The sequence below is a fragment of the Sturnira hondurensis genome, unplaced genomic scaffold (assembly GCF_014824575.4).
Source record: "Sturnira hondurensis isolate 20B ecotype Veracruz unplaced genomic scaffold, ASM1482457v3 Scaffold0015056, whole genome shotgun sequence".
Taxonomy (NCBI): Eukaryota; Metazoa; Chordata; class Mammalia; order Chiroptera; family Phyllostomidae; genus Sturnira; species Sturnira hondurensis.
In genome coordinates, this window is record NW_028087687.1 from 6,392,688 (window position 1) to 6,464,776 (window position 72,089).

Genomic DNA, 72,089 nt, shown 5'->3' on the forward strand with positions numbered 1-72,089 from the left:
GGAGCCCTAGTATACTGTTGGTGGGAATGCAGACTAGTGTTTCCACTGTGGAAAATAGTATGGAATTTCCTCAAAAAAAAAAAAAAATAGAACAGCCTTTTGACTCAGCAATTCCACTGCTGGTATTATACACTAAGAATCCTAAAACACCAATTCCAAAGAACCTATGCACCCCAATATTCATAGCAGCATTATTTACAATAACCAAATGCTGGAAATAGCCTAAGTGCCCATTAGTAAATGGGTGGATCAATAAACTGTAGTACATGTACACGATGGAATACTACACAGCAGAAAGAAAGAAAGAACTCCTACCCTTCATGACAGCATGGATGGAATTGGAGAATATTATGCCAGTGAAATAAGCCAGGTGGCAAAAGACAAACACCATATGACTGCATCTATAAGATAAACCTAATGAACAAAACAAGCAAGTGAGCAAAATAGAACCTGAGGTGTGGAAACAAGGAACAGGCTGACAGTAACTGGAGGGGAGGGGGAAGGAGGAGAAGGAGAAAAAGAAAAGGAAGGGTCTAATCAAGGACCATGTATAAATATCCCATGGACATGGACAACAGTGTGAGAATTGACTTTGGGAGTGGGAGAGTAGAGGGGCAAGGGAGAGCAATTGGGAGTGAAATTGGGACAACTGTAATAGAACAATAATAAAAATTAAAATTAAAAATTAAAAAAAATTATATAATAAATTCTAAGTGTTAACAAGCTAGGCATCCTGCAGACCACATACATTTGGATTTGGTGTTACTCTTAGCCAAATCACCAACGGTTGTGGATATGAGGTCAGATATTCTACTAAGATAAAAGAATTTATGATCTAAGAAATGAAGGATATACATAACTAGTTTAGATAATGTGCACATTAGCTTTCCCTGTAGTTTGCCATGTGAGAAGATCAGGGCCATCCACAGCGTGGACCGTCAGACTGAGGCAAAACTCTTGTGAAGGGTTCAGTGCCTCCCTCATAAAGTTCTTAGGTTCCTCTGGCACAGTGCAGTCAAATCAACACATTTCACAGATGACGTAAGAGACCTAATGCATAAACTGACCTATTTAAAGTTTCACATCAAAGCAATGAATAAAATGAGATTAGAACCAAGAATACATGATATCAGGGATAACTCTCACTCCCGTATGACTTGTGTGATGTTTAAGATTTTATGTCCAATTGAGTACTGACGATACATCTGCATACACATACATAACTCAGATAGACTACTGATTCAGATGTTTAAAAAAGTTTGCATATTGTAAAATTTAAGAAACTTAATATTATAACACTATGACTGTGAGATTGTTCTCTCATGATGAAAACTTTGGAACCACTTACGATTTCATTAATTAAGTCATTTGTTTTAAAATCTTTTGTGCCAAAAATAAAATAATCAGAAACATAACATCATAACATTTTGAAAAAAATTCAACAGATGTAACTGGAGGAAAAAAGAGATTTCTAAAAAGTTCCTGAAAAAAAAGGTTAATAATTATACACAAATTCTGTTAAAAACAACATAAACAGAACAAATCTCATTTTAAAAAAAGAAAATCTTGTCAATCCTTTTACTATTTACCCCTCACAAGAATGACAAATGGCCACTAACCATACAAAAATTATTCTCACCTGATAACAATTTTGGAAAAGCCAAATTACATTCTATGATATTTTACCTATGATTTTGGCAAAAATGTGTAGTTTTAAAATATCCAGTATTGAAAACATCACAATTTCATCATTTTTTTCAGTAATGAGAAATACACTAATTTTAATAAGAGGCTTTAGTGTGTCTTTGAACTTTATATAAACAAAAACATTTGTTTATAGCTTATTTTGTTAAAATGTACATTAATTAGCTTTAACCATGATTATTCATGTACTATATGGCATGTGCTATATAAATTTTTAAAATCTATTTTAATATATGATATATTATTATAGTGATAGTTATTNTTCTATGATATTTTACCTATGATTTTGGCAAAAATGTGTAGTTTTAAAATATCCAGTATTGAAAACATCACAATTTCATCATTTTTTTCAGTAATGAGAAATACACTAATTTTAATAAGAGGCTTTAGTGTCTTTGAACTTTATATAAACAAAAACATTTGTTTATAGCTTATTTTGCTAAAATGTACATTAATTAGCTTTAACCATGATTATTCATGTACTATATGGCATGTGCTATATAAATTTTTAAAATCTATTTTAATACATGATATATTATTATAGTGATAGTTATTTGGATTATTGTTGTGGACCGCTCTACCTGGTTTCAGGAATTGTAATTTCTACCTTCTGTGGCTAAGGATGAGTCAGTGACCTCTGGAATGTGAACTACAGGAGACAAAACTTGTCTCTGGTAGCAAATGCTGCCTCAGTTTCCTCCCTGCCCCCAAAGCATGGTCAGAAGTCCTTGAAGAGTAAGACCCCTCAGAGGAGGGGCAACCTAGGCCAGACTCAATCAGTTGGGAGGCTATCATGGAACAACTTGGCGGGGGCTGCAACAAAGATCAATGGGCTCTTGCCCCCCCCCCCACGGCCGCTTTGAGATAGCCCAAATCCCCACATCCTCTGGGAGAAGTACTTCCTGGCTCTAATCCCCCTAGGCCTGAATACCTGATGGGGAGGGGTGCAGCTCCTTGCCTTGCTAGAGTTTGTCAGGGGAAAAATCTGGCATCACAAAGACTTTCTGAAAAATCTGTGAAATCTGCTCTGCTAAGAGTGTTTTCATTCTTATGTTAAGGGTTCCAGCAGGAAACCCTAAAAGTTCTCTTCCTGCCAGACTCTGACTCAGACTATCTACTGTTTGATCCTTCCCACCCTATATTCCTGTGTATTACAACCCAATAAAAGACCCTGCAGGAAGGGGCTCACAGCCTTTTTTTTTCTCTGAGAAACTGGCTACCTCTCCTCCTCAAGCAGATCACATCTTGTCTTGTTTACTTTCATCTGTGGCAGTTGGTGGAGGGGGAGGGGCGGTACATGTGAGAAAAATCTCCACCACAGATTATTTGCAATTTTTTGTTCTAATAATAATTGCTATGACTTTTTTTGTAATTGGATTTGGTGCAGAAGTGCATGGATTTTTGCGGGAATACTCATGGGAGTTATACTGATGAGTAATGGGCAACGTTTATATTGTTTTAATGGTTTCTAAAGTGGTTATACCAATTTTGCTCTTAAAAATTGTGTATGAAATTCCTTGATGTGTTATATCTTTTCCAAAACCTGTTATTTTAAAAAAAAGCAATTCTGTCATGTATGTATAGGTTCTTATTTTCATTTTAATTTACATTATACTGATTATTAGAGGAACTGATCAGTATTTCACAATTTTATTTATTTGGTTAAATTCTCTTGTAAAATACTTGCTAAAGTCTTTTTCTATTGAATTGTCTCTATTCGTATACTTACCTATCTATCTATCTACCTATGATATACCTGTAATATATGTCTTATGATGTACCTATAATATATGTCCATCTATCCATTCATCTATTGTTTTTATACATCTATATGTCTATACAGATGTTTATCTATATCTTATACATCTATATATCTATATAGAAATATATTACTCTATAAAAAGTTCACTGGTATACAACTATACTTATATTTTATTTTTTTATGTGTATATTTGACCTGTGTCTTTAAACATACTGATACAGGGTGCAGCCAAAGGGGGGGGGCAGAAAAGATTTGGAATGGTGTCCAGAACTCAAAGTGTACAGGAATATTGGAGGAAATATTAAGATGTCCTCCCCCCCACCCCAGGTGTCAGTTGGGGGAAGGGATGAATGGAGCAGGGCCATTGAGAGCTGTTTTGCATAGCAACAGTTTTGCAGCTAACCTCTGGAATGGTCATTGAACATACCTATAACCTTTAACTGGTTTCATAGATATGTTAAATAGCTGTGGCCAAGTTTTGGGCCAGGGAGAAGGAAGTGGCAGTGAACCAGGCTGGAATTGGGGGCTGCTTCTCTGAGAGAGTGCCTGCGAGAGAGGCATGTGGCTTTAGCAGAGTGAGGACCCTCTGTAGCCATTAGGAGAGAGTGCCTGCTTGAGAGACATGTGGCTTTAGCAGAGTGAAGACCCCCTCTTGGCCAGGTGAGGGGGAGAGCCACGCTGTTTTGGAAAGATGTAGACCCCTGTAGCCATGAGGAGGGAGAGCCAAGCGGTTTCAGCAGAGTGCAGACCCCCTCTTGGCCAGGTGAAAGGGAAAACCACACAGCTTTGCCAGAGTGGAGATCCCTGCGGCCAGGTGAAGAAGAAAGATGCGCGCTTTTGGTGGAGTGCGGCTTTGGTAGAAGAGGCCCACGCAGCTTTGGCGTGCTCCCTTTGGCTGAGTGGCCTGGAAAGCGGAAGAGACTTTGACTGGAACTTCATACAAAGAACTCTTGCCAGTGGAAGGTGCCGCATGACTTTGGATTACTTGGAGATCCTGCCTGGACAGGCAGGCGACACAGCTCACAGTGCCAGCGACCTGAAAAACGGACCTGTGCTCTTTTCCTGATTTACGACGGTACCCGGAGTTGGGACAGTGGGAGAAGGGAGCGCTGTGTGTGTGTGTGTAGGTGTATACCCTTAAAGACTTTAATATTTTAAGGAAGGCATTAGGCCTGAATAGCATTAAATAAACATTTTGTTTCCTTTTCACAAATCTCTGGCATTGAGAGATGTCTTTCCAATTGGCGGCGGACAGAAGAGCCCTATAGATATTAGTGTATCGTCCTTGGGAGGGGCCCCTGTTTTCTGTAGCAGTTTTTGGCATCCCTCGGTGGGCCAAGTATTGCCCCCCCTCTCGGACCCTTTGTTCGGTAACAATACCTTTGTTTACTTGTACCTTACTATTTAAAATAAGCTGTCTGATGAGTAGACATTCGGATTTGTAACGTGTCCTTTATTCAACTTCCCCTCAGTTGAAAGCAAAGAATGTCAGCATCATGTCTAACTCTAGCCAAGAGAAGAAAAAGTGCTATAGTTTAAAAAAATCAAAGTAGAAAAAGTTTAAAGACGTAACAGTATTAACCAACTGTCATGAAAATGGCTGAATTTTAAAATATTACAAAATATTATGATTGGGTAAAATATTGCTGGTGCTGCTCCCATTTCTTGGAATGGAACTGCGTAAGTGAGGGGCCTTAAAGTTTATGCTGTTATAGTTAATGACCAATCTGCCTCTTCTTTCATATGGTTAATTAATATATTTTGTTACTGCCTGTCTTCCCTACCAGAATATAAACTCCAGATGATAAAGAATATTGACTTTTTTCCAGTAGTATATCTCCAAAACCTAGAATCATATCTGGTATAGAAGAGGTCCTCATAAAGATTGATTGGAGGAAAAAGCGAATGTCATAAACAATAAAAATATGCATCAGAAACAGAGAGACCCCATTGGATACAGAGATTAACACCATGAAGGGTTTCATATCTAAGACCAATTGTAGAAAATCTTGTTATACTTTAATATCTTTTGATAACTTTAGCTCACTTTTTAAGCTACTTACTTCACTATTCTTCTGCTTGGTAAAAATGTGACACTTTTGCTGAAAGCTAAGCTCTCTTTTAACACTGCATCTTTTCCTTCAGTTTTTTGTTCTGCCACCTAAAAGCTATGATACTCCAATTCACCATCACTTCGTGGGGTAAAATATTTTTTAAATCCCTTAAGTGTTTTAATAGGGCATTGCAATGGGAGGAAATATACATGCAGGTAAATAAGTATATCTTAAAAAGTAGCAATGAGTGCCTGGTGGATATTGAGTCTTCAATAACTGGTATTTGGTTGGAAATATTACTGGACAAATGAAACAGCTACTTTTAAGTGGTTATCAATACTCATCTCAAATAAAGTTTAAAGTCATGATGGAGTTTGAAGCTCTTCTAGCTGAAGTAGTATTGCACAAGACTTTCCTTAAAGATACTGAGGAAAGAGGAAGAAGGAGTTAAGTTTATTTCAGATTTGATCATTCACTTCCTGAAGTAGCCAGAAATAAAATACCACAAGTTAATTTAATACAATCTCTGATCTATTTTTAGGCAGGTAGAGTTTGTTCATAAGAGAGTAAGGCAAAAAAAGTAGAGGAAAAAACCCCACAAAACTTTCCTTTCTGCCGGAGAGATTGAGTTTAAAAAAACCAGCTGAGCTTAAGTTTTGTTTTTTTTTAATACATAATACTTTGGAAAAGAAATAGAAGTGCAAAAAAGCAGGGGTTATTTAATAGGGTCTTACTCCAACATATTAGCCCTAATTACAAATTAAGTGCTGTTTGGATCATATCGCTGAATATATCCAGCAGTGGGGGGAAAAATCACATGCTTCATTGGAAAATATAGTCTGGATTAAAGCCATTAGCCATAAGTGCCATTTAAGCACTCAGTTTTAAAATGGGCTAGATGTTTTAAAAACTGCACATGTAATATTTCTATAATAAACACAATGGTTTTATTGACTTCATTTAAATAACAGTATGATGTACTTTAGAAACATATCTGATAAAAATTGAGACAATTTTTCCTGTTAAGATATTTCTTATGCCTACTGTATAGATTGTCAATACCTTTATCTTAGACTCTATCAAGATGTTATTAATAAGCAATATACTGGAATAAAATAGGAGAACACATAAAAGAATGTAATGTTCATATACAGAAAGCATGAACCTCTATCAGATCCTCACTTAACTTCCTATAATACTAAAATATTATGACAATATTTTTCACTTTGTTTTAAACTATATAATTTTTCAAAATCAAGATACTGTATCATGTCTCTGAATAACTCCTTAGTAAAATAAAATAAATATTTAGCAAATATTTGTTGAATGAAAATTCACTGCATATCTTTTCCACTTCTTTGATTTATTTAAAATATTTTTTAAATGTTATTTTTCAATTAGGAGTGATATACATTTTTAGACCTGGCTGGTGTGGCTCAGTGGATTGAGCACCAGCCTGAGAACCAAAGGGTCACCGATTCAATTCCCAGTCTAGGGCCCATGCCTGGGTTGCAGCCCAGGTCCTCAGTGGGAGGCAAGAGAGAGGCAACCACACATTGATGTTTCTCTTAATTTTTTTCTCCCTCCCTTCCCTTTCTCTAAAAAATAAATAATAATATCTTAAAAAATAACTGATAGACACTTTTATATTAGTTTCAGTAGTACAACATAGTGATTAGAAATTTATATACTTCACAAAGTGAATTCCCCATCAACAACAACAACAACAACAGCAAAATACCTACTACATGGAAAAAGATATGGGCAATGATACATCAGAGAAGGGATTAACATCCCAAACATATAAGAACACCAAACAACTTAAAAACAAAAACCAAACTATCTGATTAAAAAAATGATCAGAGGACCTCAACAGACATTTTTCCAAAGAGGGCTGACAGACATGAGAAAAAAATGTTCAATACCACTAATCATCAAGGAAATGCAAATTAAAAACACAATGAGATATCACCTTGCACCTGTCAGAATGGCTACCATCAACAAGTCAACAAACTAATGTTGGTGGGCACGTGGAGAAAAGAGAGCCCTGAAATTGTAAATTGGTGTAGCCACTATGGAAAACAGCATTGAGGTTCCTCAATAATTTTCAAATAGAACTACCACATGACCCAGTAATTCAACTTCCGGGTTTTATGTGCAAAGAAATCCAACACAATACTTTGAATATTTATTCATTGCAGCATTATTTACAATAATCAAGATACAAAAGCAACTGAAGTGTCTATTACTAAACAAATGGTTAAAGAAGAGGTGTTGTGTATATGAGATCTGTCCAGAAAAAGTCCAGCCATTGGTAATATAGTGAGGATGGTTTGCACTACCAACCTCCCCCAGGTTACTGAGGTAACTTGGCAGCCAAGGAGAGTGGACTGGAATGTGCATGCATGAAAAATGATGACTTCACGGTACTCAGTGGGGGAGGTAGCTGCTGTTGAGTGAGCATGTGCACTGTGTGGCCATTGCATTCAAAATGACTGAGTGAGTAGAGCAACAGATCTGCATCAAATCTTGGATGAAGCAGAACATTCCCCTGCGGAAACTTTGGATGATTCAGAAGACCACAGCTATGGGAAACTGGTGGTTGGCAGCTTCATCATAGCAATGCACTCACTCACATCATACCTTGTTCAGAGATTTTTTGACAAAACATTAAATCACCCAGGTGATCCTGATGGCCCAGATTTGGCACCCTGTGACTTCAGACTTTTCCAAAAATTTAAATTATATTTGAAAGGGGAACAATTTCAGACCACTGATGAGATTCAGGAAATTATAAAACAGGGCAGCTGATGGTGATGGGTAGAGCTGTGTGAGGTCCCAACATGTCTACTTTGAGGGTGACTAAGGTGTCATTGTCCTATGTACAGTTTCTTGTATCTTATATCTTCTTCAATGAATGCCTATTTTTTATATTATATGTCTGAATACCTTCTGGACAGAATTCATATGCCATGGGAAAAAAATGAAATCTTACCATTTTTTGACAACATGGATAAACCTAGAGGGCATTATTCTAAATGAAATGTCAGGGAGAGAAAGACAAATAACAGGACCTAGAATGAATGTATAATGTATGTTGCACTGCTTTCTGTCTTCTATTCTCTTAACCTTACTCCCCAGATTATTTTTGCCTCTCATTTCTTAATTTTACTTGTCTATCTTATTTTACCAGTACTCAAATTCATGTTTCACCTACAACTAGGCTGCAGCTAAATCCAAACACTAAGGTCATAAATATTTTTATTGCATTTAGATAGCATTTCCATTTTGTACTTTTTGTTATTTTGAGTGAGTTTTTGCAGTTATTCTCAAATCTTATTTATTATTTTCCTCAATAAAGTGATAGTTTCAAAAATTATAGTCTGATATTAGTAAGTTGGGAGAACAGAAGCCAAGTATATACTTTGAAGCACATTTCTAATGTATTCCAGTCTTCTACAGCCATACAGAACACAACATGGTTTAATCTCAATGTGTCACCCTTTTATTGGTGAACAATGGAAGGTGGACCTCCATTCCAGTGTCCACATCACTGTGCCCTCTCCTTGCCACAAAGCCGTGTGCCCAGTTGGCCAGGCCTATATTTTGGACCAGGTTCACACCAAGACAATAATTTCCACATGGAAGCTAGTAGGGCTATAAGAATGATAGTCTCAAGACTACCGAAGAGTTGTATACATGAAAAATAATTTCACTTCCTTTTTTTTCAAGTGAAGGTTCACTTGGAAGGTTTTCTTCAGTCAAAAATGCTTTCTTAAAACCAGAATGTGAAGCCTTGGAAGAAAATGATTTTTTGACTCTGGAAAATGCTTTAGTTGATAATAAATAATTTAAAGTACAACTATCTTTGGTTTAATGTCAACTAAATAGATACATACTCTTGTTCACTGTACTGAGCTCATCCATGAACCAGAATTGCACAAATGCTTCCCTCACCCTTGAGGTCCCTGTACTACTCCATGATCTCAGGGATCAGGAACTCACATGGCAGGAGGCAGCTACAGATTTTGTTACCATTCCCCACCTTAAGTTTTTCTGTTTCTCATCTAGGATCCTCAATATTTGTTTCAAGAAAAGGACAAAAAATTGAGTCTAATTTATTTCGCAACCAGACTTGGCTCCATTTCTTTTTATTGCTTTGATTTCCCAAGACTTACTCTCAGTTCTTTCAGGGATTTTTCTACAATTATGGCATTACGACATGTAGGAATTTTAGAAGTACAAACTTGTCTTCACTTCAGTCACCTCTGTTATGCTCCATGTTCAAACACTTTTAGCCCTTGCAGGAAATGGTTCTCCTGTGCACATACCCAGTTTGGCTGGAAGTATTTTTGTCTTGGATAGAAGGTACTATTCTTAGACTTCCATTTCCACAGATAGCACTATGAATCCCCATTATTCCAGGTACAGAAACCTAATCTTCTCCCTAGGCTCTCAGGAGCAACCAAAACTTATCTTCAGGTTTCTGCCCTTAACCACACTGCACCTCCCCTACAATTAAAGCAGCTGGCGGCATATCCTTCACTTTTCCTTTGCAGCCCAATCTCCCTGGAGGAAGGAGCCTGGAATTCACTAACTCCATCTGCCTCCAGCACTGCTCTGAGGCAAGGGAACACACGTACGTAATGATAGAAAGGAAAAGCTACCCTTTCTCCTGTCTTTCTCCAGAGTATCAAGGATGAAAACATGACCTTTGAAAATATTTTACCATTTTCTTATCATATTAGGTTGCTACAAAAAACTTTCTGTAGCCCCGACTGGTGTGATACAGTGGATTGGTCATCGCCCCACAAACCAGCTAAAAAGTTGCTGGTTTGATTCACGGTCAGGGCACATGCCTGGGCTCTGGACCAGGTCCCCCATTGAATGCGTGTGAGAGGTGACCGACTATGCTTCTCTCACACATCAGTGTTCCTCCTCCTCTTTTTCTCCCTCCCCTCCCTTCTCTCTAGCAATAAATAAAATCTTTAAAAAGGTTTTATGTAGTTTATCTTAGGTCTATCCCCACTTACCACTCTCACACTTAGTTACCATATAAAGGCTCATCATTGCCATTAATAGAATGCTTCTTATATGCTTCCCACATTACTAATAACTTTTTACTATTCATAGTAATCTTCAGAGCAAGTATATGACATCAATATGACAATCACTTCTATTACAAAGATTAAAAAACTAGGACAAAGGATTTTTGTTACTTTATCTAAGATTGCCTAAGTAGTGCACAGTGGCAACAGCAACCTGTGCACTTATCTATTGCACTAGATTACATTCTTTCACCCCTGTATTTATCAAGTCACTAGAGATTTAAACTGAATCCTGAATCAAAGAACAAGGCAAACTCCATGCCTTATTTGAGCTTCTGAATGACTATACATATTCATTTTGTTACTGAACAGATGAAATACTTCCTAAATTTACAGAGCTGGAATAATGAAGGTCAAAGAAAACCAATTCTATTTGGTCTGATTTCTGGTCCCCAAGGCCTGAGAGAGACATTCTCAGCCGTATGCACAGGAAAGGGTACTTTAGCAGCTTGCCGAGTCTAATGCTGGAGGCCCAGGAGAATCACAAGAGAGCTTCTCCCCTCCCTCGCCTGGGAGCACAGGGCTTATTGCCCTCTGTAAGCTATAATCAGAAAACACAAGCTCATTAACCCCACCCTATTATTTTTCTTTCTTTACATATAAGTATGTATTGAAAGTTTGAAGAACTCTGAACAGTAACTCAGGCAGCTTTCATGTAAATGTTCTGTTACTAAGCTTCCCCAGCTGCGTATTAAAATCTATGTGGTCTACAGAGGTACATCTGGGCTCCAGCTGTACCATGTAACAACAGTGGTAACTTTGGAGGTTTCATTAAAGAGTACTTATCATGGCTGCATGGCACAGGAACGTTGGATGGCAAAACCCTGGTGTTGTGGAATTCATTACACCGCTCTAGTGGACTCAGTGCATGTGGACTATGTGAACCCAAAGAAAGAGCTCATTAATCTTCACAAGCTCTCCTAAGCTAGAGAAGTTATTTTTGCGTGTGTGTGTTCACAACAAGCCTTCAAGAGGTAAGCTCCTAGGGACTTTTTTTCCTCATTGGAACAATTGTTTATGTTGCAGAAATAAATTAAACCTAAGAAATACTAAATGTTAACATATGCGAACAATTTGGTAGGCCCCATTCTTTATATTCCTATAGAAATATCTTTCAAAAAAGCCTGAGTTAGAGTTTTTAGCTTCTATTTATTTGATGCTTACTCTGAATCAGGCACACACGGAAAGGCTCATCTTTTTAATACCAAAATGTTTCAAAATTTTTATGCCGAATGTCCCTATGCTGTGCACAGAGAAACTGAAGCATGTATTGGTCAAGCAACATACAAAATGTTACTCAGTTAATCACAGGAAAATCATGTTATGAGTCCAAGATCCATCAGTTCAAGCCCACTGTCTATGCTGCCAAGCAAAACTGACAAGCAAACAAACTAGTCAAATTTACAAGGACAGAAGATGCAAAAGAAACTTGATGAGCTATTAATAATAGGACATTTAAAGTGCTTGTTCCAGACTATTGGCTTGTGGCAGAAATTATTCCATATATTAATATATTCCATATATGAATCTCTTAGAAATCCCTCAATAATGTTTAAATCAGATTTTAAACACAACAAAATCATACTCAGTGAAAAAGTACCAAAAAAGTATCATTCAATTTTTATAATTATTATGATTAATAATGCTAGCTCTGAACAATTAACAATTAACAAAGAGGTGAAAATGGTGAGCCGCTGTATTTTGGCTAAGTTATGTTTTTTTGCTTGAATAAAGAGACAGAGGAGTTTAAACACAATGGAATCCTCAGTTTCACACAACATTGAAGACGCTGCCATTTGGTGGAGTCAGCAATACAAACTCATACTTATTCTTCACAGTTGAAGGATACTTCCCCATCATCTTCTTTGTCCTTGGCAGTGTGTTCAGTTACAGTGTACTGAAGAGTTACTGAGCTCACCAGCACAGGGCTCAAATCTCAGCCGCAGAAACTCACTACGGTAACACATGGTCCACATTCAGAGTGGCAGTCACATGCATTGGGTGTACCCCAGCATGTCCGTGGTTGTCTCCAGGTCTATTCCGGTTACCATTTGCCTGAACACTTCCTGCTCTTGAATATACACGCTACCTCTTCTTTTAATTATAATAATTTGGAAAATTCAAGGCTCACAGTTGGACTCTAGATGATAGTATCCTCTCTAGACCTCTAGCATAGGATTTAACTAATGCTAGAAATTTTACATATAACCCGCATTATATGTACAAAGTCCCAGGTAAACAAGAGTAAAAATTATATAAAACAGAGTTCCAACTTGAGGAGAAGGATAAATTGATGTTTTTTAGCTTCAGATCCCAGAATATTTGACCTTGGCTGGATAGCTCAGTTGGTTAGAACATCATCCCTGGTACACCAAGATAGTGGATTAGATCTCCAGTCAGGGCCCATACAAGAAACAACCAATGAATTCCTAAAAAGTAGAACAACAAAATTGATATATCTCTCTTTCTGTTTCTTTCCCTTTCTCTCTCTAAAAAACAATTATTTTTTTAAAAGATCCCAGAATTTTCCCAATCCTTCCCATGACTTCATCTTATAATACAGTTATAGTTTATAAAGATTAAGAGATTTTTTCCAGGTCATATGGTCTGTATAATGATAGACTAATAATAAACTGTTTCTTCCATCTTTTCTCAGTGCTCTTTCCATTACACCATGCTGTAAGGGTCTAAAATAGCACTAGGCGGACAAGTTGTTATTTTAATTATAATGCTTTTTTATGGCCTTGGGATAATATAGAGTGTATTATTGGTTCATCCGATAAGCCTCTATGATCCAACTATAGATATTCCAAAAGTAAACAGTAGTTCAGCTCCCTCTTATTCTATAATAAGCAAGGTTACATCTTCCTTCTGCATGGTCATACCCGGTAAACAAATGTTGTGTTTATGGTCCAGTATTTGAAGTGTTGCTTTTAGCTGATCCTCAATATTCCTACTGGAGGCTGGATGTGAGGGAGATATTCCACTTTTCATGATTTCTGTAAATCCATCTGCTGAATCATGTGGAATTTCCATGGGAAAAAAGAGAGAGGAACCGGCATAAAAAAATAAAAAATAGACAAAGGTGATCTGTTCATGGTCTTTCAAGTGCTGTGCCCTTCACTACAGTTCATTCCTTGTGGTCACAACAAAAGGGGATTACAATTTGGAGAGTAAATTTTGCTTCTAAAATCTTGGTGAAAGTTTCTCTCTAAGTTTACTTGGGATTTTGCTTGATTCATACCACACAGGGAAGGTCATATAGCCATAAAATTTCCCAGGCTTCTGCCTTCAATAGTTATTGTCATTATTTACGCCTTCCCTGGGGCCATAGAAACTTGCGTGACTGGTTCCCAGGGTGTATAAAACACTGGGTTGGAAAACTTTTGAATCACTTTCTTTCTGCACCTACAAACTAATAGGGAAAAAATAATCACAGAAGAACAGATCTGAGAATAGGGATAGGAATATAAATTAAGTTTTGCTAATTTTTAGCCATGTACTCTAACACTGGTCAAAATCAGTCATCTGAGCAATTGAAACAAATTAAGTAAACTAGATATTTGTTTCAGATACAGTTTATTTTATTTCAAAGTAAAGAATTTTTGGCATATGTCCTTAAAGCCCTTTAAGATTTGAATATATATTTTGAGAAATTCAATTATGTAAGTAAATATTTTAATGTGAATTACTAGAATAATTCATTCTTGTTAGAATATTTCATTGTGAAATTTTATAACCTAGAACTTTATTCCGTTCTATTAGTCTGCATTCTTCTAAATTACAGATGCAGCCCTGGCTGGTGTAGCTCAGTGGATTGAGTGCAGGCCTGGGAACCAAAGGATCGAGGTTCGATTCCCAGTCAGGGCACATGCCTGGGTTGCAGGCCAGTTCCCAGCAGGGGATGCACGAGAGGCAACCATGCATTGATACATCTCTCCTCTCCTTTCTTTCCCCTCTAAAGATAAATAAATAAAATCTTTTAAAAAATAAAATAAATAAAAATAAATTACAGATGCAATCTATATAGGAGGCAAGTCTCCGTAATTCATTTATTAGTCTGAATAAGGAACAGCACTGCAAGATTATAGCCAATGCTGGTGAAGAGCAGAGTACTCAGTGTTGCAACTACACATTTTAGTATTTAGTTTTTTTAATTTTGATATGTAACAGCAATTTTCAACCTTTTTCATCTCATGGCACATATCATCTCATCACTAAAATTCTGTGGTACACCAAAAATACACTTTTAAAAGCTGATCTGACAAAAAATAGGTGTAATTTTGATTCATTTACACCAGATGGCTCTTGTTGTGTTGGCTGTTGTCATTTTTTTATTTGACAATCTAGGGGAAAAGCAGCGCCTCTGACTGAATAGCCAGATATTGCATGTTTTAACAATTCTGTGGCACACCAGTCGAAAATTGCTGATATATCTGTATGGCTTGTTAATAAAGATCAATACATTTAAATTCAAAAGGCACGAGTCATTCCAGTTACCACTCTGGTTTTGTCATGACTTAGGATACTGAATTCTTATGTTTACATCATAAATATAATCAAAAGAAAAAGATGTTATCTTTAGGCATTTGTCAACCCATTAAACCTCTGAAAAATTTAAGAAAATATCTGAAAATAGTAATAATGATGTGAACTTGGGAGGGTTAATGTATTGAGTAATTGAATACCATGCAACTCCTGTGTTTCCCCATAAACTGATCTAGTCTTGGTTGTGACAGTGGTGTTTGCTTTTGGTAGGCATGTTTCTACAGGAAGTGAAAGGCCCTGATGGTAAAAGTCAGTCACCTCACTTTTTTCATGGCTTTATAGTTGACAATTTAGTTTAACAGATGTGACCTCTTCTAATCCTTACAACAACAGTATGTTTTGATGATAAAGGAACAGATTTATTGGAAGAAACAGATGCAAACTCGTGTATTTTGAGTCTGTGCTCAGCATTATTTTCACTGCAGCAGGATGAAAGAAATAGAAATGAGTGTGATTAGATCGTGTATTTTGAGTCTGTGCTCAGCATTATTTTCACTGCAGCAGGATGAAAGAAATAGAAATGAGTGTGATTAGAAATGGAAATAAGATATAGATTGATCAGCCCTGGCTGGCGTAGCTCAGTGGATTGAGTGCGGGCCTGCGAACCAGACGATCATGGTTCGATTCCCAGTCAGGGCACATGCCTGAGTTGCAGGCTGGTTCCTTGCAGGCTAACTCCCAGCAGGGGACGCACGAAAGGCAACCATACATTGATGTTTCTCTCCCTCTCTAAAGATAAATAAATAAATAAAATCTTAAAAAAAAAGATATAGATTGATCAAACCTAATTTTAACGCTGTGTTGGTGGTGGCAAGAAAAACAGCGCGAGGGGTCTGACCATCAGAGTCGGACCAGACCTCGGTTCAGCAACCTCCGTACTTGAGTTCTGGCTGAGAAAGGATTCAGAGCCAAGACTCAAACTGTAAGAGAAAGTTTGCTTAACAAGTCACAAAGATAGAAGTGAATGGGGTCAGGAAAGAACTTTCAGAGGCAAAAGAAGGACCCTTGGAGCTTCAGAGAGGGAAAAGCAAAGGTAACACACCTGCAGGAGGGATGCAGGTGTGCTCCCTGGAGGGAGAGCTTGGCTGGGTCCTGTCTTAAGGGTATTTATCGGGACATCTCATGAGAGGACCCAATATATATTCATCAGCTTTCCAGGTGTGTCCTGCTGGGGTCATGGTCTACACGGATTGCCTGGTGCCAGAGCATCAGGTCCTTGTCTGTGGGGGCGACTTTAATCGCAAGTCCCCCCAGTTGCCACAGATGAGAATGAATATGACTAAGACATGAAGTGATCTGCTTGGGGAGGAGGGGTGGCCATTTTTCCTGCTGCTAAAAGGCCGTGCGTGGGTTGGTGGCCAGTTTCTCAGGGGAAAAAGGCCAGCAGCGGCCAGTTTCTCTGAAGAGAAAAAAGGCTTCGAGCCCCCACCTCCAGGGCTTTTATTGGGTTCTAATACACAGGAATACAGGGTGGCAAGGATCAAACAGTAGATAACATTTCAAAGGTATTTGAGGGCTTCAGAGTCTGTCAGGAACAGAGTTTTAGAGTTTCCTGCTCAAACCCTTAACATATGAATGAAAGCACTCTTAGCAGAGCAGATTTCACAGATTTATCAGGAAGTCTTTGTGATGTCAGATTTTTCCCCAGGACACGCTCTAGAAAGGCAAGGAACTGCACCCCTCCCCCATCCGGTATTCAGGCTCAAGGGGATTAGAGCCAGGAAGTACTTCTCCCAGAGGACATGGGGACTCAGGTTATGTCAAAGCTGGGGATGAGTGTCCACTGCTCTTTGTTCCAGCCCTCCGAGTTCTTCCATGAAGGCCTCCCAAGTGATCCAGTCTGGCTTAGGTTGCCCCCCGCTGTGAGGGGTCTTACCTGTCCTTGACTTCTGACCAAGCTTTGGGGGCAGGGAGAGGAAACTGAGGCAGTGTTTGCTGCCAGAAACAAGCTTTGTCTCCTGCGGCTGGCACTCCAAAGGTCGTCCCTCGCCCTTCGCCACAAAGGGTCAAGATACAATTCCTAGAACCAGGCAGAGTGGTCTGCAACAGTTGTCAACAAACCTGGTCCTGAGGTCAGCCATGGCCCCACTTGTCTCGTGTTGCTGCTTTTCTGAGCCCGAAGCTGAAACTCAACTGAAGCCTAGATGTCATCCCTAAAGGTTAATGCTTAAGGGAAGGGTCTTGTAAAGGACCACATGGGAGTCACATGAGGGTACTTTTTGGCCCCTTGTTCCTCTTCCAAGCAAGTCTACCACATGACTAGCAATATGCCAGGAGAGGAAAAGTCAGGGGAGGGTCCGAGCCATGTGATCAATGATGTGAAAGGTCAGGGAGTCTAAACCACATGACCAGCAATGTGATAAAGGAGAAAGGTTACCCTGGGGACAAGAAAGATTACCCTTGTTTCTCAGGTTTGCCCTTTGTTGCGCAATCAGGGCTTTACATTCTGGTGACCTTCAGTACCTGGTCCATTGTCTTTGTCTTGCTTATGTCTTTCTAACTACCTGCCACAAAGTTATCTACTTGAAATCCCATTTTCAACTCGTTGTTTGTTTTCCATTGACCTTGCATTCAATGTCTTTTGTAATATAGATATTAATTCTAATACCTTACTTATAAGTTTCTGTATTTTATATGGTCATTCTCATATCATTTGAAAATGGTCTTTATCAGTTTTCATGTTTCCCCTAGTACTGGTTATAAAGTCTAGAAAAATATTGAATTAAGGAGTTTGAAGAGTCATGCTACTTTTCTTTCTAACTATGATAACGTTTTGCTATATGTTATACTATTTGTCTTTTTTTTTCCCTATTACTCAGTGTGAATATTTTCTTCTTACCTAGGCTTCTTTAGTTTCTATTGGGTGACAGTCACTGTAAATGTAAAACTATAAGATAATTTGAGGTTCAGTATGATGTTATTATCTACCTCAGAAATTCAATTAAATTTGCTTTTACCGGCCTGTTAGCCTAAGGGCCATGATCAGCTTAACCAAGTAAATGATTAAGTAACTGGAACTGGAGGGTGAGTCCCTGTGAAGACTGATCTATTTCTGGCTCTCCCTTGGTCCCATCACCCAGCCCTTATGAGACCAATTGAAAATTTGTTGTCAGGGACTTTAATCCATAGCAAGATGTGTACCTCATTTGTTTTCTCCCATCCCCATCAGTAAGGAGAATATTTTGTGAATTTTTATATGGTGTAAATCCTTATTGAAGGCAACTCTTATCAGACCTTCTTTCGTATCAGCGTCAGATACTTCACACGTAGTTGTAGCTTGATGCTACCTAATTGGATAAATGCTATGACTTTGGCTGCGAGGTTATTATTTCTAAGCTCTCTTGTGGTGAGAGTGTTTGTGTTTTGTTCCCTGGAATAGAGCCCCCTCCATAACTGACAGATTGAATCTGCCTTGGACAACCATCCCAGATTTCTACTTCAGCAGGCTTGGGGAAGCAGGATCTGACAAATGGGATGTGGTGGAAGTTGGCTTTTCAACATTTTAAATGTACATCGTTATGTAAATGCACACAGTTAAGTACTAAAAAGCAACATTTTCTCTATTGAGTTCTCAGTGTTCAGAATAGAAACCGGAGCAAATTAAAATTATGTAATGAAGCAAAGATGTTTTTCTCAGCCAGGAAATCATTTGCCTTGTTTTCTTCCCCCATGATGATTCACATCAGAAAGAAAAGATGTAAAACTGTTAATATGAAATTAGCCAATTAGAAACAGAATGTTGGAATCCATCAGTTTATATGTGTTGCTTGCAGTTGCCTTCCTGTTTGTTTTTAAAAGTATTTTGGCCTAGAAAAAGCTGTCATTTTCTTCCACTTGACTCAATCTTATGTTACTTCTCAAAAAAAAAAAAAAAACCAGTAAGAAAGAAAGAAAGCTAAATGCCCCATCTTATCTGCATCCTAAAGAGGAATCTGGTGTTGAAGCCTTATCTTTATTCAGGTGATGATATGTCTCCTCTACATATTTCCCATCTGCCATCTTATGCAAATTTGTTTCCCTTATTACTTTTTATAATAGTAAGTAGTCAAATTTCCCTAGTTATCCACAATCATACACTGAAATGAAATGAACTATTTGATATACAAATAACTGCAGACCTATAAGGTCTATAATGCTTATGTAGGTGGCATATGCATGTGTTGGTGGAGATCTGCTTCATTTTCTCTATACTAAAATGTCACTTTACCCCTCAGTATTTATCACCTTTTATTCCTTCTATTAGCTACCCTCACATTTCAGGGTTAAGCCATTATTTTTGTAAGGTATTGAATCTAATTCATGTTGGAAAAAACATTTATCTTCAAACTAAGGACCTGGTGGTTCAGTACTTTCACAAAGGAGATGTATATGGCATCTTGGTACACATATCTTATGTCAATCAGAGTCCACTCTTTCGGGCAATGAGTATTGTAGAGATCTCATTCTCTAATATATCATTCAAGAATTAAACCCAGTACACTGCATCTAACATTCTCCTTTGGGCATTCTCAAATCTGTATAACTGTTGTATAATACATACCCTAAATTCAGTGTCCAGTTGCTCACTGCTTTCTGCACTTGGATGAGGGAATGATTGCTACCTGAATATCACATAACCTCCATCAAGTCATCATGTTCGCCGATACCAACAAACGCAATCCAACGTTTAACTTTTATGTTTCTAGCAATCCACCAATGTTAAATTAAAGTTAATAAACTTCATTGGGCATAGCTATATGTAAGGCACAAACCATTCTCTAAGAGAATGTATTATCTATGTCCTCATGCAGCAAACAATGTAAAGTCATAGGGTCACCTTTTTCTCTAATTGATGGGCCTGGAAAATGAAGGCATGCAATTTTCATTCTCCAGAGGATCTCTGGAATGCAGAATCTCAGAGATTTGTCTTGTCATTGGGTGCAGGGCCCTTGCAAACCCCAATTATTTTCAGAGTGTTTACAGTACACATGTAAATGTCCAGGGTCCTTAAGATGCAATTATAATGATCTGTGAGCACTGGTGATTTTCATACATGGGCAAGATCACAGCTGATGGACAAAGCTTCTCCATGATCTTTACTCACCGGTGATCACGATGTCACAGAAGAGCTACTGTGTGCTCTCAGACACGTAATGGAATTTTCTATTTTTGTTCAGGGAGAACGCAGCATTTGATAAAAGCAGTGTTTCCTTCTCTTACAGATTGAGATTTAATAGAATTTTCAGTGTTACCTATTCAATAAATTTTCCTCTTTTCTTTTACACATAGTAAACAATAAGTGGAATTTTACTATATTCAAGGCTTCTGCCTCTAACTAGATTTTCTCTCAATGAACATACCCAGTAGTAAGTGTGAAACAAAATGAAAACAAAAATTATTAATTTACAGATGATTTAGAAGCCATAAAGTATTATCCCTCTAGCAGACTGTGAAAAGATGCTATAGTGGATTATTCTTTGAGGGTTTAATACAGTGTGTTAAAAGAAAGAAACTGTGTTAGGTCGAAAGAAACTGCTTGGAAGAAGAGATGGCTAAATTTGTATACTGAGGAATATTTCCTATTCTGAGTTTCAAATACTTAAACTTCATCTCTTTTTTTTGGTTCACCTCTGGTGATCACAATCAGTGAGAAGCGGCAATAATAACAGAGGCATTTGTACTGCTGCACGTCCTTAAGTGGAATTCCTTGCCAACAAACCCAGCTGCACTGTGATCTTTTTCTGCTGTCTCATTTCGCTGCTCAACAGCTTCTTCCTCTCTTTCTACCCTAGCTCGAAAACATATAGTTAGAATTTCAGATCTTATTACGCATTTTAGAACGTTTTAAAAATCACACACAATTGCCATGATAAGGAAATTTTAGATGTGCAACAACAGAGAAGGAAAAAAAAAGCGCTTTTGTAGCATCAGTTGAATTACTGGCACATTCAAAGCACAAGCAGGGATCCCATTTGCATCAAATCTGTTGGAACAATGATCCTTCTGCCAGACGGTATTAAATGATTGCGTGCACTAAGCAATTCCATAAGATGTCGCTGCAGAACTAAGGCCTCAGAGCATTGTACATAGACCAAATCCGTCTTAAGAATTTTGAACCATTTTTTTAATCAAGCTTTTTGAGAATCTCAATGAGCTTGTTGACTTTAAAGCCCTTAACTTAGAAACAGCATAATTCACTTCCCTCTACCTATGCCTTATTTTGATTTTATCTTAATGTTTAGACATTTATTTTTGCAATAGGCAGGGCAATACTTCAGTTTATTTATTAAGAAAACACTATTTGTTAATTCACTATTTTCAAGTATTTCTTATTTTTTCCAACATCATAAAACCAACAAGGATAGAGTAGCAAAGCATGTAGAAAGCTTTGCCATTTAGATTTTTCCTCTGTACTAATCTCTGTAAAGTTGTTGAGTTATTGTTGAATCACCCCCACTTTATAAATTAAAATGTGTTCCCAAATTTCCACAGAGAAATGACTCAAATTAGGCATTAATTGTAGTCATTTTTCTTTTTATGAAACACTTTCAATGGCACATTAAAATCACTGAAAAAGATCTGTGTAAGTCTTGTGAATTCACAGACATTCCAAGCAGTCCTTTCCTGAGTATGTCTGTATCAGCCTCTTCGTTGTCGAAACTTTCCTTATTCTCTGCTGAGTTATGGAGTACCTCATTTCACCATTCCATTGCAGGATGCAACAGACCTACTTTGTGGAATTTCATTAATTTTTTTCATAGTCTGTCTGTCTTCTATCAACCAATCTAAGGTTGTTTTACATCAATTCTACTCATCAGGATTCCTGACTGCAAACCAACGAAATATTCTCCGATTATCTTAAGCACATAAAGAACTCATTGGAAGGATATCAGGGAGATCACAGGAAGATAAAAATGCTGACTTAGATGGGAATAGCCAGGAAGAAAAAAAGCCAAGCAGAACAACAGCTTCACAGGTCACTGCCACGGGTCCTGGGGGCCCTACAGCACTTTCATTGCCGTTCCTCAGGACTCTCTCTCTCTGCTATCCCTTAGGACTACCAAGCATTCCAGTCATCATATATAACCTCTAAAGGACCCCCGCGTTTTCAGTAGCCTCTAAAAACGCCACACCTTGAGCAATGCCTATGCTTCTCTATGCTTGGGTAACACGAGGGACTGAATGTGAAAGCCAATTCTGAATTTCCCATAGGTGATTAGGAGGTAAGCCTGAACCTCTGTCTCTACAGCACTCTTCCCAAATTCTTCTCCTGACAAGTTGTAATAAGAAAAAGAAGGCACAGTGAGTAAAAGATTACTTGATATAAGAGGACAGAGAAATTCAACTGGAATTTTGGACAACTCTATGGCTCTTAGACTAAATTTCCCATTAAGACATCTTACCTGGCAAGAGGGTCTTGAGCAACTGGGGATTCTGGATAAACAAATGCTAAGCCTTAAGAATGTCTCTTAAATGTTTTAGTCCCCCATAGCAAGTGCCTATTATGCTATAAAAAGAAAAGGCAACACTGGAATCAATAAAGGTTAGAAGGGGCCTGTGTTTCCCCTCTTAGGTTTCTGAAGGCCACTTCAAGTTTCCACACCCCCGTGTGGGAACAAAGCTACAACTAGTGTGACTGTGTTCAAACTCTGGCTTCTGGGAGGTGGTGTGAAAAGATATTATTCCCTTCGGAAAATGTCTGAACGGGCTTCAAATCACTTTATGTCTGAATAGGTTTCAAACCACACGATGGATGAGACACAGACCCATAACACCAAAGTGGGCTGGGAATAGAAATTCCACACAAATTTTGTGTCCTTAACCTCTTCTGGTATGTAATAAATCCTGATCATTTAACTGAGAAGTTTTTATGGACTTTATTTTATACAGAAAAATTTTAAAATTTTTATTTAATTCTTGTTCAAGTACAGTTTTCTGTCTTATATTCCCAGCCCTGCCCCCGCAGTGCTCCCCACCTCCCTCCCATTTCCACCCCCACCTTAGTTATTGTCCATGTGTCCTTTATACTCGTTCATGTGAGTCTGTAAACAATTTTCTACAAATAAATATATTGAAGAATTTAACAGTATATTTATTTGTAGATAATTGTTTACAGATATTTTCAAGTTATTAGGAGATTCTATTAGGGACAGACATTATATGCCTACCTAAATTATACAAACTACTTACCATTTTAGACTGTGAGTTCTAATGGTCAAAGTCTTCCATAATCAGACCAGGGGGTCTATGGTACAGAGTTACCATTATTCTCCAGAGTTTCAGATTAAGAAGTTCTCCTTCTGCCTCTGGGGTTAAAAATGGCTGACTTTTTACTTCATTTTTAACCTTGTCCACCTATCCTTTCACAATTTGAACAAAGATGAGCTCAAGGTATAAAAATTATTTCAAGTGATCTGTTCAGTCATTAATTTTCTCACTGGAAGAACAGAGAGAAAAAAATTTGAAGTTGCTTTATTACCAACATGCTATATTTATTGCTAGCAAGGGAGAAAAAAGTAAATAATAATTTCCTAGTTAAAAATGGCAACACAAAAATTCATTATGTATTATACCTTTTTTTGTCTTTAATTTAAATATCATAAAATTGGTAGTTAATCTTCGATTACACAGACCTTTCTCCCATGACGGGAGAGGGAGAGGGGTCTATATTTCTCTTCCTTTCAAAAAAATAGAGGGAATATCAGTGTTACATGGTGTTCTTTAAATATAAGTCTCATATTTTTACAAAGCTATGTTTGAGTCACTCTATTGCTAGTTTTTCAAGATAGCAAAGGAATGATTGCTTAATGTTTAGTTGGTCAAGATATTCACATTATGCATTTCTATTCTACTGCATACGTCATTCTTGCCACCAAATATAAGCCTTGTATGTCTGCTTTCTTAATATTTCTTGTCTAATTTGAAATGAAATATACCATAGAGAGTAGCTATAACATATTAAAAAACTGGTCTTCTAATTGTAGGGGACAACAGAAAACCTAGCAAGTATATGAGTTGAAATTATTAGTGCATGAAGTACAGAGGTGATGCTGATCAGTTGACAGGCCTCCAATTTCACACCGCACTACGGTACTTTCTTTGGCAAATTTAATGGAAGAAAGGACCAACCAACCAGAGGCAATCTAACACGGTCAAACAAACGGTCTGTTCAATAGATACTGGTTTCTTAAAAAATGCTAACAATGCCATACGTTAAGGTTCTGTAGAGTCGGGAGTTAACATGATTACCTTCCTGTGGGTCACCACATGTTGTCCTTGCCATCATTATTGTTTCCTGCAGAAATAAAATGCCTAAGGGTTACCACAGGCTGATAGATGTAGCATGCCAAATTACACTCTGCATCACACCATCTGCCAAACCAGATTAGGACGCTTCAGCACTGCAGAAAAAAACTCTTCTGTTTCAGATTAGCTTAGAGCAGATAGGTTTTTCTGATCTATTCTCTGGAATTATTTTTATGAAACTGGTGATAAAAAGTATACAGGACAGGGTGTGAGTGGTAATGGAATCCTAATTAGGAGAAAAATCCAAAAGCCCAGTCCCGAAGAGCTCACTGAGTTTAACAGAAGAGAGTCTAAATTCAGCGAGTGGCATTTGTTCTATTCTCCTTTTTAATTAGCATCAAAGAGTTTAATTAGAAGTATAGCATATGAGAATCACAGGGAATGCAACAGCTAGAAGGGACTATGGATGTCTCTGGCACAGCTGCTTCATTTTTCCCAGTAAGTCAGGGAAGATGTGGGGAAAAGAGGAGCCTCCCTGGGCCGAACAAATGCAGAGCCAAGATGAAAACACGCATGCTTGTAAGCTTGTGGAAACATGCACATACACACACAGAGAGAACATTCATCAGACATGTATTTCTTTTTTTTTAAATATTTTATTTATTTATCTTTAGAGGGGAAGGGAAGGAGAGAGGAAGGAAACATCAATGTATGGTTGCTTCTGGTGCATCCCCTGCAGGGAACTGACCCCTGCTGGAAACTGGCCTGCAACCCAAGCATGTGCCCTGACTGGGAATCGAACCGCGATCGTCTGCGAACCGGGTTCGCAGGCCCGCACTCAATCCACTGAGCTACACCAGCCAGGGCCAGACATGTATTTCTTTTATTCAATTATTTCCCTCTTTCTGTGTATTTTGATGTCCATAGGAAGCAAGGAAAACAAACCACAAAGATCCTTTTTGTGTACTGTTTTTGCCTTTCCAGAACCTCTCTATATAATATGATGTAACAAAGACAACGGATCCTCATTTAGATTTTTATTTGTAATGAATGTTTTTGAGCAACATCTATGCACAAGACATTTGTATTAGGTAGGGAAGAACATGTGCATGGGGGGAAAGAATGGGAACTTCTACGCCACAAACACAACTTTTAAACTTACAGAATGTCTAGATATCTTATCACATATTCTGCTTTAAGTGATGTACCAATTAAACTCAATTCTTTTTTAAATATTTATTTATTTTTAGAGAGAGGGGAAGGGAAGGAGAAAGAGTGGAAGAGAAACATCAATGTGTGGTTGCCTCTCATGTGTCCCCTCCTGGGGACCTGGCCCACAACCCAGGCATGTGCCCTGACTGGGAATCAAACCAGCGACCCTTTGCTTCACAGGCCCGTGCTCAATCCACTGAGCTACACCAGCCAGGGCTAAACTTAGTCCTACATCATGAGATCAAGCTCCCCCCAATAATTCTGATATGAGAATATGGATTAGTCAGTGTAATCTTAAGAGAAGAGCACAAATCTGGGAGTTAGGAGTTCTGGTCTTCTAGTCTTGAACATTAGCTGAGTGTAAAAGATCAAATCTCTTTTTTTTTTAAATATTTTATCTATTTTTATTTTTCTTTAGAGGGGAAGGGAAGGAGAGAGGGAGAGAAATATCAATGTATGGTTGCCTCTCGTGCATCCCCTGACGGGAACTGGGAACCGGCCTGCAACCCAGGCATGTGCCCCGACTGGGAATCGAACCGGGATCCTGTGGGTCGCAGGCCTGCGCTCAATCCACTGAGCTACACCATCCAGGGCAAGATCAAATCTCTTAATATCAGTTCCTCTATTTAAAGATTTTAAAACATGAATTTATAGAATATTAAAAATTTGTACATATCTCACATTTATTTTTTATTAATTCATTGTGTTTATATCTACATGAAGCGGGGCAACCAAAATGATACAGAAATGTGAGGGCTTTGAGAAAGGATTCCTTGACATGACTTGTTAGGATTTTGAGGTTCGAATTCTTTGATCAATTAGTTTCTCTGTCCACATCTCTTATTTTTTTAGTTTGTAACTTTATGATGAATGGTATGCTCAGGAAAATTTTACATTTAATTTCTAATCTTGGAATTTATTCTATGAAGTTAAGTGATGTCTTGGATGAGAAGGCACCTAGCAGAATTGCCATCATATAATTTTTTTCAAATGAAAAATTAAATGTGTTTCCCAGGTAGTCTTTAAAGTAGGTAGAAAGAAGTCAAACTTAAAAGCAATTCCTCATGTATTTCTAATATTTCTAACTTATAAAGTAAAACCAAAGATGAAACTGTCTTCTATAATACAAAGTAAGGAGTCAATTCAACAAAATTTATTGACAATCTGCCATGTACTTGGCACTTACCATTGTAGTAAAGAAAACAATCATTTTTATCCAAATGCTTTTGCTATGACCCAGACAAGGCTCTAAATGAATCACATGTATTGACTGAATTAATCCTTGCTGTCCAATGACTCTATGCTGCTTTCAGTAGATGTGTATGAAGTGACGTGGAGGAATGAAAGGAATACCCATTCAAATACCACACGACTGGGAAAATTGCACTGAATTAATTTGTAAGCAATTCTCTGGAAAACAAGATGTGGGTTTTGGGAGTATTTGGGAAAAATGCTGAATTGACAAATTAATCAATGTGTTCCTTTTATAAATAAAGCCATAAACTGCAAACATTGAATGACTTATCTCATATTATGCCTCTTACAGCTTTTGAAACTTAATGCTGTGTTTTTAGTTTAAGATCAAGTAATATTAATAAGAGAAAAATGCTCACACTGATAAAAAGAAGCTTCAGGCCTTATTGCTTTTATTAAAAAGATTGTAAAAATTTTGTTAGATTCATGACAACAAAGAAAGGTCATTTAGGAAACTAACGTTTGTTACTTTAAAAACTTCCACGACGTAGTTTAATGAATAAAAAAGATAATTTGAAGAATAAAAATAATTTAGAAAAAGAATAATGGCTAAAAGATAATAGAGACATTGAGAAAACCATTATGCTCAGAATAACGTAAAATGATCTATCATTTAAAAAAATACAACCTAAAACATGTGTATAACTTATACTCACTGAATACAGTTTAAAAATATTATGAAAAAATCAATTAACATTCATTAAAAGCTGAATTAACATTACAAAATTTGTGGAAGAGGTAATGGAAAAACATGTCACATGATAGCACAAGGAAATAAAGGAATAAAGAATTTCCTCCATTAACAAATCAATGTAACATGATAACATAAGCACAACAATAGCAGAGAAAAAGCAAATAAAGAACAGGAGGATACAAAAACATTTTTAAAATAGGCACATTTTAGCTAGAAATAAAAGAAAATGTATCAAATTCTAAATTATGTAACCGATTTAAAGCAGTTTGTAATACTAAAACATTTAAATATTTCTAAAATTATTATGAACATAGTACAGATGTAAATAAATTATGTAAACAATCAAAAAGTAAATAGGCTTTGGCCAGGTACCTCAGTTGATTAGAGCATCATCCCAATATGCCAAGATTCAATCCCTGGTCAGGGCACATAGAAGAATCAACCAATGAATGCATAAATAAGTAGAACAACAAATCCATCTCTCTTTTCCTGCCCCCCTCATAAAATCAATAAAAGATAAAATAAGTAACTAAATGTGTCATCAGATGCTTGGGTTGCCAATTTTTTTCTGAGCCACAAAAATAGCTATGGTGATTATTATGCTTCCCAACAAAATAAACATTTGTTAAAACTATTAAGTATTGAGAACACATATATTTTAGTCAGCTCTATAACAAAGTACCATAGATGGGGAGACTTCAACATCAGAAATTAATTTCTCACAGTTCTGAATGCAGAAGGGTCCAAGATCAGGGTATTGGCAAATTTGGTTTCTGATGAGATCTGTCTTCCTGGCTTGTAGACAGCTGACTTCTTGCTGTGACTTGTCATGGCCCAAACAGAGCTCTAGTGTCTGTTCATATTGAATTAGGCTCTCATTTGTATGACTTCCTTTAACCTTTATTAATTTTTCACAGATTTTTTCTTTTCAAATCTAGTCATATTGGGGATTAGGGCTCCAATGTAAGAATTTTGGAGGGACACAATTCAGTCAAAAGCAACAGAAATTTGGAATTGCATCACATAACTTGATATTGTGTACCTTGTGCCTCCTTTTATATTTTTGGTACTAATCTTTTGATAAGTGAGAAAATCAGTTGTTATTAATTTTACTTGAAGAGATAAGCTATTAGAGGAATGAGTTGTATAGCAAAACCCAAGCTTTCCAGTCAGATTGATCTTTTAAATTTGATCTTAAACTCTGAGCTTATTTTTTAAATACCAAAAAAGTTAAAGTTGCATAGACACATTATTTTTCTACTGTGTTCTAAGGGAGTGCTGAAGTAGATCACCATGATTTATGGTGAGAAGAAAAGCAAGCTGTAATGTAACCCAGAAAAAAGTAATGAGCCTAGAACTCTGGAGGACATACCTACTTGAATATACAGAATAGAAGTTTAAATTATTTACCAATTCCAACCAAGTTATCACTTGGCACATTTTCTTTGGGTTAATTTAGGTGTCAAATATATCCCAGTTTCTACTCTTGGACTCTTAAAACCAGTTGTCAAAATAGCTGCCAGCGTGATCTATTAAAAATGCAAATTAGGTCACATGCTTCTTTGTTTTTTACCTTTCCAATGACTTTTTATAAAATGTAAACTGTTGAACTTAATTTATGAAGCCCCACATGAACTGGTGTCGGCCTACCTTCATTATCTTATGCCTTATCACTCTTTCTTACTCACTATGCTGAGAAGACCATACTGGCCTTCTACACGTCCTTGACTTCATCATACTCATGTGAATCGCACTCTCATTTGAGGACATTTGCAATGAATCCCTGCATCCCTTTCCAGAGATCTTCCTGCCTTTAACTGGTGATTTCTTCTCAGGCCAATTTCAGCTTAAATATTACCTTTCAGAGGAGCATTTATTGACCAACAAATTTAAAATGCCACTCATTCAAACTTTATGACTTTAATTGTCTGCATAAAGGACAACAATTTTTGATGGGTTATTATTTCTGCTTTTATTATCCGTACTTGTCATCTTGGTGTGGTGACAGTCCCAGGTCATAATAGGTTATAACAAGAAAGGGTTAATTCTTCACCATATTACATGTATGCTGCTAAAGGCTATAATCATTCTCCAGGCTTAAGTTCTATGCCAGTCTGTGACTTCGCTACATACAGCTTGTTTCATTAGTTACTTCATTCTAAGCCTTAAGTTGAAACCATATTACATATGCAGATATATGTATTCTTATAACAGAAGGATAAATGTGTGACATTTAGAACTGCTTGGGCACGCTATGTACCATAACTACTCACATGCCATTGGGCAGAGAAACCAGATTGCCCAAACCAGAATCACTGCGATTCCTTCCATGGGGAATGTGGGTAAGCGATATGACAGTAAGTGGGAATGTATAATACTCTGAAACAAAAAGAAAAATAAAATAATGCAAACATATAATACCAGATGTTTTAGCTCCTTGGAGATTGTTTCCCTTTCTTGGTCATTATTCTCACTTGAATCTAGCCATATATGACACACAAAGTTGTTTAATAAATGCACATTTGATAAATAAATAAATAATGCATCAATATTTCTGCATTTCTATTATCCTGTAGTTGATCAACCCACCACTATCCCATTGCCAATTAGCTAAGGATGTATAGTAGTTTCATGTTTTGCTTTGTTGACACAGAATCTTTAGTTCTAAGTGGAGGGTGAAAATGGGTATGAACATCAGATTCCATGATGAGAAATTCAGTTAACCTTGCCATTTTACTGCATATTAAGTGGCAAATATGATGTGATAAATAAGCCATCATAATAGATAGATATTAAAATATATTCTATGTAATGTATTTCATTAACTAGATAATCAGGATTATAGTTAGAGTCATGAATTATCAAGTTCTTACCATGTTTCAGACACTGTTCAAAGAAAAATTTTAATATTTCTCAATTTGTCTTTATAACAAATGTTGAAGTTGTATGAGAAAAAGAAAAAAGATAAATCATGTTAACCAGTTGTAAATAACTAACAATAATATGAAACCAAACTTTTAACAGATCTGATGAATTAAAAAGGAGCCCATGTTTGCTATAATATGATTTAATGTCAACTGCCAACCGATAAAGAAATATTTAGTTTACAAAATAAAACGAAAATGATATATTTAACAAAGATGCCTATTATTTGTAACAAAAAGAAAATGACTAGAAAATATTACCAAGAGTTAAGAGTACTTCCTTATTATAGCCAGTTAGACTAATTCATGAATACAGTGTTTGTTTATACAAATATCCTGAAAAATTCTCCCTTTAACCAATCAAGACATCTACAACTTAGCAGTTCTTGTATCTTCAAAAAAAATTCAATTGCCTCTGAATTGTGCATATTTGATTAAATGGAAACTTGAAAGAAAGAAAGAGAGAGAGAGGAAGAAGGAAGGAAGGAAGGAAGGGAGGAAGGAAGGAACAACCACTATGAAAAACAGTATGGAATTTTCTTAAGAAAACTAAAAATGAATATGCCTTTTGACCCAGCAATTCCACTGTTAGGAGTATATCCTAAGGACCCTGAAACACCAATCCAAAAGAACCTATGCACTCCAACGTTCATAGCAGCATAATTTATAATAGCCAAGAGTTGGAAGCAACCTAGGTGCCCATCAGTAAATGAATGGATCCAAAAACTATGGTACATTTACGCAATGGAATTCTATGCAGCAGAAAGGAAGAAGGAACTCCTACCTTTTGCAACATCATGGATAGAACTGGAAAGCATTATGCTGAGTAAAATAAGCCAGGTGGTGAAAGACAAATATCATGTGATCTCACCATTAACAGGAACCTAAACAACAAAACAAACAAGCAAGCAAAATATGACCACATACACTGAAATACAGAACAGGTTGACAGGGACCAGAGGGGAGAGGGGAGAGAATTTCAGGGGAAAAGGGGAAGGATTCACATGAACAAGTATAAAGGACACATGGACAAAAACTAAGGCCAGGTGGGGAATGGGAGGGAGGTAGGGAACACTAAGGGGACCTGGGATGAAAGTATAAGACAGGGAACTGTACTTGAACAATAATTAAATAAATTTTTAAAAAGTAGAAACAAAAAAAGAAAAAAATGAACACAAAGTCCTCCTAATTTTTTTCAAATTTCATCTCAAGGTAACAAAAATTAACCAATAAAAACTGAGCTTTATTTGCAGTTTGACTAAAAAGTATTTAATATATAGATTATATAAAAATGACAACCAACCCTGTTTTTGGTTAAGTTGTGAAAGAGTCCATGTTGCTAACTGGGTTATTAGCCTATTTTTTTTTACACCTTTGAACACAGAGAGATAAGCACACAACTTTCCTCTTAATTCCACGTGGCTTAACTCTATAAATATTAAGCTCAACTCTTTGATTCCTCATTTTAACAACTTCTTTGAATGCAATTTAGTAAGTGAAGAGTTCTTTTTACTCTCCTCTCTTGGGTTGAAATCTGCATTGAAACAAATGTTTTTTCTGACTGAAATAGTGGGGATTTCCTGAAATTAAACCATAGAGATGTGAGTTATTGGGCTTGTTGTGATCAATAAGTAAAATGGGCAACTTTTGTATGCACTATTAGATATTCTAGTAAAGAAGTACTCTGTGATTATGTCAATGGAGAAAGAAATCCATAGTGCAGTTGAGTGGCCGGTTGAGTGGTTCCCTTCATATTTGACAAGTAAAATTACATGGCAATTTTTTGCCGATTGAATATTTAAGAAATTTTATTTTTCAGGTTTTCCAACTCTTTTTACATTTACTTATGTTTATATGCAAATTGGCACACAATTATTCTAAAAATGTTAGTATAGTTCTTTAAAAACTACTTAAGTTGTTTCAAAACTATGCTTTCTTTATCTATACATGGATGAATGTGAAGGAAAGGGAAAACAGAAGCAAATATTTTTGAGTCCATGTTACAGGCTGGGCATTTTTGCATATCCTACATCATTAATCTTCAAAAAATTTCTCATGGGCAGGTATTTTTAGCTTCAGTTTTTCAGATGAGAGAAATGAGGCTCAGAGAAGTAATGTTATGGGAATACGATAACGCTAGTCTAATCAAGTCTCCACATTTCCTGTTGACAAGCATTTTGATGGTCTTAGGAGAAAGGAGTTCGTAACTGTTTTTAGCCCTTGCTTCAAATTATCTGTGTCATAGCAACCCAGCTCACGGTAAGGTATACATTGATAGAAAACGTGTGTCTTTTCCATGTTGCAGAGAAAATAAATTCTCCAGTCTCTCTAGATTGCTGCAAAGATACATTAACTCCTTTTCACCGAAGAAATATGGCTCATAAAATAAATATGACAAAGAAACAAACAAGTAAAAAATATAAATGTGATTTCAGAGTTTTCAAATCAATTGGAAATATTTTTGACAAAATTTTGAGAGGCTGTTAACAGCAGTAACAGAAATGTTTATTACCTTTACAGAGAATTTCCCTGTTATGTCAATCTTAATAGATGATGAAATAAGAAAGGGGAGTAGAGCAGGAAGAATAGGAGAGTAGCATTTTTGTCATTGCTGAAGTGACATTATAGTGATGAGCTTCTGCAGGTCTTGGCATGGAATAAGATATTGAGCAAGACTTTGAAGTCACACCATGTCAGGAATTCTAACATAGCATGCAAAAGTCTAGAAATATGATTTAACAAACAGAATGCCAATATACTGGCACATAACTGTGCTATGTGCAGAAGCAAGGAAGAGAACTTCTGCAGTGCTCATCACTTGCGCAAAAAAAAAAAAACAAAAACAAAAAAACTTTTCATTTATGAGAACAAAGTGGAACAACATATTTCTCTATCCCCAGAAGCAGAGTAAGTGAGAAAACTACAGATGATCCTTCCCACTTTTCCAGGCCTTGCAAATAATAACACTATGAAAATATCTCATTAACACTTGGTTTTGGGGGTTTTAGCACAAGGTTATTCTTACCTATTAACATTAACCTTTGGAATGTGAATCTAACTATGCTTAGCAGACTAATTATCTTGTGTGATATTGTCTACACAGTGATCCTAATATGGTCCCTTTTGTTCTAGAAATGCTTTTAGAACTTTAAAGACACACAATTGAAAAGATGTAACTTATTTTCCATCACTTAATTAATCTCTTTCTTTTTTCAACTATATGAATTTGTTTTCTACCAAAGCTCACTTTAAGTAGCACTTATTTATTTATTCATTAAGCACTTGCAACCTGTGACAGGAAATAAAGTAAATAAAAGATTTAATATAAGTATATGTGTTATAAATACAGATGAGAGGGAGAAATGGTGTTCTCCAAGATTAGGAAGAAGAATCTTTCCCACAGTGATTGACTAGGAATAGCACAAGCAAGAAAGTGGTATTTGAACTCAACTAATAAAAAGACAAAATATATGGCAACAGTAATGACAAAATTAGAAAAAAACATACAGTGAGAATGTTACAAGTACAGACTCATAAAAATAGTGAGGGAAACACGCATATCAACCAACCATTGCACTTGAGCTGAAATAAGGGAACAGTGAAAGATGAGACATGCAAGAATTATAGATTTCAAAAAGCCTGAATCCCAATTATATTCCTAAGATAGTCATCACATAGAATGTAAAGCAGAAAAAAAAAAACATATTTCTAGATTTTGGAATGTCTTTACAAAAGTTGATTGGTTAATTCTTTCATTCACAACAACAATAACATTTATAGGTTCTTACATGGGTCGAGTATTGAGATAAACAGAAGAAAGATGTGGTTCCTGACAACAAAAGGATCCTGGGGACAGAGATATAAACAATTTCAATGACTGCCAAGTGTTTCCTATAAACAATGCGTTGGAACTTATGGACACCATACAGATGTGAATACAAAAAGCATGACAGAATCAAGTGGAAAAGGAACAAGGTAGAAGACCCATTACAAATTTAAGTAATAAGATCATACATTAATTCTGTTTCAAAAAAAAGCAAAATAAAGACATTTCAGTGAAAAATTTTGTGAGAATTTAATTATCAGATTATAGCAAAAGATAACATGTCAAAAGTGATTTTGAAATTTCCCAAGCTAGGAAAGTGTGAATATACTTTGGTTTGGGAAATTTTAGTTTCATTTTTAGGTTATGCATAGACAAACAGGTAGACAAAATCTAAAGTTATATCTGGAAACAAAAAGGGCAGAACAAGAGAAATAGTTTTTATCTACCAGTGTAAAGCTGGTATTTGAGATTGGTGGAGTAGATTTGATATCCAAAGAATAAACAATAGAAAAATAATGATGGCTAAGGATAGACTTAAGAATACACATATTCAGAGAGCAGATATAAGGAACATATTTAGTGAAGGAAAGATAAAAGGACAGTCAAGAGCCCTGGCTGGTGTAGCTCAGTGGATTGAGCTCGGGCCTGCAAAGCAGAGGATCGCGGTTCAATTCCCAGTCAGGGCACATGCCTGGGTTGTAGTCCAGTTCCCTGCAGGCCAACTCCCAGCAGGGGACGCACAAAAGGCAACCATATATTGATGTTTCTCTCCCTCTCTCCTTCCCCTCTAAAGATAAATAAATAAATAAAATCTTAAAAAAAAGGACAGTCAAATGGCAACATTAATTGTTATTTTAATTCAAGTTCAAAGAGAAAGACTGAGAGGAAGGTGATATATAATCATCAGAGTAAAATTATGAATAGAGATCTGTCAACGATGTAAAAAGGATTTGGATACTAACTGATCATTGGAAATTTTGAAAAAACAGGTTTAGTGAAATAGAAGAAGTAAGAAACCCCATTGCAAGAGGTTCAGAATAAGTCTATGGTGAGGTTGCAGAGCCAGTAATAAGAGTTTTCTCTTTAAAAAATGTTACACTAAAATAAAGGGGTGATATAAGGCAGAAACTTCAGACTAATAATTTAAGTACTCTGGCTGGTGTGGCTCAGTGGATTGAGTGCTGGCCTGTAAACCAAAGGGTCACTGGTTTGACACCCAGCTAGGGCACATGCCTGGGTTGCCATCTAGGTCCCTGGTAGGGGGGTGCAAGAGGCAACCACACATTGATGTTCCTCTCCCTGTCTGTCTCCCTCCCTTCCCTTCTCTCTGAAAATGACAAAGAAATCTTTTTTTAAAAAATTCAAGTAATAGTAAAAGCATTGATTGAAGAAATATGTCCTTCTTACATATAGAAGAGACTTGAACAAATTAGTCATTTCTGAGTAAGAAACCAATACAGAGGAAACATAGAAATTAAACAAGATTTTTTTTTAAAGCTTGGAATCCAAATAAAATCTTTGGAATTCTTATAGTGAGAATTGCATTTTCAAGTTTAATGAGAGCTTTCTAGAAAAGTGAGAAGGCAGTTGAAATTTCATAAGCAGAAACAAAATTATGAAACAAAAATTTTTATGTTGGCTTAAAATTAGTTAAAACTTAGAACTTAAAAATTACTGTATTGGCTAATTGGGTTACTTTCTTGGAGAAAAGAGGTCACATTGGAAAGAATGTTTATAGCAGTCGCTGTGAGCCGTGAAAGGAAGAAGAGGAAACCTGCTGGGATGAATGGGAGGGATAGTGCATTGACCTGAAGCAAAAAAAGATAGGTGTTACTAAGGAGGGATTTCCACAGCAGAGCTATTCTGAATGTCAACAGGTACAAGATATAAATGTTAACTTGGGAATGCTATAACGTGATGAAAATCACACCATTGAGATGGTTGAGAAGATACAGACTGTTCATCAATAAGAGCTTTCAGAGTGGCTAAGGATAACAGAAGGAAACTAGGAAAAAATGGGAACCTGTGAGTCAAGTAATTAAATCAATTTTAAATGTTAGAGTGTGTCTTTAACTTGGTACACTCCACAATAGCGCTAGAAAAATTTTAAAGATCTGGCTATTCCCTCTGGGGTTAAAGGTTATTTTGCTTCAGGTATAGCTTGATCACACATTTTGACTAGTCTCCCCAAGGAATCCTGATACACTTTAAACAGTGAGCTCTTGGATATAAATACATAATGTAAATGCATGGAAAAAATAATCATACATATCATGAAATAGAAAAAAAAAGAGCTGAGAAATAGATCCACACATATGTGGTAAATTGATTTTTGATAAAAGGTATTAAAGTAACTAAATGGGAAATAGATAATTTTTTCAAAAATTGGTGCTGAAACCTCTGGATAATCACACATAAAAAGTTAACTTCAACCCTTCATGGAGAATAAAATATCAATTCAAAATGTAAAATAGTTTTAAATGTAAGAGCTATAGTAAAATTATAAAAGAAAAAAAAATTTTTTAAGTACAAATTTCTAGTGACTTTTGGCAAAAGTTGGCAAAGTTTTTATAAATAGACACCCAAAGCCCAAACTAAAAAAATAGTGACTTGAATTTCCTCAAAGTTAAGAATTTTTTCTTTAAATAAACACTATTAACTAAATCAAAAGGTAAGCTACAAATGAGGAGAAAGTGCAAAATATAAATTTGGCAAATTTTTAAACACAAATCTAGAATATGCAGAGAATTCACAATGCAATAACAAGACAAACAACTCAATTCAAAGTAGCCAACAATTTAAACAATAAGTTAATCAAAAATGGAGGTAGGGTGGGAAAAGTAGGTGAAGGTAATCAAAAGGACAAACTTCTGTCCTGAGGATGTGATGGACAGCATGATGATTGTAGTTAAGAATATTGTGTATTATGCCCTGGCTGGTGTAGCTCAGTGGATTGAGTATGGGCCCATGAACCAGAGTATTGTGGTTCGATTCCCAGCCAGGGCACATGCCTGGATTGCAGGCCAGTAACCAGCAGGGGATGCACGAGAGGCAACCATACATTGATACCTCTCTCCTCTCTCCTTCCCTTCCCCTCTAAAGATAAATAAATAAAAAAATCTTAAAAAAAAGAATATTGTGTATTTAAAAGTTGCTAAGAGAGTAGACGTGAAAAGTTCTCACCACACAAAAACAGTGTAAATATTACTGTAGTAATCATTTCATAATATATACATATAGAAAATCACCATTTTGTACTCCTAAAACTAATACAATATTGCATGTAAATATATATCTCGATTTTTAAGAAAATAAAAATAAATAAAAATGTAGAAATCTATGCAATTACACAAAGGAAAAGGTACACGTCATCATAATTCATTGGAAATGCAAATTATAGCCATACTAAGTTTCTACTATACAGTCAATAACATCGCCAAAATTTAAAGGACTGAACGTGACAACTGTTAGGGAGCATGTGGAACAACAAAAAATCCTATGAACTGCCAGAAGGAGTGTGAAATGATACATTTTACAAAACCTTAGGCAGTTTTTTAAAAAGTTAAATACACACCTGCTATATGACATCGTCATTCTACTCCCAGATATTTACCGAAGAGAAATAAAAACATGTCTCTAGAAAGACATTTGCATGAATGTTTTCAGTAGCTTTTATTTGCAATAGGAGCAAAATGCATAAAAAACACAGTATCTGTCAACAGATGAATGGATAAGCAAATTTTGGTATTTTGTATACAGTATGCAGTAGAATACTATTCAGTAATTTATAGCTCTGAACTGACACACGCAACAAACATGAATGAATCTGAAACTAATTATACAGAACGAAAAAAGACATACAAATATGAATGCTAAACCTCATTACTGTATTTTGTAAAATTCTAGAAAAATTGAACTAATCTATAGATAAACAGGCAGAGTGATGATGACCTCAGGACCAGAAAGTGTGAAAGTAAGTGGAAAGGAAGAGTGTGAAGGTGGAGGCAGTAATCACACGGTGTCATCAGACATTTTCCCAGGGATGCATATGCTCATCATTATAATTGTATACTTTTAATATATGTGATTTGTTGTACCCACTTATGTGTTAATAAAACTGTACAAAGTAGGAAAGAAGAATATTCTGGATTCATAAATCTTTGTCAGAATCCTGTACATCACATTCTAGAGGGAATTTACTCCTTAGTTTGGGATCTTTTATACTGCACAATGTTACAAGAGTGAGGTATGTTCAAAGTCATCTATGTAAGTTAATATTCTTTAATTTTCTCTAGAGATCAAGAAAGGTACATCACTTTTAGAGCTAGAGCTGAAGAATAATCTTCAGATTAGAATTTTGTAATTGGTAGCTGACCAGCTCTTCTCTTGGATAAGTATTCTCCCTTAGAAAAATTAACTGTCCCTATATTATAGATTAAATGTAACACACAAACATATACATACCATATGTATAACACAATATAAAGTATAGGCATAATTTCTAGAAATTGGGGGTTCAGTTTCACATCACCACAAAAAAATGAATAATGTAGCTCTGGCTGGTGTGGCTCAGTGGTTGAGTGCCAACCTGCAAATCAAAGAGTCACCGGTTCAATTCCCAGTTAGGGCACTTGTGGGTTGTGGGCAAGGTCCCCAGTAGGGAACGGTGGAGCAGTAGAGAGGCAGCCACACACTGACATTTCTCTCCCTCTTTCTCCCTCCCTCACCCTCTCTAAAAAGTAAACAAATAGAATTTTTTAAAAGAAAAATGAATAATGCAATAAAGTGAGTCACATTATTGGTTTGGTTTCCCATTGCACATAAGTTATAGTTACACTATACCGTAATCTATTAAGTGGGCAATATGTTTATGTCTAAAAAAAAACAATGTACATACCTTAATTACAAAGCACTTCATGGCTAAAAGTGTAACCATCATCTGAGCCTTCAGTGAGTTGTAATCTTCTTGCTGGTAGAGGGTGTTGCTTCAGTGTGGGTGGCTGCTGGCTTATTGGGGCGGTGGTTGCTGAAGATAGCAATGACTGCAGTGGCAATTTTTTAAAATAGGGCAATAATACAGTTTGCCTTGTCAATGGACTCTTCCATCCGTAAGCGATGTCACTGGAGCACGCAATGCTGTTTTTACCCACAGTCAATCCTCTCAAACTCTGCCGCTTTGTCAATTACATTTATGTAATATTCTAAGCTCTTTGTTGTCACTTCACCAATCTTTACAACATATTCAACAGGAGGAGATTCTACTTCAAGAAAACACTTCGTTTGCTCATCCATAAAAAGCAACTCCTCATCTCTTAATAATTTGTCATCAGATTGAAGCAATTCAGTCACATTTTCAGGCTTCATTTCTAATTCTAGCTGTCTTGCTATATCCACCACATCTGCGGTTACTTTTAGCACTAAAGTCCTGAACCTATCAAAACCATCCTTGAGGACTGAACTCAACTTCTGTCCAACTCCTCTTCAATATATTTCATTTCTTCCCATGAATCACAAGAATTCTTAATGACATCTAAAATGGTGAATCCTTCCCAGAAGGTTTTTAATTTACTTTGCCCAGATCCCTCAGAGGAGCCACTGTCTGTGGCAGCTGTGTCCTTATGAATGCATTTCTTAAATAATAAGACTTTCATGTCAAAATTCCTCCCCATCCATGGGCTGCAGAGTGGATGTTGTGTTAGCCATGAAAACAACATTAATCTCATTGTGCATCTCCATCAGAGCTCTTGGGTGACCAGCTGCACTGTCAATGAACAGTCATATTTCAAAATAAAATTTTGTTTGGGAGCAGTAGGTCTCAACAGTGAACCTAAAATATTCAATAAACCATGTTGTAAACAGATGTGCTGCCAACCAGGCTTTGTAGTTCCATGTACGCTGTGCAGATGAAATACATTTAGCATAAATTTGAAGGATCCTAGGATTTTTAGAATGATAAAAGAACATTGGCTTCCACTAGCCCCATTAGCCCCTAATAAGAGAGGCAGCCTGTCCTTTAAGGGTTTGAAGCCAGGCCCTGACTTCTCTACAACTATGAAAGTCCTATAGGGCATCTTCTGCCAATATAAGACTGTTGAATCTACACTGAAAATCTGTTGTTTACTGTAGCTGCCTTCATTAATTATCTTAGCAAGATCTTTTAAATACTTTGCTGCAGCTTGTACTAATAAGTCATCACTTGACTTTCGGTTTTATGTTACAGACACAGCTTCTTTCCTCACACTTCCTGAACAAAACCTGTGCTGACTTCACACTTTTCTTCTGCAGCTTCATCACCTCTCAGCCTTCACGGGATTGAAGAGAGTTAGGTCCTAGTCCTAGGGTTGGGATTTGGCTGATGTGAATATTGTGGCTAGTTTAGTCTTCTCTCCGGGCCACTAACATTTCTTCATATCGGCCATAAGGCTTTCTCACTTTCTGATCCTTTATGTGTTCACTGGAGTAGCAGTTTTAATTTCTCCCGAGAACTTTTCCTTTGTACTTACAAGTCGGCTGACTACTTTGCTGAAGACGCCTAGCTTTTGACCTGTCTTGGCTTTGGACATGGCTTCCTCATTAAACTTAATCTATTTCTAGCTTTTGATTTAAAATGAGAGACTTGCAACTGTTCCTCTCACTTGAATACTGAGAGACCACTGTAGGGATATTAACTGGCCTATTTCCAATATTGTTATGTCAGAGGAAATAGGGGAGCCTGAAGAAAGGAACAAAGACGGAGGAAGGGCTAGTTAGCAAAATAGTCAGAATGCAGAAAACACGTATCTATTATTTGCCATCTTATGTGGAGCAGTTTGTGGGGACACAAAACAATTGCAATAGTAACCTAACGATCACTGTTTACAGATCACCGTAGCAAACATAATCATGAAGAAGTCAGAGATAGTGTGAGAATGAGCAAAATGTGACACAGAGACACAACGTGAGCAAATGCTGTAGGAAAAATTGTGTGGACAGACCTGCTGGATGCAGGGTTGCCATAGACCATGAATTTGCAAAACCCAGTATCCGCAGACTATGGTAAAGTGCCATAAAAAAAGGTATGCCTGTAAATTATAAGACAAAATTACTCATTGCCTAATTTATCTTAGCCTTGTTGTTCAGCTCAGTAAAAATGCAGTGCTATCATTTACGCTGCTTGTCAAGATCAAAAGAGGACTTGCGTATAAAGCATGAGTGCGGAATGAGCATTCAATACCTGTTATTATTTCAAGTGGAATAAACTCTTGTACTACAGCAAGGAAAATCATTTCATGAACTATTCTCTTTCTGACTTTGCCAGTTCTGGGAGTTTCAGCAGTTGTCCTGGGATGGCTGTGGGAGCTCCCATGGGGGCTAATAGTAATCAGGACAGGGATAAAACCCGCCCCCTGCCATTCTCCTTTGCTCTGACTTGAGAGAGAATACTGCTTCTATTATATTATGTTTGAAAGGTGGTAACAAAAGCCATATATTTTTTATATCTCAGTGGTTTTTAGCTTGATTTCATATCAGAATCAAATGGAAAAGTGTTAAATACCTGTAACTGGGTCCCATCATAAACTACAGAATCTTTGAGGGTATGACCTAGGCATCAATATTTTTAAAAATTCTGATAATTTTCAATGTCTAGCAAATATTGAGAATGCTCAAGTAACATTTTCTGTTAAGGAATTTGCTATAATATTTCACTAAGTAAATACTCAGATACTTCTATGTATCAGAAATTTATTCCAGGGAAAGGAACAGAGGTATATACTATATCATAATTTATATATACTATATTAACATTATACTATAATACACTATATATACAATGTAAAAAAACTTAGTTAAATAATAAGTTAGATTATTTTTTACAATTTTTTGAATCATCATCTTCCTGACATATTCTTCTTTCACTTTTGACTCTGTAAGTTATCTTTGTTATAAAAAGTTAACGACAGCACTGACTGAGTGGTTCAGTTGGCTGGGCAGCACCCCATGAAGCAAAAAGTCACTGGTTCAATTCCCAGTCAGGGCACATGCCTGAGTTGGAGGTTCTGTCCCTCGTCAGGACAGGTTTGAGGGGCAACCCATCAATGGTGTTCTCTCACATTGATGTTTCTCTTCCCCCCTTTCTTCCTCCCTTCTTCTCTCTCTAAAATAAATAAATAAATAAAATTTAAAAAGTTAACAGATATAGAATGTTAATAACTGTTCGTGTGCTTTAAACCACTCATTAAATTTATTTAACTGTGCTTACTGCAAATACATGAAACCTCAAACTAAAATTAAATCAAAAAGAGTTAAACCTGGAGACCGGTAGCAGATGCTGACTATTCCTCTTAATTGTCTAACAGCATATGCAGAGACACAATCTCCAAGGCAACTGAGACATAAAACCACGAAGAGATTTGATTTTGTTGATTGAAGCAACAATGAAGAAATGACACACTAAAAACCAAATAAACAAAAAGAGACAAGAGAAAAAGAAGTCATTCAAAATTAAGGTAGGTTAGTTTAAGGTATGGTAAACATGATCTCTAGAAATTACCATTTGTGTGCTGGGGTTTAAAGCCCAGATCAATGCTAATATATGCAGTTGATGAATAGACTCAGTTTGAGCCAGGATAGCAATAACACACACATATATGCGTATGCATGCTCCCTTAGGTATATGGACAACACTTCTGTTATCCACTTTAAAAAGTGCACATGAAACTGTGGTATAAAGACACTGTCCATTGTTCACAAGGCATAAAGAGACCCAGGCTCGGGTCTCAGTGAGGTGACTGATGGCTTTTGACAGTTAGGAGTACTACAAATGTCCCCTATAAAGACCTAAAAACAAGCAAATTACTATTTCAAAAAAATTCCTTTTGCTCAATCAACAGTCTAAGCATAATAAAAAAATAGGATCCAGTTAATTTATACAATGAATAATTGCCAAGAAAAGTGCATTCTAAGAAACTATGTTTACTTTACTCTGAGAGGAAGTGTATTGCTTTAAATTCAACCTCTCAGGATACCTGTTCATGAAAAATGATTATTAAAAATTTTGTCAGCAATTTTCTATAGTTTCCCTTTGCTTTATCTTTGCCTTGATAGTCTGAGCCGTCCCTTAATTTCTCAATACCATGACAAGATACACACTGACAAACTCAGGCATTGTACATGTTTTTACTGGATAAGTAATCACTGGCAAACCTTATTCCCTGAAATTAACAAGTATTTATTGAGCTGTTAATTCTAAAAGTTAATTTGGATTGTGTTCAGCTAGGTAATTATTTGGCTTCATTCATTCTTCCGTGCTAGCTTTTGGTCAGTTCACAGTATTTGTTTCAGAAGGTTAACTGGATGACCTGAGTTACAGAGACTGCTGGGTGACATGTCCTCTCAGATAGCAGTCTCACATGGTCTCACTTATATGATGTTAAAATGTTCCAAGAGAATCAAGTCCAGCCGCCCTTCAAGTTGATTCATGCTTCACAATCGCCAATTTCCCATTGGCTAAGGCTAGTCATGTGGGCAGTGCAGATTCAAGGAGACTCCATTCGTGAGGAAAGAAGAAAATTGTGATAACTCTTGCCATCTCTTACAGTGTTCCTTATGGCAATAATTATTCACATTCCTTCCATAAGCAAACTACATTCATTCTATCCCAAGACTCTGAAAAGTCTCATCCAAGCTTGGAGTCTAGGATCAATCAATATTCATCAAGTCCTGATGTAGCTCCTTTCATCCAGGAAAATTCATTTGTTTCCCTATCTGAATAGATTACCAATTCTCCCATCCCAGGTACTTCTAACCTTTTTATTCATTTATTTTTCATTGACCAACACACAACTTATTTATTTGAGTACCTACTTTCATTATAGCATGGGTACAAGGGCAGAGGCAATATTTTTTTATGTTTCAGTCTATCTAACCTCAATTTACTTTTTGTAGTTATGTTATATAAGCATTTTTAAATTGTTGAATGAAGAAATAGTTGTAAAATGAATGATAAAAGTTGATAGCCTGCCTGATGTTGCAAAAAGTGTTTCTTTATAAATCTGAAGTAGGAGTAATATCCAAAACTCAGCTTTTATAGAATCACAAAGAAGTTAAAGCTCAACATGACAATATCTGAATGAATCTCATATTAACATATATCCTGCCATTTTCACTTTGGCACTGCACAACTCAGGAATTATTTATAAACTCATAGGCACTAAAGGACGGAATTGGTCAGTTCAGAAAATATCAGAGGTCCCACCTGTAACTTCTGATTCTGAAAGATGCTATGTTATAGCAATATTTTTATTCAAATTATTTTTTGGCATCAGCTTTTACCTGAAATCTAAAGACAAATGCAAACAAGTAACACAGTAAGTCTTTTTTATCTTTGTATCCCTGCCATTTTAAACCAAAAGAGTCAGGAAAACTTAGGGTTATTCAAAAATATAAAAGATTCAGAATTTAAAAAAACTTTGCATAAGTATTTTTAATATAGAGTATTGGTGCACCTATCTTGTGTATCAGTGCATGTTTACTTTATCACCACTGTTTTTTAAAGATTTTATTTATTTATCTTTAGAGGGGAAGGGAAGGAGAGAAATATCAATGTATAGTTGCCTCTCATGAGTCCCCTGCTGGGAACTGGCCTGCAACCCAGGCATGTGCTCTGGCTGGGAATCGAACAGCAATCATGAGGTTCGCAGGCCGGCGCTCAATCGACTGAGCTACACCAGCCAGGACAATCACCACTGTTTTACCTTTATAGGAGCACCTTTCTAAGTGGGTACATTCACATTTCTCTGCTTTCACATTACTACTTTATCTTGGTATTTCTATGCATGCATAGACACACACACACACACACACAAACACACACACACATATATATAACTGAATATACATCCATTAAGGTACCTATGGATATATTATTTCTGTATGCACTTGTTTATTAGTTAGCAAGTGTTTGTCAAGGGATTGTGGATAACTTCAGAAAATCACATTATCTGTAGGAACATTTTAAATTTTTATGACCAGAGTGTACTTTGTATCATGTATCTACTTATGATGGGAACATATAGTTGGATACACCTAGGCCCTCTACGTCTGCCTCTTAAGCAACTAGATAGCTCAGTTGAGACATCTAGTTATCAGAAAATTGTCAACAGTTCTATTTATTTATTTCTAAAGTATTAAGGTGAGTAGTGAAAAACCAATTTTAGAGACCATCAGATTTCTCTTCTTATTATTTTTTTCACTTTTCACCAGTCTTGAGTGAACAATTTGCCAGATTTCAGCGAATTAGCACTTAACACGAAATAGTTGTGTGTGTGTGCGTGCCTGTATTGAATACTTGAATCACCACTGACTATGTTCATTCTTTTCTGCATACAATTTAAAAACTAAGCTATTCCTTTTTCTACTTCAAATAGTTGCGAAATGCTAAAGAACATTACCTTATACTTTCTATTATTTATCTATTAACACCTTGAAATATTGTCCTTCTTAAGACACTCTGCCACTAGTTTCTTAAAGGAATATTTTAAAGCATTTTTAGATTCACTGAAAAATTGAGAGGGAGGTACAGAGACATCCGATACACTCCCTGCTCCACGCATGTTCAGCCTCCCCAATTTTCAAATTCCCATAGTAGAGTGGTACATTTGTTACCATTAATAACTTATGTGAACAGATCACTAATATTTTTTCATATTTATGTTTTGAACTTCTTCACACTTAGCTAAGTAAGGCCTTCCCATTTCTACCCTTACTTATCAATATATACTAACCTTCCCATGAAGATAAGCAGTAAGGCACTGAAAATATTTACATCAATGAATTGGTAGTAAATATTTATTAAGACTTACTATGAAGTCTATGCTTCAAAATGGCTAATTAGAATACACAGCTGTAGATGAAGATAGAGGGTTTGTTGCTAAGACATAAGCGTATTGGATTAATTCAACATTGGTAGCACACATTGACCTTGACCTTCTTCTTGACACTTTTTAGAGAGCATTTGAGAAAATACAGTCTATTTCTTTCCTTTGTACATTCTCCTGCTTCCCAGGTTCTATTTTATTTATCCCACTAGATTTCTTTAAAACACAGTTAATTTACACATCAAACAGCATGACCTAACTCTCAGGGGTTGTTCACCCACCATGTCTTTTGTTCATCTCCCTTAATGTACTATCACAACCGGCTTTTATTTAGCACAGCAAGCAACATTCCCAATGCTGTAAATAGGAAATCACAAAAGAGCAAAAAAAACCCAACAGATATGTCTTTTTAACTTAGGTATCACTAAGTATTTTGTCTAATGATTATAAAAGATTCCTCTGAATTAAAAAATGCATATTAAAAGGCAGTATTCCATTTCATTTTAAGGAATGTGATTTAAGTAAAAAATAGTCTTCATGAAGAAAAGACTATTTTCTACTTCTGTCCTACATTCTAAACACTATAAATATTTTCAGGTTGACATAGGTTGGGATTTTAAGAATTACCTTAAGAAATGTATCAGCACCTATACTACTAGAGCAAGGGAGACAAGAGGACATCATTAATTCTATCCACAGTGACACTTGCTTGTGTTTGGGAACAAAACAGGAGACTGGTTCTCTAAAAATAATAATAAATGTGTTTGAAAATGATAGCCAAACAAATATTCATTTCTTATTTTAGTAATAGTCATTGAAATACACTTGAATTTTTTATTAAATTGTACTTGTTGATAGAAAAATCTTATAAATCATAAAAGAAATACAAATACTGCTACAAGTACTTTCTCTCTGTTTTTTATATTGGCCTTTGTTAAAGCCTTTCTTTCCTAACTTGAGAACTTTCCTTAATTCAGTGGTACCATTTTTTTCATCATGTCATCTATTTACACAGAGCCCATTGAAATGTTTATCTTATGAGCAATTCTCAGCCATGAAAATACCATCGCAAGGCCTATTAAAAGAATCTGTACATATTCTGGGCAATTGTGTATCAAATACTTCCCCTCATATGTACCCTTGACACAATTTCGATTGCAACTATAACTCAGTGTTTTAGGTAGAATCCTACAGTGTTTTGGATATGGTAGTATATCCCTTCCATAATTATGTCATGTGGCACAACTGACCTTAAACTTGAGACATAGTCAAGGTGAGCCTAAGTTAATCAACAAGCCCTTTAAGAACACAGAGTTTTCTCTGGCTGGTAGCAGAAGAAGAACTCAGAAATTCCAAGCATGAGCATGATTTGACTCACCCTTGATGGCTTTCAAAGATGCCGCAGCATAAGAAATGCTAAAGGCCTGTAGAAGCTGACAGCACCACCTACTAGCTGAGAGCCAGCAAAGAAAGGACTTTAGTCCCAGTCCCTCCCGACACTTTTATCAGACACAAGCCAACTGAATTTGACCAGGAACATAAAAACCTAGATGAGTATGAGAGCAGATTCATCTGAAGATTTTATAGTTAAGAAGCTGACCTGGCTAACATCTTGATTTCAAACATAAGCAGAGAACTCACCTGAGGCAACCTAGTCTTTTGACCTATATACCTGTTATATAATAAATGGGAGTGACTTGGAGTTGTTAGCTAAGTTTTGGTCATTTGTTGCCTAGCAATAGAAAACTAATATAGTCTTATTTGATTATTTTCAAAATTTGGGGGGAGTTCCTACTTTCCCAATGAAATCTTGTAGAACGTTAGTAATTAAAGCTTGAGTAAGCAGAATTTCTTGGATGGGCCAACTCTACTCGGTCAACACAGACCCACACTTTATTCCACTAGTGGCCCATCACTGAACCTCAGGAATCTTCAGAAGCCTAATAAAGTTTTTGACACTAGATGAGTGTTATTTGAGTATTTGGTACCAGAGCCAAATAGTAAGGCCTTTCAACCTAAAAGTTTATTTTGTCTGCTCTGGTTCCACAGCGTGGATTAGCCACTTGGATTTACCAAAGTCCAGACATAGTTTTTATCTATGTTTTAATAAGTTTCTCTTGTACATCCTAATTCTGGCAACCATTCTTTGTACTGCCTTATAATCTAAGCAGACAATAGCCTACTGCTACCTCTAAACTTCCTTGTGGCTCAAATTGAAGGAAAATATGAGAAAACACGTGATAGCATACATCCGACATTGGAATGATTTTCTGGCAAGCTGCAAGTATGCAAAAATGCAACCTTTCCATGCACTTTTGAAAGCCATGAACTTTTTCATGAGTGAAATGTATCATTAAAAAAAACAGCTATGTTTTAGCAGTGAAACCAACTGTTCGGACAATGAATCCCCAAGAAAACAAATCGATTTCTTGAGATAGTAAACAATTCTTCAACTTGTTTTCAGTTTAGAAACTGAGCATGCCTTTTAGATGATATTCTGAGAAATGTCTGACTAGAATGATGTATTTTTACAATGACTATGGGGTCAGTTATATAGATTTGAAATTTATTGGCAAGTACTTTCTAAGCTAAACTTATACATGTGGAATTTCTCTTTCCAAGCATAGCACATTTCTCTATTGTCTTTCCACTAGTAGGTGTTTGTGGAGCTTGTCAAACAGAAGTTCCAGAAGACAGATAATAAACCAAATCCATTTTGGGAGCTGTTTTTTGTATGACAGAGAATTCCTGAATAGATACACAATGCAGGGATTACTTCGGTAAAAGCATTGGTAGCACCTCCTTGTGAATGGTCTTGTGTTTAAGAATTTTTAGTAGAGTTTCAAGGAGCTGTTACTCATTAGTTTAGATTATTGTGATTACAATAACACTTTCAGCATGAGTAACATCCCCAAATAGATGATCATTTCATACCATCTTAATAATTTTATTTTATTTTATTTTTTTAAGATTTTATTTATTTATCTTTTAGAGGGAAGGGAAAGAGAGAGGAGAGAAATATCAGTGTATGGTTTCCTCTCGTGCATCCCCTGCTGGGAACTGGCTTGCAACCCAGGCACATGCCCTGACTGGGAATCGAACTGCGATTCCTTGGTTCCCAGGCCTGCGCTCAATCCACTGAGCTACACCAGCCGGGCCCCCTCTTAATAATTTTAGATGAAGATTGATTAAATATCATGTTTCTATTTGGTTTGGTCAGGAAAATTTATGAAAAATAGTTTAAATGATCAAAACAGACTAGTGAGTGTCCTGTGTAGTGCACCTGTTTGGGTTAGTTGATTCTATGTATCTGATTTTGTCTTTGAATTTGACGGCTCTGTAAGTTGTAGGGAAACAACAACAACAACAACAAAAGCACTAACAACAATGTCAATGATATTTGACCATAGAAATGTGAATAAGTACCATCCAGTGAATGTAGCTGATCACTGCTCTGTGGATATTGACCAATTTTGTATCTATTTGCAAATTCATTTCAGCATTCCTGATCACCTACGTACTTGTTATTTGAATTCACCTCTGACTCAATTATAACGTCTTATTGTTTTTTATTAATTAATGAATGTATTGGTTTTCTATTGCTGCATAATAATCACCACAAACGTAGCACAAAGACCACAAATGAATTATTTCACAGTGTTTCTGTGTCAGTAGTCTGGCCATGCTTAGCTAGGTCCTCAGTTCAGGTGGTCAAGGTATGTACTCTGGCTGTGATCTTATCTGAGGCCTGTGGTCTTTCTCCAACCTCACTGGGTGTTGGAAGAATTCTGTTTCTTTGCACTATAGGACTAAGACCATTGGCTCTTAGGTCTCCCTCTGGCCCCTCTCATGTGGCTCTCTCCACAACTTGGCAGAGTACTTCTTCAAGGTCAGCAAGATGGTTTCAGTGCTCTTCTACTCCCTCTGACTTCCTCAGTCTCAGAACTTGAGACCTGCTTTTAAAGAGTTCATCCAATTTAGTCAGGCCTACCCAGGATGTGGGAGTCAGACTGAGGAGCTACAATGCACACCTAATCTGAGTTCCAGAAACAGAAAAAAGAAATAAAAGGAAAAACACTATATTTAGAGGTGATGGTTAAAAGTTCTACAAAATTGTTGAATGCACCAAAACTCAGATATAGACAATCCAGTGAATTGCAAGTAAGAAAAAAAAAAAGGAAAATGCATTATTTTATATAATTCTTCATTATTGTGAAACTTCAGAACACCAAGGAATATGATTTAAAATGCAGTCAGGGAATGACAAATGGACTTATAACAGCTTATCTATGTATTAAAAAATGGAAGTTGGGAAATAGTGAACTAATGGCCCTAAATAGTCAAAAAAGATTTCTGGTGAACTAACTTTACATCAAGCACAATAACCCTTAAAAAATGAGAGTTATGTAAACATTCATGCAAACCTTGGCCAACAAAATTTAACCTCAATGAGTAAATGGTCACTAATAGAAATTCTGAAAGAAGTATTTCAAACAGAAGGACAACGATCCCCTGATGTTCACTGAATCACACAGGTAGGTACAGATAAAAATAATGGTAAATAATGAAGTAAATCTCAACCAATTAACAATATAACAATTTTAAATGTCTAATTTGGCGTGATTGGGTAAAAGTAAGCTAGTATTAGTATACTGAACATCAAAAACTATGAGCAATATAAGACTTGCTATAACTTAAGTTTATTGTAGATCCTTGTACTCTTAGGGAGGGCAGTAGAGATAATAAATATCTTTAGAATGTAAGTATGCTTCTTAAAGTAATAAGAGTAACAACACTCAAGATAGATATAGTGCATATAGCTTCCAAAAAATTATAAGGGGAACAAAAGAATAAGAAAGAAAGTTAAAACATCAATTCAGTCTACAAAATGTCATGAAAGAAGGAAAAGAAACCACGGCGGCATCAGGAAGAGAGCTGGCCATGAGGCAAAGAGACGTGTGTGAAAGCAGCAAGGGCACAAGGTAGGCACTGATAACCCTTAATTGTGACAATAAAATTCTAATAACAGAAAACATACACACAGTGTTGGATATAGAAGATGAGAATATATTCAATTGTTTACTTAAATGAAGAGGAGTTAAGGTGTTTGATGTGGAAAAACCATGATCTAGTGGACCAGAGTCCAGCTTGGGTCTACTCCCGGTTCAGCTGTGAATCTGGCAGACTTTAAGCAAATTGCAGGAGAGTAGGGTTTAAAAAATATTTACTGGCTCCTTGTCCACATCTTTGCTCCCTAGCCTATGGTCTTTTATTGCATCTTGAAAAACACTAGAAATCTGCTCTCAAATGTTATTAATCTTTCTTGAAAAAACACTATGATGCATAGAGTATGGTTATAGATAGTGTATAGAACAAATAAGAGCATATGTAGTAAGGAGAAAGGCATATCAAAAAGTGGTTGTTTATCAGTTTATAATTGTAGATACCAAAGTCTCTGATAAATGTGTTAAAATATAATGATAGGTTGTATATGATTGTGTGCCCTCATCCTAATGGTTAGCTCATGATTGGAAAGCATCAATCCCTATTTTCAGATGCACAAGGAAAATGATGATATTTCCTGCATGAGCAATTTTGTGCCTCATTGCTCTTAATTGCATGCTTAATTCTTACTCTTTGAAAGCATACACAATCTTAGGAATAAAGGAGATTAATATATGAGATCTTGCAGAAATACAAAAAGATCGGAAGAAGAGAAAATATCTGATGCTTGAAGGAGTAACTCATTTAAAAACACAAGTTCATGCATTGAAATTAAGTACAAGCATAGCCTATAGGCTATTCAAAAGAATTTCATTACACAAAAGAGTAGTTCAAATCAGTAACAAACTGCCAAAGTCAATAATAAGGGGAAGTGGTATAAATCAGCTCAAGAGGGAACTAAATCAATTTTTAAAATGAAAGAAACCAGGGCTATTGCCTTGATTCCTTTGTCAGAAAAAATATCTAAATTAACTTATCACTGAATTTAAAAAAATTCTTATTAGAGGTAATGAGATTAATAACCATGTAGGAATATATTTTAAATTATTATATTTACTAAATAACACTATAGTTTTCTTTTTACTTAACCTAAGTTCTCTGAAGTAAGAGACTCAGGTAATTTTCCATTATTTTATTCCCATGCCTAGGATAATGCTTAGCAAAGAGCAGAACCTCAGTTATTAGTTACTAAGTAAAATAATAAAGAAATGAAGAAAAATGCTCACTCATAGCATATGAGTATTTGACCAAAATATTACCTGATTAGGTCTACATGGAGCAACTTTAGCTCACAACAGCAAGGCCCATGTATCACTGTTCCAACAACGTCACAACCAGGGCACTGTGGCACCAAACGCACCTTTCCCTTAGAGCCATGATCTCGATTTCTGGTGTGTCAGTCTCGTTTCCCTCTCCCCTTCATGTTTCTCCAATAGTCACTCACTTAAAACATTCTTTTCCTCTCTAAAGGAGTTAGGGCTAGGGACTTTTTGGTTGCCGGCCACATGTTTAGCGAGTATATGAAGTTCATAGGCAGGCATTAAATGCCATGCTTCCATTGATAGTATTGAGACTTAATAACCTTTCATAAACTTCTCATCTGCCACTTGAGCACCTGAGAGGAAATGTCCAGTAAATATTATGGGCCCTTTTAAAATAAGACCATAATGAGGACTTGTAAGTATGCATATTCCCTGGTTTCCTCCTCTATAATTCATTTTAAAAATGAAGTGGGTTTTACTTGATAACAAGGGGGATTTGAAGTCTTGGTTTGGGGGAATTTGGGTAGGTACAAAGGAAATTAGGAATCTGTCCACAAAATATTTTGCAATCCACTTCCAGTAGAAGTTCTTCCACTGTCTCAAGCAACCAGAACTTATTTTTATAGAGATTATTTAATTACTTGAACTGGGGCACTTGGTTTCAAAGGGATGTTTATTTTCCTAAAGATACTACCTGATTATTTCTCTGTGACTATGGATCCAAACTCCAGATCAAAAAATGCAGTCTCAACCAGAGGAGATAAGCTATACACAAAATAAAATTGCAAGTTTTGAAAACTCTAAAGTTATTAAATCCGACAGGACTAAATTTTTCTAAAAAGTGGTTCTAATCTAGTGTTTTACATTTAATATGCAGGACTAAGCACTTGAGAATGCACAAAAAACTTGTGGCTGTAAAATCCTGAGGGTGTTGTGGCAGTAGAAGGAACTGCTGGTCTCTTGAACGTAGGGCAAGAGCCAAGCAAGTGACATTGTTCCCTCTCTGATCCCACCCCCCACATACATGGCAAAGTGGGTCACCCTGCCCTGGCAAATATCTAAGGCTCCACCCCTTACAACATAACAAATATGCCTAGACAAAGAAATATGCCCCAAATGAAAGAACAGATCAAAACTTCAGAAAAAGAACTAAGTGACTAGGAGATAGCCAATATATCAGATGCCAAGTTCTAAACACTGGTAATGAGGATGGATGCTCACAGAAATGACTGAGTATGGTGGCAAAATAAAGAAAGGAGTGAATGCTGTGCAAAGTGACATAAAGAAAAATATACAGGAAACTAACAGTGAAGGGAAGGAAACTGGGACTCAAATCAAAAATTTGGACCAGAAGGAAGAAATAAACATTCAACTGGAACAGAATGAAGAAGCAACAATTCTAAAAAATGAGGAGAGGCTTTGCAATCTCAGGGACAACTTTAAATGTTCCAACTTCTGAATCATAGGGGTACCAGAAAGAGGAGGGGAAGAACAAGAAATTGAAAATTTATTTGAAAAAAAATAATGAAAGAAAACTTCCTCAGCCTAGTGAAGGAAATAGACATACACATCCAGGAAGTTCAGAAAATTCCAAACAAGTTGGACTCAAAGAAGAACACTCCAAGACACAACATAATTAAATAACCCCAGATTAGCAATAAGGAAAGAATCTTAAAAACAGCAAGAGAAAAGGAACTACCTACAAAGGAGTTCCCATAAGAAATCAGCTGATTTCTCAAAAGAAACCTTGCAGGCAAGAAAGGGCTGGAAAGAAGTATTCAAAGTCATGAAAATGACGGACCTTCATCCAAGATTACTCTATCCAGCAAAGCTATTATTTAGATTGGAAGGGTAGATAAAGTGCTTCACAAAGTAAAGTTAAAGTTCATCACTGCCAAGCCCTTATTTTACGAAATGTTAAAGGAACTTATCTAAGAAAAAGAAGATCAGAACTACGAATAGTAAAATGACAACAAACTCACAACTATCAACCATTGAGCCTAAAGAACAAAAACAAAGACAAACTAAGCAAACAACTAGAAGAGGAACAGAATTACAAAAATGGAGATCACATGGAGGGTTATCAGTGGGGAGGGTGTGGGAGGAGAATGGAGGAAAAGATACAGGGAATAAGAAGCATAATTTGTAGGCATAAAATAGACACAGGGGGTTAAGAATAGTATAGTCAATGGAGAAGCCAAAGAACTTATATGTACAACCCATGGACATGAACTAAGGGGGGATGCTGAAGGGAATGGGGGTACCAGGTGGAGGGGGGTTAAGGGAAGAAAAAAGAATGGGGCAATGCTAATAGCATAATTAATAAAATATACTTTAAAAAGACATTGAACAATGAATAAGATCCTTAAAATTTTCCCTGACCCTTGTCGCAATAGGGAAAATCAAATAGAAGCTATCCAAACATTCCCCTTTTTATGCTTTATCTTTATGAGAATAGTAAGTCAAAATAGAATCTATACCACTTTCAATAGAATGCAGAGGATACCACTATATAAAAACTTGGAATGATCAAATATGGTTGTATTCTTTTCCTCTGACCAGCAAAAATTATTTGACTGCTCTTGGAGAGTAACTGTGCATTACCATAAATTTGATAAGATAATACTGCTCATCAATTTTCTGGTAACTGGCAGAAAGAAACTTATCTGGGAAATATGTTTTTATTTCTGTGTTTTTATTTTCCCATGCACTTAATAGAAAACACTGGAATTGATTCTCCTTCACTGGTAAGGGATGGCTTTACCACGTTATTTGAAGCAACAGCAAATTTATTGCTTTTTATCATAATGGAATCTGCAGAGACCTCAGTTACACGGATACCCCCATAGAAAGGAGAAGGAAGTATCTTAGACACATGAATTCTGGAGAATGGGAAATTAATCATAAATATTTAGATGAGATAATTATTGTTACATTTTCCAGGAGTCTAGAGGTCTCTCAGCTTATTCTTTAAGTAAAAGACAAATTGCTGTACTTTGCTCCACCCATCGCAGATAAGAGATTTTGTGGGCATCTTAGGATTTTGTGTATAACATACGGCACATTTTGATGAAGTTCTCTGACTTATTATCAGGTACTGATATATGAGGTATCAATTTTGAATAAAGATGAGGGGCGAAAAAGCTACATAGCAGGTCCAGTCTGTGATGGCAGCTGTTTTGCCCTTGTACTTAATGGCAGAAAAAACGGGCATGAAGAACTTCTGGCAGATAAGAATGCTGTATGGAGCCACTCTGAAGCCCCACTGGGAAAATCACAGGACATAGTTGTAGAACGTGAGAGCAAAGCCATGCCCTTTTCTGCCAATAACTACCTTTATCTAGAAGTAGCCCAGGACTTATAACTGGGCTGTGACAGAAGTTCAATGTAGGACACAGAGTACGTTGATATTTGCACAGCCCATCAGAAACTGCTTGGCATATGGTGCATAAAATCATTAATTGGGCTTATGCTACAGCAGTCCATTAGCTAAAGGAAACAGTTTTCTATGACACCAGGCTTAAGCAGGTCAAAAAGACACAATGAAGATTCATTAGTCTGCACCTCAGACTGTTATAAGTAATTAGTCCTGATATTTTGCAATCTCCTTCTAAATTGACTCCAACAGCTTCCTTCTTTTAACAGAAAAGAAAAAAAAATAAACATGAAGTTACAGATGTTTCTGCCCAGTATACATTCAAGGAGAGAAATTTTCCCTGAAGGTAAAACTTAAACACAGAACATCTTGTTTTTCACTTTGCTTGGAAGCAAAGATGGCCTGAGAAGTGGATTTATAGTACCTCATGGGCAATGGTTAAAAAACTGCATATCTACTCAGTGGCTTATTTAAAATAAACATAATGGATTGGCAGTGATAAAGTCTGGAAAAGATATATAGATGGACGACTGGCAATAGGCAACAATCAAAATCTTCCACTTTTAGTACTCAGTTAGACAAGATAAACAATGCTCTGTACACCCATCTCTTTTACCCATCTACCTTCTCTGGTGCTTGCTCAATGAACCTATGTACAAAGTGACCATAGCTACAGGGTTAGATGGTAAGCATGATTTCAAGATGTATTTTACTCAACGAAGACTAGTCTATTTACTACCTTTGTTGAGTGCCAAACTTGCAAATGACAGAGAGCAATGTGGAGTTCCTCATTTGACATCACTATTCAGGAAAACCTGTCAACCACTTTGCAAAGAATGATTACGTTGTACTGTTTTAGTCAGAGAAGAAGCAGCCATTCAGCTTCTTGGGAAATAACTAATTTGGGCATGTGTTTTTCTTTCCATGCCCTAAATAATTCTGCTAGTATTATCATATATAGAATTATAGACTATTTCATTCATTAACATGCTAAACCTATGAGGCATTGCCTCTGTTTAAGGGAACTCAGTTTACCATGCTATTATTGAGGAAGTAGTCATACCATGTACCTCGCACACAGAAGCAATCAAAGTGAGAGAAGAGTGGAATGACTATTGGAAGGTAAGTTATAACACTATCCAGAGGCAGCATTTGGAGAGGAAAGGGTGTTAACAGAATACGGATTCTTTTTATTTATTGTTGTGCAGGTACTGTTGTCTTACCCTTTTCCCCATTGCTCTCCCTTGCCCTATCCACCCAACAGTCAATGCACCCCATTGTCCATGACCATGAGTCTTCTATTTGCGTTCCTTGGCTTGCCCCTTCCCCTTCTTTCTCCCATTATCTCCTCTCCCCTTCCCTCTGGTCACTGTCCATTTGTTCTCTATTTCCAAGTCTCTGGTTCTGTTTTGCTCATTTATTTGTTTTGTTGATTAGGTTCAACTTATAGGTAAGATCTTATGGTATTAGTCTTTCATGGCCTGGCTTATTTCACTCAGCATAATGCTCTCCAGTTCCATCCATGCTGTTGCAAAAGGAAGGGGTTCCTTCTTTCTTTCTGCTGCATAGTATTCCATTATGTAAATGTACCATCATTTTTTTATTCACTCATTTGCTGATGGAAACTTACACTGTTTCTAGGACTTGGCTATTGTAAATAATGCTGCTATGAACACTGGATACATAGGCTCTTTTGAATGGGTGATTTGGGATTCATAAGGTGTAGTCCCAGCAGGGGAACTGCTGGATCAAAAGGCAGTTCCCTCTTTAGTTTTTTGAGGAAATTCCATACTGTTTTCCACAGTGGCTGCACCAGTCTGCATTCCCACTGTGTGTGCAGAATATACTATGTCTTTTAAGCCAGCAACTGATACTTGACATTTTTCCTTAGACAGCATTGAATGGAATGGGTACCAAGGAGTGAAGATTGGGGTGGCACTGATTATACATGAAAATCTATTTATAATTTTGTGGGGGGGTTGGTGTTCTTTTTTTCTTGTTCTCCCGTTACCTAGTGAGATTGGAGATTCTATTTCCTGTGGAAGAAAAGCTTCCACTAGAGACCTACAACCATCATTTTATTAAACTGCCTCCTGGATACATTGGGCTTCTCATGGATCAGAAATGCAACACAGGAGTTATTTTTCTGGCTAAGTTGATTGATTTTTGTCTTAGCAAAGACTACCATCATGGAATACCAGAGAATAGATGTTTATTTCTCAGTTTGGGAGGCTGGGAATTTGGAGTCAGGGTGCCAACCTGGTTGGGTTTTTGATGAAAGAATTTCTCCCTTGTTTCCAGACAGCCTCCTTCTTGCTATATTCTCACATAGCAGTGAGCTTTCATTTCTTCATTTGCTTACATGAGCCCCAAATATTCAGTCCATCAGCCAGTAAGAGGCCAGGGATGTGTGATTGTCACATGGAAGTGAATTGTGCCAACAATCTCAGTAAGCTTGGAAATGGATCCTTTGCAGTTGAACTACCAGATAAAAAACATAGTTTGGATGACACTCATTGCATCCCTGTTATGTCCAAAGCAGAGGGCCTGGGGAAACTGAGCTGAGATTCCTGACTCAGAAACAGTGAGGTGATGAATGTATGCTCTTTGAAGCTACTAAGTGTGTACTAATTTATTAGGCAGCAATAAACAAATAATATAAGTGGATAGGTGAAAAGGGACATTTTCAAGCTTGTTAGTCATATAATATTGTGAATATTTAGGAAACGGATCTAACATAAGCCACAGTTCTAAGATCTCTTTGTTTCTAAATGTGGTAGAGTGATTTAAATAGAAGGGAGAGTGATGAGCCTTGTGGGTGTATATGAAAGAATTATTGTAATACATTAGAATACTGCATCCTGTGAAGGAGGTGAACAAAAGAGTCAAATAAAAAAGATTAGCTTATTTAAAAAAACAGATGATTTTTCAAATGGAATGGGAACTGGGCTTATTTTGTATTGCTTTGGAGAGCAAAGCCATTACTAATGAATGAAATTAATAGAAAATGCAGTTAACTTTTTAAGTAACTAACCGTTCTAAATAGATATGAACAATGAAAAAAAATGGTCCCCTGAAAGAATAGTAGTTTGTGATTTCTGGAGAAATTTAAGCAAAGTTTGAAAACCTGTTTCTTACACTACAGGAGAAAAAAGATGATAGATAGATAGATAATTAGATAGAAGATAGATGATAGATAGACAGACAGACAAAAGGTGGATGAATAAATGAATCTAGGCGAGTAGTTGCATAGATGGAAGTATGATAGGTAGACCGATATATGGAGAGATGGAAGAGAATTGGATATATAAAGGGACAGATAGGGTTGTAGGTAGACTGATAGAAATTAGATCGATAAATGAGAGAGAAAAATAGCAGGTTAACAAGTAGATAGATGGTTGAAGAGAGGAATGAGTAGGAATAGGGAGATGAAGAGAGAGAGATGATAGACATATATAATAGATAAAATAGATTTCTGAGTTCTTTTTCTACATTTCCCTTCCTTGAGTCCTAGAAAGTTTTCAGTGTCCTCTCTATACTGATTTATTGCCTTTGGCATGAAAATACTACAAGTGCTGTACACTGCTTTGACAAAAGCATCAGAAGTACAGTAAGCACCATAAGCAGGAGGGAGTGAAAGTCCCTTTATCTATCAATCCCCATTCCTCTCAATGGCTGATATATTTCTTTTCTAGACTAATTTGTTTGTTGGATGGTGAGTGAATTGCAAGCAGCACACGTTGGAATGCTTACTCTATCAAAACAGAAGTCAGCTGCTTTCTATAGCAATGACTCGTGCCAGCTGGCGGAAGAATGGCACTGGCTCCAGCTGTGTTTTGAAGCTAGACATTTCATGTTTTCCAGTCCAATCAGATGCACTGGCACTGAATGAAATGGTTGTAGAAAATACAAGAGAAGTTGAAATGAATACAAAAAGAGGATAATGCTGTGCAGTAAAGTAAATTCTAGCTAGGATTCAACTCAATCGATCACACTACATACACATACAGTTAATAATGTGAAAGCATTATTTCAATTTCTATAAAGCCTTTTATGTGTAGATTTCAGTTGCTTATATTAATGTATGTATAGACATTTCCATGCACAAGTAATGCAAATTAGAGAAAAAATAATGGGAAGATGTTATCTTTAGATTTGTCTCATTTGAATTTTAGCAAATTATCCCTGTATTTCTTTGTTTAGCACTCAAATAATACAATAAAGTGTACATGTCCATAAAATCTCAACTCTCTTCATTTCTTCATGTTTTCATTCATTTATTCACATACTGAGAGCACCTACTATGTGTCAGGAACTGTGGATTCTAAGATGAACATGTTATAACCATTGGTCTGAGGAAGTTACAAGCTAAAAAGAGGTACAGAAACAAACATGAATCATTTGTGATAGATTCTAGAAGAGCTATTTTCACTAGATGGAAAAGCCTGAAAGGAAGCAAACAATCACTTCTCTCGGATGAATCTGGTGGAAGTTGTTTAAGGAAATCAAAATTGTGTCATGCCCTCCAGCATGAATAGGAAGACCGGGGAGAGGAATGGAGAGGAGCAGGAATCAGGGCTAGGCCAGGGATGCAGCATGTTCACAAGGCATGGACACTTAAAGGGAGAGTGAGTCAAATACCACCTTCCCCAAGGAAAACTTCTGATGCAGTTCTGAATGAAATGGGGAGAGATGTGATATGAATCGAAAGGTGGAAAGGAAGAGGAAAAAAGATGAAATGAAAGAAAGATATAAAGTGAATATCTAACTAGAGCATGAGCAAATGAAAGGAAGAAAATGAAAATAACTAAGATAGAAAGGGAGAAGAATCAGGCATACAGGTGGGAAAAAAAGCATTTATCACTTTCATGAGGTATTTTCAGCAATTGACATGAAAGACCTATGGTTTATGTATATTTTAAGGTTTTGTACTATTACAAGTAAATCATTAAACCCTGTTGAATGTATCATTGGCAAACATGTTCTCCCATGAAGTGGGTTCCCTTTTCATTTTGCCAATATTTCTTCAGCTGTACAAAAGCTTTCTAATTTGATGTAGTCCCATTTATTTATTTTTCCTTTGTTCCCCTTGCCCTAGGAAACATATCAGTAAAAATATTGCTATGTAAAATTTCTGAACTTTTGCTTCCTATGTTTTCTTCTAGAATTTTTATGGTACTATGACTTATATTTAAGCCCTTTATTCATTTTGAGTTTATTCCAGTGCATGGCAAAAGTTGGTGGTCTAGTTTCATTTTTTTGCAGGTACTTGTCCAGTTCTCCCAATACCATTTATTGAATAGACTGTCTTTACTTCATTCTATGTTTTGACTCTTTATCAAATATTAATTGACCCTATATCAAATTAGAAAGCTCCTGTACAGCTAAAGAAAACATCAGTACAATGAAAATGGAACCAAATGTATGGGAGAACATACTTGTCGAAGATGTATTGGACAAGGGTTTAATCTCCAAAAATAGATAAAGAGGTCATGTGATTCAAGACCAGGAAGACAAACAATCCAATTAAAAAAGGGGCAAAGGACCTAAATAGATACTTCTCCAAAGGTTATACAGATGACCCAGAGATATATAAAAAATACACATTATTAATAATCAGAGAGTTACAAATTAAAACCACAATGGGATAACACCTTACCCTTGCCAAAATAGCTATCATTAATAAATTAACAAGCAATAAGTGCTTATGAAGATGTGGGGAAAAGAGAATCCCATTACACTGTTGGGATTGGGATTCTCCACAGAATGGGGCAGACTGGGGCAGCCACTGTGGAAAACAGTATGAGGCCTCCTCAGAAAATCAAACATGAAACTGTCTTTTGACCCAGTGATGACACTCCTGGGAATATATCCAAAAGGAATCTTGAAACACCCATTCAAAAGAATACATTTGCCCCTATATTCATAGCAACACTATTTACAATAGCCAAGATTTGGAAACAGCCTAAGTGCCCATCAGTAGGTGAGTGGGTAAAAAGAAGGTGGGGTGCATTTACACAATGAAATACTATGCAGTAGTAAAAAAAGAAGAAATTCTTACTTTTTGTGACAGCATGCATGACACTGGAGACAATTATGCTAAGTGAAATAAGCCAGTCAATGAAAGACAAATACCATACCATCACACTTATAACTGGAATCTAAGGAACAAAACAAACTAATACGCAAAGTAGAACCAGAGGCACAGAAAGAAGGAACAGACTGACAGGTGTCAGAGAGGAGCCAGGGGAGAGTGGGACTGATTAAAGGAGGTGAAGGCATTAGACAAAGAACATATATGCGTCACCCATGGACATGAAGGACAACGTGAAGATTAACTGTGGGAGTTGCAGGGGAGGAAGAAAACTGGGACAACTGTAATAGCACGAACAATGAAAAATGGAAAGATAAATGATAACATTTCTAAAAAGGAAATTGTTAGAAAAACAATACCTAGTAATGTAATTTCTAGGCTTAATTTGGTGGTATCCTCTACTCATATTCCAGGATTTTCAAGGGAACTTTTAACAGTTCTATTATTTAGTGCGTATGTTCATTCACTGATTCAATAATCGTCTATTATGTAGCTCACCCATCAAAATTCAAAAATGTTCTAGAGCCCCTGTGCATTTAGGAACAGTGCTAGCTGCCAGGATATGTCAGCGAACAAAATGGTCCCAGTCCTTGCCTTCTAAATAGACTGCGGTGCCTCACTAAAAGGACATCGGACTTGAAAAGAAGAGACCAATTAAGGATACCGAGTCTCAGATCTCTTTGCTTGCCATTTAGAACTGTTATCACCTCTTGTTGTGCTCACTTTCATGAACGTGGCTCTTCCTCTGCCTGTGAAGAGTTCTGATTTGGGCAAAATGACCACAGTCCATCCTTCTGAAAGCAAATTTGGCCATTTGTGTAAGATGACTTTTGTGTATTGATTCTCTTTGTGGTTTGTTTTAGGCCAACTTGCCAGAGCCCTTAATTGAATAAAATTGTTATCCCTGTATTTATCTAGTTATAATAATCAGGACTCTTAATTTTTATGCCAACTTTTCTCCACGAGCTGCCACAGGAGGATAATGGTAATTGAAAAGCCTTCAAAGTGGTGGGAATAATTATTGTGACCTGCTTGTCATCAGAACAAGTTCTATTAATCCTCAGAGAAAGTCCTGCCAACCCAGCAACCTTTCCTTCCCCCTGGGAGGGTAAAACTCCTCATCCTTTTTTTTTTAAAGTTGCTGCCCCACATTTAACGTGGCAACTGCATTATTGGCCAGTAACCTGATGTTTCTCCTGCCTGCCAAATGGTTACAAAACCACAGGCAGGCTGCTTCCTTTTCTGGAGGCAAAATGACCATACACAAAACATCCGACCCAGGATAAGTAAATTACCTTGGTCAATTGATTTACAATTTATCTGGGGCAAGGTTTTGATAGAGATATTAAAAGGGAAGTAAAATTTATAACACGCACATAAAGTTCTGAATCCGCAGCTTCTGCCAAGAACAGACACTTTCCACACTCCACCAGTCAGATTAACTCAGCCCTTTGGCTTATTGGAATTTTCCATTTCTGACAGTTCCGTTTATGCTTTGGGGTTTAAATAACCTTCTGCGTAAGACCTCATGCCTCCAGTGGATAAAGCCTTGTGTATATGACAGCAGTCACTCTCTGGTCTCCTGGGTGTGCTCGGCAATCGTATTACCCTGTCCCTTCCTTTGATTCCTCCTGTTCTCCAGTAGGTGGTAGACACGCAGTACTGTGACTCCCTGTTTAAGCTGCCAGAAGATGGAGGAATAGAAATGCTGGCATGTTTTTCCCCAGGTCACGAATAGATCAGGATGCACTAGGATGTTGTTTTCTTCCTAACTCTTATTTTGGCCACGAAATATACTTTTTAAAGTAATGTATCAAGTCACGTTTTTATAAAACAAATGACCACAACAGCAATAACAACACTAAAATAATAATCATCATCTGCAGTAATAAAAGTAGAAAATAATTTTGCAGCCTATTTTTAATTTTTTGGTTGTGGGAAAGGTAGATACTTGAGAAAGATCAAGTAAAAGAGGCACAATGCTACAAACTAAACTGCAAACTGATGGAGACCAGGTCTTTTTCCTTATAACTTATCTTTATTCACTAGTCGTTAACAAAGCATGGCAGATGAAAGATGCTTAGTAAATTCATTCTATAAATTTTGTGCTAGAAGATATTACGAGAGAGAGAGAACATTAGGCTCTGTCACCTGCGAATGCGATCGTGGATTATCCTTATTTTGTAAGCTTTACAGTATTATGGTGACCAGGGAACCTTCAAATTGTCCGGTGACAGATCTTTTTCTCATGGAAAAATTATAGGGTCATAATCTTCTTCTTAAGAAAGATCAAACAAGTCAAACCACAATCTTTTTGGCTAACACCTTGTAGTCAAATAATCTTACTTGATACTCTATGTGAAGCTCTCATGCTATATTCAGGTACTTGAGAATATAAGGAGTAAGGGTCTACAAAATAAAAAAGCAAATAATTAAATAAAACACAAAAATGGAAATTCTATAACTATACATAGCCCCTACACTTTGCTGTCTTTGTTAACTGAACACCCCCTTTGAAAACAATAATTATTATTCAAACTCAAAAAGGAAACACCAAAAGTTGGTTTGCTCCTGGTCGTTCTTGGTAGGCTGTGTGTAGAGAGGTGTCAGCTGTTCCCTGTCTTCACCGTATTTCCAGTCTTGTTGGTGATTCCTGTCTCCTTTTTTGTATCTAAATTTTATTCACTCATTTGTTTGTATCCTACACTCACCCATTTGCTAATATAATGACATAGTATATAATATGCTACACATCTTATTGTTTTATTTATTGTTGTTCAGCTACAGTTGCCCTGACTTATTCTCCATTGCTCTCCCCTACCCCATCACCCCATTCCCATGGTCAATCCCCCCATTGTTCATGCCCAGGAGTCCTCTACTCGTATTCCTTTGCTTGCCCCTTCCCCTTCTTTCCCCTGTTCTCCCTCCCCTCCCTCCTCTCTGGTCACTGTCAATTTGTTCTTTATTTCCAAGTCTCTGGTTCTATTTTGTTCATTTGTTTGTTTTGTTGATTAGGTTCCACTTATAGGTGACGTCATGTGGTATTTGTCTTTCACCACTTGGCTTATTCTATGACTACATATTATTTTATCTCCAACTTAAGTATCTGGACTTCATTCTTGTCCTTACGTGGCCTAAGAATTGTCTTCTAACTATAATCAATTAAGAATGTCCTATCACATTAAATTGTATTGATGTTGTTTCTGCCCATCTCTATAAAAAACTGGACCTCACTCCATCTTACCTTTTCTCTTGATTATTAACTGATACTCAGTAACATGAACCGATTTCATCTTCAGGACCTGTGGTATCTCCATACCAAATTTAAAGGTACCAAGCACTTGTCTATGCTCTCTATTGTGCCCACACTATTCGATGCATCTTTAGGATACCCCACCCCCTACCACCATATTCCTCAAATGCCTTTCAGTCCATGATCCACATGGCACAAATAAGGGCATATAAATAAGTAAATGTTCTTGCTTGAATTTAACTTTGGCAAATTAGGTTGGAGACAGTAAGATTTAAATGTAGGGAGTTTCCTGAAGAGGCACCTGGCTCTTCGTGAAAACAGGTTATTCTTCAATAGTTTAGTGTCAAATGAATCCTCCTCGTAATGAACATCTCAGTTTCCCAGATTGACAGAGGGAAGGAAAATGTAGACGGCTCATGGGCAACGGCATCTGTGGCACAGAATCTAGGATGACAATGTTGAAATTCACTTAATCTGTGATTCTAGAAAACGTAATGGTTAGCGACACTCCCCCACCCTTTTTGTGCCCCTGGACATATCTTACTATAAACAAGAACACTTCTTCATATGACTTTGGTAAAATTTGTGAATGTTGCCTTTGCTTACCTATGAGGCCAGACACAAACCTACAAATGCCCACTCATTGCCCGATAGATGAATAGCTGGATTGCTTGGCTTCACTGATTATTCAGAAGTAAAAGCTTGTCAACTGGATGCTTGGTAAAGATTCTCTACCATCCTCCACGTCCCTGGATTCTGACCCATCCTCAGCCTGAGCCAGTTTAACAATCCTTCCATAATGGACCCTTTGGAGAGTAGGCTGGCTTTTAGGGTAAAACATTCTCTGACCTGCTGTCTCATCACACCTCCTTCCTTATCCCACTTCCCCAAACCCAGTTTACTAGTCTTCAACACTCTTCTTCATGAAACAAAAGCTTGTTTTCTATCTGACCTTTGCAAGGCTGACAGATCTCTTGGTCAAAATGTTCTCCCTCTTGCAATAGACTCTGACCCCTATTGCAAGAGTTTCTGTGCCTTGTTTTGCAATAAGCCTTTTGAATAAAGTCTATCCTTACCTAGGCAGAGTTTGTTTTCTATTTGACAATTTTGGACCCTATGACTTATCCAGATTGGGCCACACCTGTAGATTCCCACCATCCCCACAGAGGTGTCCTATGAATCCTCTGAACTCCTTCACTGCTAGGGCATTTGAGATAGATTTTCACTATCTGAGTTGACTTCCCAAACAAGTGTTTCAATAATCTTTTCTGTTGGAGCATGATAGGTGTTGTTACTTTAATTTCTTTCTTTTCTTCTTCTTCTTCTCCTTTTTTTTTTTTTTTTGTTGTTGTTGCAAAGAGACTATTTTGTGGCCCTTTCTTGAAGTGTCTTCTGTTTTAAATAGGTTTCTCACACCTGGAAATCCTGGAGGGCTCTCTCTTTACTCCTTTAACACAGAGATTTCTAAGGAGATTCTTTGGATCTCTGTCCCAGAAATTTAGTGAGAAAATTAATCAAATGGAATTCTCCCCAGCTTCTTTAAAGTTTATTTTCCCCTTTGGCTCAACTATCTGTTAATTCCATAGGTAACTTGCTCTATTGGGTACCTCATTCTTCTTCTCCTGCTGACTAAATGCTTTGTTATTACAGAACTGGTTTAATGTGATATTTCCAGGAATGGTAAATCTTTACCAAAGGCAATTAAGAATTCAAATAGCATCTTCTGGAAACTGGATGTCCCTCAACAGGCTCAACTAAGCCTCTACTTCCCTATCACCTCTTCTTCCTCCCTTTTGTCTGTCTACTATCTTCCACCATTTCCTCAACTCCCTTTAATCCTTATATCTGATCCTTTTCCACCTCCACCTACTCTACCCTACCATCCCATCCTTTCCAGACCTTTCATTCCCAGTTGAGTCCCTCAATTCCCTATAGGCATTGGAGTTTAAGGGCCCCTTTTCTTTGTAGGCTCAAGAATCCCAATAGCAACCCAAACAAGCTAAATGAACTGGTTGAAGACAGGCCAGCTGCTTTACCTCTGGGATGGGCTTTGCAGACACCCAAACTGTCTCTTGGTTTCTTCCTCACAATTCTTCATCCAAAATTTAGTCCCTATTGTCCAAAAGATCATACAACATGACAGGTAAATTCTTATAGATTTCTTCCACAATTGGGGAACAGGTGAATACACTGTCTGATCTTCTAGAAAAATATTGCTGGTATAAATAAAAAAAGATGAAGAAAAGATAAGAGTCAGCTCTTTTATAAGCCAGAGAATTATGCCATTTGTATTTATGCCTAAAACATAGCTAATGTTTTAGAATTGAAGCCATAAGCTATTTTAGTGTGTCTCTGTATATGGATGTATATATTTTCCAATCTCCAATATTTTCCTATCTTTAAGTGCTATTACCAAATTAGATTATGTAACTCCTTCAAAGAAATATTAAAGCACTTATATAAAGTGAATATCCTTAAACTTCCCAGAAAGTAATGAAATTGAACGTGTTCTGAAAGAAACTTATCGCAACAGTAATTCTGTTTGTAGTACATTAAATTACAGATAGCAGTCAAGATTTTAGTAATTTAAACCTTAGACTTATGCTAAATTAAATAGATACAGTATACAGAATATGTTTTTGTTAACAAATAGAGGACTTTTCCCCCTAAGGTTAAATAACTTTTTATTGCAGAATAAGAAATATGAAAGTGTAGAAAAATACCTGAAAGGATATGGAGAGTCTAACAGGGTTTGCAGAAAGCAAATTTTATTTGCAAGGGTCACAGTTGGCTAAGGTTTGAAGTTTTGATGGGTTTATTGCTGAGATTTTAAAATGAGACTTCATAATAAATATTATATGCATAAAAAACAAAGATTGGTTATCTCTCTGTTACCATGTCAAAAACTTCTTGAGTAGCTGATCTCCTTTTAATAAGACTTTGTAGAAGTCTTTTTGTTTTGTGTTTTTTGTTGTTGTTGTTTACACTGTGAAGTATCTGCCTGGAAAGTAAGATCCTATGTCTTATCAAAACAGTTTCCTGCGATTTATGTTGATTTTATCTTGTCCTAAATTATGTCAGGAAAAAGGTCTTTGCACTTTTAAAACCCAGGTAATGCCTTGGCTGGTATGGCTAGGTGGTTGCGCGCTGGCTGGTCAGGGAGTCAAAGGGCTGCAGTTGTGACTCCCAGTGTACAGCACGTGCCTGGGTTGTGGGCCAGGTCCCCAGCAGGGGGCGTGCAACAGGTGATCACACCTTCCTGTTTCTCTCCTTTCTCTCTCTTCCTTCCCCTCTCTAAATAATAAGTAAATAAAACCTTTAAAAAAAGGTATTTTTTTCTTTTTCTTTTACAATTATGTTACCACCTTTTTAGATTTTTTAATGCTTTCTGTTGCTACTTTGGCAACCCTATTTAACCACTTTTTGTCATTTTGCCTTCCCAAAATCAAATGGAAAATGATAATTTTTGCACCTAATTTTGTCTTTCATATTTCTTAGAGGGTCCCTGGAAAATCACACAGGATATGTTCTTTCACTTTATAAAAAGAAAACTGCTGAAAATAATTAGTTTAATGGACATTAGATGCATGGGAAGTGTCATATCAGAAGGGATGCTTAACTTCTCCTAGGTTAAAATGTATGGGTGAAATATGGTTGTTACCAAAGTGTAACAGGCTGCAGCCGAGCGGGGGTGGGGCGGCAAATGAGGGGTTGTAATGCAGTCCAGAACTCAGGGTGTTCAGGAAATATTAGAGAAAAATATATATCGGATGTTCTCACCCATACCACTCTGAGCTGGGGGATGGTACGCATGGAGCAGGGCCATTCAGAGCTGTTTTGCATAGCAACAACTTTGCAGCTAACCTCTGGCATGGTCATTTAAAATATCTATAGCCTTTAACGGGTGTCATAGGTATGTTAAATAGCTGTGACTATACTTTGAGCCAGGGGTGTGGGAGTGACTTCAACCTGGGATGTAACTGGGAAGCAACTCCCTCGGGTTACAGTGCCTGTGTGAGAGCTTGGAGATGATTGGCTCCACACCACAGGACCACACCTGCAGGGACTTATTGTGCAGCCCCATAAAGCTGGATGAATAAGGGAATGCTTGGCAGGTGTAACTGATTATGGGAGGAGTCGGAAATGGGGCCACAGAGGAAGAACAGCGCTGGGATTCAAACCCAGGTGCAGCAGCCGTACCAGGTCAGGCCCACTCAGCTTTGGAGAAGTTGGGACCACGTGGCTCTGGGGTGCTCCCTTTGGCTTAGGCAGCAGCAGAGACTTTGCCTGGAAGAAACGGGGTGAAAGTACTCTTGCTGGTGGGTCATGAGAAGGTGCCATGTGGCTTTGGACTAACTGGAGGTCACGGTGGCACCAGAGCTGATGGTGCTGGGAGCCTGAATCATGGACTTCTTTTCCTGAGATACAGTGCCTCGGACGGGATGAAGGAAAGAAGCAAGGACTGTGTGCGTTTGTGGGTATTCTAAAGAACTTTAGTATTTTAACGAAGACATTAAGTCATTACTCTAAGCCTATATGACTTTAAAATAAATAATTCCTTTCCTTTTCACCAATCTCTGGCATTGAGAGACATCTTTCCTTTGGCAGCAGGCAAAACAAACCTATGCTTTTTTGCTCCGGGGGGAACCCCCCAGGGGAACCCCCAGAACAAAAAGAGGGGTCCTTTTGGTAAAAATATATTATTCACCCCCCATCTGTTCTGTAACAGAAGGGCAAGTGGGATCCTGCTGCCAGCTGCCACCCTGCAGGCAAAATTCCGGAGGCAAAAATTTGGTGATAAGAAAAGGAGTCTTTGTTCAAAAGCTACACAGTTTTGGAATAACAGCTTTCCACATGTATTAATTATATAAGCCTATCATTTAGTGTTAAAGTCTTTCTCTATCATTCTCCCTGTTAGTTTTTATTATCATATTTCAATAGGATTAACTTACAAACTAAAAACACATAAGATACAAAAGCTACACAATTCTGGAAGAATGGCAGTCTTCTGCCTCAGATCTCATCCCCTCTAGATCACCCAAAGAAGAACAAGCCTGCCGCCCTCTGCCAGGCCAGCCTGACCCTAGGCTGAGCCTGGAGTTACTTCTATTGACAAAACATCACCCACAGGCAGTTGCAACTCAATCACCCAGGCACCTTCTAGGAAGAGAACTAGAGAGCCAGCCTCTGCCCTCCTTCTATTTGAAAATGTTCTCTTTTTAAAAATTATATTGTATTGATTATGCTATTACAGTTGTTCCAATTTTTCCCTTTGCTCCATTCCCTCAGGCAATTTCCACACCACTGTTCCGGTCTGTGGGTCATGCAGACAGGTTTTTCGGGTGCTCCATTTCCTACTCTGTACTTTATGCCCCATGGCTGTTCTGTAACTACCTGTTTGTACTGTTTAATCCCCTCATCTAGCCACCATTTCCCCAGGTCCTCCTCCCATCTCACGGTCTTATCCATGATTCTCTGTTCTTCTTGCTTGCTTACTTTTTTAGATTCCGTTACTGATAGATGTGTATTTACCACCACTTCATTGTTCATAGTTTTGATCTTCTTTTTCTTAAATAAGTCCCTTTAAGAAAAGAGTCACTGTATTTTAAATCTCCTGGCCTGAAGTTCCCTGTGTTCCAGGTGTTCAGCCGCTGAGCCAGCCCCTTCCTAGACTGTTTACCGTTGCCCCAGGCAACCCCTTCCGGCAGCCCCTCCCTCCTCCTCGGTGAACTAATGGGATAGCTCTGTATCATTATGAATATACATATTTCAGAAATTGTATAACAATGGCCTTGTTGCCCACACGCTTTTTATTTACGAGTCCCAAAGTTGCTTTTCCTGACATTAGGCAATAGTAGAGTGTTTTCAGTCATAGATTCAGTTTTTTTCTAACTCTTGCATGCCATAGAAACAACCAAATTTCCTTGTCAGTTGTCTTATTTTTGTAATAAACTTTGATCGGTTATTTAGAAATACACTTCTTTTTTTTTTTAACTCTGATACTTCCATGATTGTTTTATAATTAGCCACAGGCCAGAGTCCTTCATCTTCAACGACAGACAAAGGACTTGGTCAGAGATACGTGGTGAGGACTGTACCAGATCCTTTTGAACAGAGGTTTAAATAACTCTGAGACCCCACCACTGGACAGAATTGAGATGTCCAGAATTCAATGTGGAGGCTGATGGATTCATTACACTGCCAGCTCAAAATGGAAGAATTAATTGCACAGGAATAAATAAATACTCTGATGAGGGATGATTATGGGTTTTGTTTAGAATATATAGCTAAGGCTTTAATGCTCGATTTTCTGGAAATAAAAAACCTCTTTCTCTCATTTCTGAAGCCATCTATAACTCATACCAATTTAAGATACTACACTTTCATAAATGGAAATGAAACATTGATTATTTTCTCCTTGCTTGATTCCTCCAGAATTTAAAGTCTCTTATATTTTTATTTACATGGCAGTATAATTATTTTCATAGGTTCAGTACGAATCAGGACTCCTTGTTAACAGACCACAACTGAAAACATTGGTTATGGAACAAAGGCTTTGAGTGGAATTCCTTATTTATTGTTAATGATATTTGATTCAAACACAAATACACATTTAAAGAACTGGGTTGACTTTGTGGATCGAACTTCCAAAGCTCTCCTGGAAAAACTGGCTTGGAATCTGGCTTAAAAGATTCACAGCCTAAGAGATGATTAAGGAAAGTAAATTCCTGGCAGGCTCAGGGACCTTAGGATATTTGGGGGGTAATTGAGGAGAAACAAATTTATCCATCTTGAGAGATAATGCAGGTAGAATCTAGCCTCAAGAGAGCTTTAACCGTCTAATGTGAGATTCTTTATGAAAACTTCTGGTGGAACCACTTTTTAATGGCCTACATGTTAAATTACCATTCTTGCTATACTTACGTAAGTAATC